The sequence below is a fragment of the Theobroma cacao genome, chromosome 1 (genome assembly GCF_053813885.1).
Source record: "Theobroma cacao isolate CCN51 chromosome 1, ASM5381388v1, whole genome shotgun sequence".
NCBI classification, from domain to species: Eukaryota; Viridiplantae; Streptophyta; class Magnoliopsida; order Malvales; family Malvaceae; genus Theobroma; species Theobroma cacao.
Genome location: NC_142639.1, coordinates 14,792,476 through 14,864,564, shown reverse-complemented (window position 1 = coordinate 14,864,564; position 72,089 = coordinate 14,792,476). Strand labels below are relative to the sequence as shown.

Here is a 72,089-nt window from a genome sequence, read left to right as displayed (position 1 = left end):
CTAAGCGCCCCGATCACTACTCGTCGGGTACGACTTCTTTGCTTTTTCCGGAAGGCTCTCCTCCTCGACACATTACAAAAATTTACACAATTCATCACATTGATGCTAAATCACTATATAATTAACTTAAATCCTATACTAATGCATGGTATGAAATGCAATAGCCTAAAACGATTTAAACGCGGTATTAACCTATTTTTGGCACTCTGCCCGATAAATTGCTAACGCGCTCCATTTTAGCTCTAAATCATCCCATTCTCTCTCCAACATTTCTAACCATTAAATATCAGCCAATAACCTTCTAAAAACAACAAAATCAGCTCACTCCCTTCCTTGGAAAATTCGGCCAAAAATCGGACATTAACTCGGTAAATTTTCTATTTTGTTTTTCTATCACGTTTAATCATTTTTCATCATTTTCTCTTCATTTTCCTTAGAATAAAATCAATTCATCATCATTGTACAGCATTGAGCATCCAGCCAAGAGTGGGTATTGTGAAAATTTAATGATTTCTTGCCCAATTTAATTTTTAAACACATTTAACTAACTAAAACTATCAATTTAACTAAAAATCAAAACCTAAAAATTTCAATTTCTCTCCCCTAGAATTTCGTCCAGGCCTTGATATCACTTTTTGATATCTCTCCTCAAGCATGCTAAATGGAAATAAAGGCATAGGAAAGGTAGAAATCAAGCTAAAGTCGAAAAATCTTACCGTTAGACACGTAAACGGGCGAAAAACGCGAATTTCCCTTTGAATTTTCTTGTTTCTCTTTGGTTTTTCTTTTTTTCTTCCTTTCCTCTCTATTTCCTCTCTTGTTCTTCCTTATGGCCGGCCAGCACTTAAAATTTGGGTTTAAATGGGCTGACTTTTCATTAAAATAATATTATTTCATTAAAAAAAATGCCACGTGTCACTTTCCCATTGGCCCATTTTTAAAATTTCATCCATTTGTTTCCAAATTTTCACCATACACTTGTCTCATATATTCATAGCTTAGATAAAATTCTCAGACTCATCCAAAGTCTCGGTGGAGTAATTTTTGAAATTTACACTTTTACCCCCGTAAAAGTCAAAAATTACATTTTTGCCCCAAAAATTGAAAAATTGCCCATAGACATATTTTTCATCCCTTATACTCATACCATTCTCCAATTTGCCAAATTTGATCTAAATTCTCTCAAAATCTCAAATTTTGTCTGTGGGTGGCAAAATTACGATTTTGCCCCTACACTCCAAAAATCACCAGAATTAAAATTTTTCACTTCCTATCATTAAATTATACTCCAAATAGTTAATCTTGATAAAAAATTTCACTCCATGATCAAATTATTATCTTAGGTGGCAAAATGACGATTTTACCCTTGAATATCAAAATTTCTAATTTTACCCCAAATGAACCCTCAAACTCTGAACAATAATTTTTAGTCATTCCTAGACTATAAAATATTAAATTTTATCCTACAATTCCTATTTGAACTAGTTCGAGGTTAAATCAACTCAAGTGTACCGTTAGGTACGATATCGGGTTTCGTCTTTTCTTAGATGCTTTCCTAGCATAATAACATGCTACTCAGTGCATGTATGTCATGACATGTATTTATAGGGTCGGGTTTTACAATCACAATCCTTGATAACCCCCCACATTTCATCTTCAGAAAAAGGAGACTTCGACTCTAATGTAGTGCCTTCAGATAAGGCATGGACCCCATAATTTAGGTATTCCAATTTCAATGTTTTGCTCTAACTATCAAGCTTCTGAAAGTGTTTGAATTCCTCCATTTTAATGAGAACTAGGTCATTAGTTTGCTAATTATTCTTATGTATACTGGCCACTTTATTCATTCTTCTTTTCTCCGTAGCTAATGCATGGAAATACTCAGTATTTCTGTCTCCTTCACATACCTATTTGCTCATTAACTTCTATCTCCATTTTTGTTCTTCAATTCAGTATTGATTCCCCTTAATTTGAGTGTAACCTTTAGCAACAAGTCGCGCCTTATAGCGGTCAATACTTCCATTTGGTTGATATTTGACTTTGTAAACCCATTTTGAATCAATAGCCTATTTACCATGGGGTAAGTGTTGCCAAGTCCAAGTATGATTTGCTTCCAAAGTGAAAATTTCCTTCACCATGGCTTCCCTCTAATGCGCATGTTTGACTACTTGAAAAATGATTTTAGCTCATCAGTGGATGAGATGGCTACTAAAAAGGCAATGTGATTGGGAGAAAATTTAGAGTAAGAAATAAATTATGAAAAAAGATGTATCGTTGAGTTGGCCAAATGAGGAGATGGGAGTGGTGTGATGCTTGGAGGAGTGAGAGAAGAGAGTAAAATATAATCATAACTAGATAAGGAGCGTGAAACTTGCCATTGTCGTTTGCTTGAAATAAGAGGAGTTTCTAAAATAATATTTTTAGACTCATTAACAAAGTTAGAACCGATTGAGTTATATGAGGAGGTTGTTGTGGTGACAAATTGGATCTAATTGACTCTAACCCAACATTGGCAAGTGAAAAGGAATCATGCAGATTGGTGAATAAGGTGGACCTAGTTGGAATAGGCGCATGTGCAATAGCTTGCAACGTAGGTTCGTCAATTGCAAGCCTATGGTTATGAGACGTAGGTTTAATTGTGCTTGTAGTTTGGTTGTCGCCTGTAGATGACTTGTTACGCCCAAGTTCAGTGACATTGGGCACTACATGGTTGAATGGACTATCCAATTTAGTAGTTCAACCCAAATTAATTAACTGTATAGATTTTGCTGCTGAGGAATCTGAAAATGGAAAAATGTCTTCCAAAAAATGAACATCTTGCAAAACATAAATCTTCTTATTTTCAAGATCCTAAATTCTGTATCCCTTTAGCCCATTAGGATACCCAACAAAAACACTTGGTTTAGCATGTGGAGCACACTTGTCACATTGCTTGCTATTTGTATGCCCATAATAAAGACATCCAAAGTTTCTCAAATGATCATATGTGGGACCTTTTCCAAGTAAAAGCTCATATGGAGTTTTATTTTGTAAAACAGTGAGTGGCATGTGGTTGATCAAGTATGCAGCAGTAAGAATACATTCACCCCAAAACGAAATAAGAAGATGAACTTAAAATCTTAATGCTCATGTAACTTCTAAAAGATGCTTATGTTTTCGCTCAACAACTCCATTTTGGTGCAGTGTGTTCGTACAACTAGATTGACATTCCATTCCATGATCAAAATAATGAGTCATTAAATCATCATGAGTAAATTCTAAGTCATTATCTATCTGTAGAGTTTTAATTGCAAGTTAAACTATGTGTAAACCCAATTAAAAATTACAGTAGATACGTTTTTGGTTTCTGACTTGTATTTCATGAGGAAGACCCATGTTTATCGACAGAAATCATCCACTATCGTTAGAAAATAGTGAGATCTAGAAAATGATTTTGTTTTGTATAGGCCTCAAATATCACAGTGTACTAAGTCAAAGGCATGCATAGTCTTATTTGTATTGATAGGAAAAGATAATTGTGTTTGTTTTGCTTTACAATAAGCATCACAAAATAAAGTTTTCTTGCAATCGAAAGAAATAGATAAATTAGAAACCAAAGGAATGCGATTTACTTGTAGATGCCCTAAGCGTCGATGCCTTAAACTTGCATTAACGGAATCACTGGTTATCAACACCCTATCCCTTCTCATTGGCTCCAAGTAATAAAGACCATTTCGTTCTCTACCCACTCCAATCGACTTCCTCAAAGGTAAGTCCATAATCACAAAAAATCTGACCAAAAGGTTATTATAGAGTGTAAATCATGTGTCAATTTACTAAAAAACAATAAATTGAAACAAGAATCAAGGACCTTAAAGACTCGCTCAAAGATTAATCTTTTTCCAAAAGCAACTTGGCCCAAAACATGACCTTTATTATTTCATCATTGGGAATTTGTACTAATGGTATATTAGGTTGAGATACCCCATTTGATAAAGTCGACTTCTTTGGTTATTCGTCGGGGATTACCGATGAAATTCCCTCTATTATTGACAAAAAATTGGTCGATGGATTTGAGCCTTTGCCGACAAAAATCCCAATGAAAATTTTCATCAGTATTTCTATCAGTAATGATATATATTGACGAATTTCGAACTATTACTGACGAAAATTTTCATCAGTAGTGCCCTGTTTTTTTGTAGTGGCTATTGAGACGCATTCCATTATCCAGCGACGTCATTTCTCTCCAAAACCCATTTTTTCCATTGTGAATGCTTGGAAAGTCTAACTAACACTGTCATATGCCTTTTCAAAGTCTACCTTAAAAATCAATCCATCTTCTTTACATTTTTTCAATAAGTCCACCATCTCATTAGCAATAAAGGCACAATCTAAAATATTCCTTCCTTTGACAAACGCGAATTGCTAGTTGCCAATAATCTCTCCAACAACTCGCTTTAGATGATTTGCAAGTTCCTTAGCTTTTATTTTATAGAGGCTTCCCATCGACCTAATTGACCTATATTCGCCCACCCTACTTGGGTTTTTCGCATTAGGAATTAATGTAATAAAGCTTTCATTAATCCCATGACTTGATTTTCCCATATGAAAAAAATTATTCACAAAGCACATCACTCCCCTTTTCATAATTTTCCACTGTGATTTGAAAAACGTGAAATTAAACCCATTAGGACGAAGTGCTTTATCTCCATCACACACCTTGATAACCCTTCACACCTTATCTTCTAGAAAATGAGACTCTAACTCCAACACAGTCTCTTCAGATGGAAAACGGATTCTACAATTAATGTCTTCCAATTTCAACGTTTTTCTCTAACTATAGAGCTTTTGAAAATGTTTAAAAACTTCCTTTTTAATGAGAATTGGATCATCAATTTACTGGTTATTCACATTAATAGAGGCCACTCTATTCATTCTCCTTCGCTTGGAAGCTATTGCTTGGCAATACTTAGTATTTTATTTTGTGTATTGAATTATTAAGTTTGCAACCATTTTGGGCGTTGTTTTGAAAACAGAAACTAAAGTGTTGTTTGATAAATTGAAAATTTTGAATACTAAAAATTAAGTATTGAATTTTTAATACTAAAAGAATTAGATACTGATTTATAATGTAAAATTATTTGATATTCTAATGAAAATTTTATTCGAGTAGATTTTTTATTGAATCTTTTATAAAAGAGAAAATATATATATATATATATATATATATATATATATATATATATGATTGTATAAGTATTTTGCATTGATATTAGTTAAATGGAAGAGAATAAAGCAAGGTTGTGGCTCTTGCAACATGTTTTGTATTTTACATCCACATTTTTGCCTTTGTGCTCTTCACAACTTCCTCTTCGTTTTTGTTGATTTTCCATTTAAGATGCAAATTGAATTTTTTCCTATACGTTTACCACAAAAGCAAAACTAATTGATTCTATTCAGATATTTAGCATATTTATTCAAAATGCATGAAGTACAACGTCTACTGGATCTGTTTCTAGAAAATCAAATAATCCCGTATTAGTTCATGTCTTGCAAAAGGAAGCATATAGTATGTTCATATTGTCATAAATATATACAAAGTAAAACAAACATTTAGATGGAGTTTTGGGATAAGTCGTACTTTCTAATATCCAAATAGGTAGTTTCAAGTAAAAATAAGAACATTTGATTTTTATCCAAAAATTTCATAACTAATCTCTTTTTCAAAACCTTAGATTTCATATGGTAAATTTATTATTGTTTATTTTTTAAGGAATTTCTAAACCTTTTTAATTCCTTTTGAGCAGCTTCGATATAAGTATCATTACATTGATTTTTAACTCACTCAGTTCGTCTTTCATAAGGATTTCTTGCCTAAAGGATTTTTGCCTAAGCTTTTCTATCTTATCCGCCATTTCTCTTACCTTGAAAGCTACTTTCCTCATTTGCCTTATTATCCACTCCATTCAGCTTCTTTTTTTTAAAAAAAATTTGTTCACACAAGTCATTTCTTTCCCTTATCTAAAAATATTCTTGCTTAACAGCTTTATATTATCCCTTATAACCTTCCATGGTGATCTCTATTTTTATATTGTCTCTTATAACCTTTCATTACGGTCTCCATTAAGTTGCAGTCATTCCTCAGCCCCTGTATGGTTTGCTCTTGCCTTTGTAGTTTGTTTTGTAGAGTACCATTAATGTTTTGTATCTCTTGAATTCTGGCCATCAAGAAAGAATTTGTTACATTTAACCTCTCGAACTCGTTAATATATTTTCAATTAATTAAATAAATATATTAATGTTATATTGATTATTGATTTTTGTATCAAGCATCATTCTTAAATTAAGATAGGTATCGTATTTTTTATTATCGAGTATTATATTGTATATAACAAAAAATTTTAAAATTAATTATAAACAACATGTACACATGTAAAATAAAAAAAGAATTAAAAAATATTTTTATTAATAAAATTAAAGATTATATGACATAAATTGAAAAGATTATTATTTTTTTAATTTAAACTCTCAATTTATTCCTTTATAATATATATTTTTAAATAAGATATATATTTTTCATATTAATTTATTAATTAAAAATTAAAAAATCTAACAAATTCAAAAAATAAATTTTTTTGGTATCATTTTGTATAAAATGTAAATCTTGAAGATTAATACTCATAAAAAATAATTTATCATGTTTCAAACAAAAAAAATAAAAAAAGAATTTTTAATAATTGAAGAAGATATAATTTCAAATTTACATATGTATCGTGCGATACAAGTTCGATATTTGATCAATGATCTAATATATCGATTCATATCATTTGTTATTATATCGTAATGTATTATATGATGCGTATTGCATATTATATAATATTAATAACTATAACATCATGAAAATTGAGAAGTTTATAAAAAAGAGGTATATTAACATTATATGTAAACCCTTATAATGTTGTTCAACTTTTTGTTATGTTAATATTTACTCCATTTAAGTTTTATTACTTTATCACAATTAAATAATATTTTATAAAATTAAACATAAAAAATAGTATAATATAAATCATTGTCTGTTAATAATTAATAGATAAATTAAATACGTAAACATGAGTATCTAAATTAAGATTTAAAATATGTAACTAAATAATTATTACTACTATACTTACAATTGTAAGTACTAATAAATTGTCATATAAATAGAGCATATGAGTAACCATATTTGGATATAAACTTAGTACTCATTATTTATTTTTTGTTTTTTTTTTTAGTTTGGAAACCACATTTGCAGATATTACATTTATATTTAGTTAGTGTAACATGCTTTAAATTTTTGCCTTCAAAATTGCTAACATTTTCATTAGTATTGAAAGCCATTTTGGAAAGATATGAGTTAGTGGATGAATGAAAGATTTCCAATAAGCTACTATCAAATTATGATAAAAAAATAATTATATAGTAAAAATAAATGTTGTTTGTATAAAGTAAGAGTTTATTCACATAAAATGAATGGGTTTCATTTGAATTAGTAAGAAGGAAATGAGTTGGCTATTATGACAAATTTTTTAACAGTTTTGATAAAAATCATGTAAGTTTTGTGCTTTCTTATTTCTTTTATAAATTTTGATGATTGATAATTAATATGATAATTTTGAGTACACTAAATGAAATTTTATATTATAATTAATATGATACTAAACATGTAATTAATTTGTAATAATATTAAGAAATTGTTACCAAAATGTTTCTTAAGTCAAAGCTTTTAAAATTCAAATTTTTTTTTCAAATCTTAATTGTCAATAATGTTAAAGGTTGAAGCATCCTTAAATAATAATAATTCGACTTGCCAAAAAGATTAATTGCTCATATATAGTTGAAGTTTTGGATAGAAAAAGATATGAATTAATTGAATGAATGAAATAACTCCAAGTAGCTACAATCAAATTAACATAAAAAATAATGATTATATAGTAAAAATAAATATTTGTTTGCATGGAGGGAGAGTTGATTCATATAAAATGAATGAGTTTCATTTGAATTAGTAGAAAGAAAGAAATTAGTTAGTTTGTGACAAATAACTACTATTTAAAAAGTTAAAAGAATTATGTAAATTTTGTGATATTATTTTTTAGTAGTTTTTATAAGAATCATATAAGTTATGTGTGATTTTTATTTCTTTTATAAATTTTGATGATTGACAATTAATATGATGATTTTAAATATACTGAATGAAAATAATTATTATAAATAATATGACATTAAATATGTAATTAACTAAAAATTTCACTGATAAGATAAAGAATACTTTTCTCTTCTTGTACGGACGGCGACTGAAAATAGGGGAGGGAAAAACATAAAACCCAGTACCGCCTGTATGGAGGCGGACTCATCTGGAGCCCCACCAGTGGATGCTGACGGGAACCAAGGGAGAGAAGCTGTTAGAGTGGGATCGAAACGAGGAAGATTAAGGCTGGAAAGCAATGAAGAGGGCGCAGATTCAATGGTCTTGATCGATCAACAGGCATCGTTGCAGGATAGTAAACCAAGATCATCGTACAGGAATGTCTTATTGCAGGATGATATAGAGGCTATGCTAGATTCAGAAGATTCAGAGGACGAGGATCGTCTTTTGGAAGATTTTGAGTCTGATGAAGATGAGTTTAGATCTGACATAGAAGGTCCATATACTAGTCTGACTAGAGCAGATAAAGAAAGGATCAGGAAACCATGGAGGAAAACCCTAACTATAAAATTGTTGGGGAGAGGTATAAGCTATACTTACCTGTGCAACCGAGTGAAACAGTTATGGTCCTTAAAAGAAGAGTTCCAGGCAGTGGATCTAGACAATGGTTATTACTGTTTCAAATTCTCTAATAAATCTGACCATGGCATGTTCTATCAAAAGGCCCTTGGATTATTGCGGATCATTATCTTACCATTCGAAGATGGTCTCCAGGATTTCGGTCGGATGAAGCTTCCATTGATTCTGTAGCAGCATGGATCAGATTACCAGGCATGCCATTAGAATTTTATGATAAAGAAATGATGTCCAAAATTGGGAATCTACTTGGGAAAACATTGAAGATAGATCGAACCACTTCCTATGCAATAAGCGGAAAGTTTGTGAGGATGTGTGTTGAACTAGATCTAACCAAACCATTAGTTCCCAAAATCTATATAGGAGGACGATGGCAAAGGGTAGAGTATGAAGGATTACACATGCTATGCTTCCATTGTGGGAAATTTGGGCATGGTTCAGATCTTTGTCCAGTCCGTCAAAAGGAAACAGAGGGCTTTTCGGAGGAACAAGTAACCAAATTAGCTTCAGAAAAGAAAAATCCTACAAGGGAACATGAATCTACACCCTATGGGCTGTGGATGGTGGCTAAGAAAACCTATAGACGGAACAGTGAAAATAAGACTGAGGGAGGGACCAAATCTAAACTAAGGATGTCGTCACAGATAGGGACGTCCCAAGAAGTGGCTAAACTGGGCTCAAGATTCTACATATTAGCAGAGGAGGGAAATACTCTAGATAATGAGGAATTTGTTATTGAGACCGTGCTAAGGGGGGACACGAAAAAAGTACGTAATAAGCCTAAAAAAATTGTTGCAGTTGTGCAGAAGAAGCAGAATTTGAAGGAATCTCTACAAGAAGCAGCGAATGTATCTAACAGGAATCCTACTCCTTCAGCATCAAAGGGTACACTTGTGACATCACTGGTTCCTAAGACTGTTTCATCAGAGATAGATATTAAGAGCAATGAGAGGATACAAACAAGGGAGAATAATGTTGCATTGATGGGGTCAAGTGGAATGGCTATACAGAGAAACTCTCAAGCACCAGTGGAGATAGCATTAGCTAGTCAGACTCGGATGGAAACCATTCCAATTACTGCATCTTTCCTAGTACCACAATAGAGAACTAATGTTGGAAAAATTGGAGTTGGTATAAATGGTGTTGCCAGGGAACGAGAATGCCTAAAGAAGGATGAAGGTAGTCATATCAGAACAGAGGATCTCTCCTCGTCGGTGGATATGGACTTGGAGATAGGAGAAGAGGACATTGTGCAAGTTTAATCTTGCTAATGTTACAAGCTTTCTTTTTTGCTTTGTATGTTAGGTTGGTTTGAAAGTAGATAATTTTATTTTATAAGTCAGAACATAGCGAGTTGGAATGTGAGGGGAGCTGCCTCTCGGAGATGTATTCGGAATGTCAAGAATCTAGTTAAGTTGCACAAGCTTCATGTTCTCATTATATTGGAGCCAAAGATTTCAAGTGGCAAGGCTGATAGAATTTGTCGTAGAATCGGAATGAAAAAATTTTTCAGGGTTGAAGATAATGGCTTTTCAGGGGGCATTTGGATCCTATGGGATGATAGTAGAATTGATCTTGAAATATTGGCTTTCTCATCGTAATTAATACATGCTCTAGTAAAATCACAAGAAGCTACATGGTTGTTGACAACAGTATATGGTAGTCCTATTGTGGAGGAAAGAAAACGACTATGGAGATCACTATGTATGGCAAGTGAAGCACATGGTTTACTGTGGATGATTTTGGGAGATTTCAATAAGGTTTTATCACCATATGAGAAACGAGGGAGACACAGTGTGAACTTTAGCCTTTGTAATCAAATGAGTGACTGCATGCCTTATTGCAAATTAAGAGACTTGGGAGCTTCAAGACCGAAATTTACTTAATGCAACAAAAGGGATGGGATCAATTATACTAGAGTTCGATTGGATAGAGCAATAGCAAATGAGGATTGGTGTGATTTATTTCCTTGTGCTCAAGTATTGTCTCGACCAAGAACCCATTCGGATCATCACCCTATTATGGTACAGTGTAATAACAGCTTGCAAGAGAATAAGCCAAATAAAAGATTTCATTTTGAACAATCATGGATGACTCACCCGGGGTTTAAGGATTTTATTAGAGAAAACTGGAAATCAGAAGGGACAAACATTTATGTAGCTCTTAAAGACTTGTCAGTTTCTCTAGAGAAGTGGAAATATGAAGAATTTGGAAACATCCTTAAAAGAAAAAGATGGGTGCTTGCAAGACTTAAGGGAATTCAGTCTCGACTAGATAATGAGTTAAATGATTTTCTTCAGAATTTAGAAGTTTCATTAGTGGAGGAGTACAATTTAATCTTAGATCAAGAAGAAGCTATGTGGAAGCAAAAGGCTAGACTAGATTGGGTGAAACATGGGATGCAAATACTAAATTTTATCATGCCATGGTAAAAAGTAGACATAGAAGGAATAAAATTTCGACATTAAGAAAGGATGATGATACATGGTGTTATGATCCAGCTGAAATGGAAGAATTGGCTATGGAGTTCTATCGTGATCTGTACAAGGATGACGGTGAGCATTTTTCTCTCCCCAGAAATACGCAATGGAAGTTAAAAGAAGAAGAAATAATAGCTATTTCTAAACCCATCTCCTATGAAGAAGTGCAGAGAGCTGTGTTTAAAATGAATCCAAACAAGAGTCCAGGATTTGACGGCTACCCACCAGCTTTCTTTCAAAAGAATTGGACTACCTTGGGGTCAGATATTTATAAGATGGTTCAGTCTGCATATAATTCTGGTTGTTTCCCAACTGAACTGAACTACACGTTGATAACCCTCATTCCTAAGGTGAAGAGCCTAGAAAAAATAACGCAGCTCCGTCCAATAAGCCTATGCACAGTCATGATGAAAGCTATTAGTAAGGTGCTAGCTGAACGCTTAAGACCGTTACTAAGTGATATCATAAGTAAGACTCAAAGCAGCTTTATCTCGGGGAAACAAGCCACTGATAATATCATAATTGCTCAAGAAGCAATACATACAATGTGATCGATGAAAAGAAAAGAGGGAGCAATTGCACTAAAAATAGATCTTGAGAAAGCCTATGACAGACTAAAATGGGACTACTTACAAGAAATTCTAGAAGAGATTGGTCTACCATCTTCATGGGTAAATCTTATAATGTTCATTGTGAGAACGCCTACTTTTTCCATTATTTGGAATGGAAGAATCTCTGATATCTTCTCACCTACTAGAAGAATTCGACAAGGAGACCCTCTCTCACCTTATCTTTTTGTACTATGCTTGGAGAAATTATCACAACTAATCGACAACGCTGTGAACATAGGAGACTGGAAACCACTATGATTGACAAGAGGAGGTTCTGCTATTTCACATATTTGCTTTGCGGATGACTTGATGCTGTTTGGGGTTGCCTCAATCAAGCAAGTGCGAGTAATGAAAAAGACTCTTGACCATTTTTTAAGGCATCAGCACAAAAAGTTAGTCTCTCAAAATCACGAATGCTGGTCTCTGCTAACATTAGCAGCACAAAAGCTACTTTACTGAGTAATGTGGCTGGGATGTCTTTGACTAAGGATTTTGGAAAATACCTTGGGACGCCAATATTGCATGGAAGGATCTCGAGGGATACATATTCAGAATTGGTATCTAAGATCAAGGCTCGGCTAGAGAGCTGGAATAATAAAAATCTTTCAATGGCAGGAAGAATTTCACTAATGCAAGCAGTAACTTGTACGATGGCTTCGTATTTAATGCAAACATCTTTTCTCCCTGAGTCTACTATTAAGGAAATAGATAAGTTAAATAGAAATTTCATCTGGGGACATGAAAGCAGCTCCAGGAAAATCCATGCTTTGAGCTGGGAAAAGCTCTGTGCAAGAAAAGAAGAAGGTGGATTACAGATCCGTGAGTCCAAAAAATTTAACTTGGCATTATTGGCTAAATTGTGATGGTGTATATGGCAGCAGCAAGAAAGTTTTTGGGTGCAGCTCTTGAAAGAGAAATATCTGAGGACTAAAGATTTCATGTCAGTAACAGCCAAATCAACTGACTCGCATGTGTGGAAAAGTATGCTAAAAAGCAGAGTAGTTCTTGAGAAAGGATTAAGAATGAATATTACTAATGGACAAAAAGCAAAGTTCTGGACAGATAACTAGCTAAGGTGTGGACCTCTTTGAAGTTATGCTATTAATTCACTATTGGAGATGGATCTCAAATTACCTGTAGCTAGCTTTTGTGATGAAGTAGGAAACTGGGATATGCAAATATTAGAGCAAGAACTTCCCCGTAATATTATACTGATGATTTTAGCAGTAAAGTTAGATCCTACTAATGAAGAGGGAGATACTAGTTGTTAGATTCTGTCCAATGATGGAAGGTTTTCAGTTAAATCAGCTTATGATCTGCAAAGGGTTGATTCTTTCGATGCAGAAACTCACTGCAGCTACATATGGAAAGCTGTCTGCACCAGGAAGGTTAAAGTCTTTATATGGAGAATCCTCCATGAATCACTACCTACTTTGGTGTGGCTATCGCATAGAAATGTGAGTGTTTCCCTCTTTTGTTTTCGGTGTTGCAGTCAAATGGAGACCCTGCTTCATGCTTTGAGGAATTGTGGCCCTTGTAGGAATCTTTGGCTACAGATTGACCCCACATTAATAAATGGAAGTTTTTTTTCCCTTGACTTAAAAAGTTGGATAATGGACAATGTGAGAAATGTAGATATCCTTGCTGGAATACCGTGGAGCATTATTTTTATGTATTCTTTATGGTTAATCTGGTATTGGATGAACATTTTTGTTTTTGATGACTCTTTTAACTGGCCACGTGATGCTAGGCAGCAAATATGAACCAAATCTAAAGAAGCTTGGGATTTTTTAAGGAGAGAGCATGACGCAGTGAAGAAGGAAATATTAATATCTTGGGAACTTCCTAAACATTTGTATGTTAAGCTTAATGTTGATGGAAATGCTAGTGGTCAACCTGGAATGGCGGCAGCAGGGGGAGTTATCAGAGATGAAGTTGGCAATTGGCTCTTGGGGTTCAACTATAAAATTGGTATTTCTTGTTCCTAGCAGGCAAAATTATGGGCTTTATATTGGGGATTAACTTTATGGTGGGACAGAGGATTTAGAAAGGTTCAAGTGGAGTCAGATTCTCTGCTTGCTGTCTAGAAAATTTCTAACCAAAGTTTGCAACCGGAGTAGAATGCAGGTCTACTCAAGTGTATCAGGAAGCTATTTCAACGGTCTTGGGACTGTACCTTAACTCACATCCATCGTGAAGCAAATCAATATGCGGATTAGATGGCCACTCACCATGAGAATCTTCTCTTGAGATTACATATTATGGATTCTCCACCATCTAGTATTAGTGCAATTATACTTGCAGATAGTATGAGTATCTCTTGATCTAGAATGATGTAGTGAGTTTTATTTTTTTCACTATAAAAAAAAAAAGAATATATTAAATAGCTTTTAGATATTTAAGATTTTCAACATTTTTTATTTAAAATATTTAATTAAATGGTTTCTAAATTCAATTATCAAATTCCTTTGAAATAAACAAATCATTAAAAATTTTAATTTTCAATGATTTAATGGCTCCATTGGTCCCCGGGCTTCATCCTTGGCTGACTCTTAAATGGTTTAGAAGGAGGACACCTTTTGATCACTTAGGCAAAAAGCAATATCTTTCTTTAATTAGGTTCTAATTGATTAGTAATACTTCTATTTAATTTTTATTTTTGAAAGAAAAAAAAGTAAAACAAAACTTTTGAAGGATATACACAAAGTTTGTAATTTTTTTAATTGACAAAATGTATTAAGTGGTGTGTCACGTTTTAATCCTTTGTTAATTTTATATCACTTATGATATTGTTTCTTTATCATTTTTTTTATTTTACAATAATTTTTTTTAAAATTAAATAATAAATAATAAAAGTATGACCCAAAAAATAAGATATCATATGCAAAAGAATATCGTTAAAATGGAAATCTTTGTACTCATGTCCTCATCCCAATAGTGTATTCCTCTCTCTCTCTCTCTCTTTTGCAAAACATATTAATAACGAATTAAAAATTGATTTATACAATTGCTATGCCAAAAATAAATGATTAAAAAATTTGAATTCACAAAACAAGAGAGAATCATTCTTTGTCATTGTCATATAACTTGAAATACCAAAAAAAAAAAAGGGCAAAGAACGTCTTAACTAGAACAATTATCAGTTTTTCGTCTTGCTGTGGTTCACAACTTCTCTGCCATTCTATTTTCAACAACGCTTATTCGTACAAATTCGTTCTAGTTGAGGATGATTATACATGCAGCTAATGCTCTTATTAAATCCAAACTTATTTATTCTTTTTTTTTTTAAATTGAGAGAAGAGATATTCAAATTTTGCTTTTTAAATGAAAAAATTATACACTAATCAATGAATTAAATACTCGAATACTTTATTTATTCATTTTAATTGAAATAAAGTTAAAGGAATAAAATTCGAAAGACATCACACTAGTCACCGAGTAGTTTGGTCACAAATTCATCGATATTTTTATCTGATCTTCCACCTTCATCAACTGCCTTTCTAGCCAAATTTTTCCACTTGCTTGCATTCTTCCTAGCCTCTTTGCCCTTTTCTCCTTCAGTTAACTCCTTTATGCAATGCTCCACAATCTCTCTCGTCACAAAACCATTCTCTTCATCAGGGCGAGCTCTCATTCCGATTTCCCACACATCCTCTACGTACTTGGCATTAGTGCCTTGGTCCGTCCATTGAGGCATTGCCAGCAGTGGAACTCCAAGACTCAATGCTTCAAGAACCGAATTAAAGCCGCAATGGGTAAGAAAGCAACCTATCGACTCATGAGACAGCACCTCCAACTGAGGGCACCAGCTCACCACCAAACCCTTCTCCGCCGTCTCCTCTATGAAATTTTTTGGCAGTTTGGCCTCCTCCGACTCCCTCACAACCCACATGAAGTAGCAATTGCTCCCTTTCAATCCCCAAGCTATCTCTGCCATTTGCTCAACATCTAGTTCTGCCATGCTTCCAAATGACACGTAAACAACTGAACTTTTTGGCTTCCCGCTTAACCAACTCATACAAGTGCTGGTCTTTGGCTTGAAGAGATGCATGCCATAGTGTTTGTCATTTTCGAGTCTTTTGTCCAAGTACATAGATGGAATAGTTGGTCCTATGGTCATCACATTCCAGAATTGTGACATCCAATCCACCGCCTAATAAAAATCCACAAGGACAAAACCAGCTTTTAGGATCGATCTAGTTATTACAATTAATCTATAAGTCCGTGTCTACAAAAATAAAAAACAAAGAAATACGAACTATACCTCTTTCTCCAAGTCGTAGAAAATGTTAAGAAACACCCAATCAGCTTCGTTAATGTTGGAAAACTGATGATTCACAACCACATCAAACCAAGCCGGATACGATCCATGATGGCAAACAAAAGATGGTAACTCGGAAACTTCAAGTGGAGGCAATCCAGGAAGAGAAACTTTATGCTCCGGTAGTGGCAGCTGAAGAAGTCCCCTGCTAACATGGTAATACACGCTGTTGACAGCACAAGCTTGAGTAAAAAACGCAGCCGTCCTTATCCCAAACTGCTTTGCAACATCAAGTGCAAAATCCAAAAACGCATCATAGACAATGGCATCAATAGGATGGCCAGCATCAACTAGTTTCTTGATTAAACTTGCTAAACTCTTGGAGCCTACGGACCAGAAAGTTGGCAAGTAGACATCAGGGCTCCCAGCCTGATTATACCCGCCTTCATCAAAGCCATCGGATATGGTCTGCATATCAATAGAGCTGGTTGGGTCGGAAAACGTGGTCTTGGAGAGGAAGACGGTGGAGACTAGAGTGGCTTTGACGCCTTTGGAGATTAAGCGTTTAGCGAATTGGAGCATAGGGTTTATGTGACCTTGGGCAGGGTAAGGAAAGATTAGAACATGAGCATTTTTGGCTTTGTTTTCGTGCCCCATTTTTCTCTCTATTCAGGATCAGTTTGCTGAGGCTCAATTTCACCACTCTTGGCTGCCCCTGCTATGCAATTCTCTCCCTCAGAGATGACAATTTATAGCGAGTGCTCCTAATGCCATGTGCATGCACGTGGGAATGACGATCAAAACTAGGAATTAACAAGCAACCATTTCATAACTTTTTTTAATCGGAAAAAGAGATTTCGAATCTGGTTTTTTTAACAAGAAAAACGTAAATTTTTTAACTAGATGTACTTCTACCATTATAGTTGTAGTGTATTTATTTTGATTACAGCTACAATGACAGACGGTGGTGCTGTCTTAGCCATAATTAAGTTTATTTTGTGCTGTATAAGCCTGTTGGACTTTTTTTTTAATAAGCCTGTAGAACTTCATTAGCAGTTTTTTCTTTTTAAGCATAATAAGTTCAAAGCGTAAGTTTTCACTATTAACTAATGCAGAAGCTATGTTTCATTAGGAGAAATTAACCCGTTAATGAGTGAACTTTGTGACCTGGTTTTGCCCCATGTGTTTCTCTTCTCTCCTCCTTTTGATTTGGGCATTGACTTCTGAGTGCGTCTTTCTTTTCTTTTTTTGGCATGTGTTTCTTCCTTCTTTATCCCGCACTTCTCCCATGTGAGTGCTGCTTCAATCAAGGGCTAGAGTCGTCTTTTCCTCTATGGGCGTTCTGTTTTTGACATCGTGTATTCTTGTTTTCGGGGTGCTCCGCATGATCTCAAGAAGAAATCATGGAGATATGTAAATCTCTTAAAATCCAAGAATTAAATACTCTGAATCTTTCAAAGATGTTATGGAGATACCATCCGAAACACACTCAACACACAATAACCAATCCCATCAACAAAACTCAAACACATCAAAACGACGTCTACCACTTCAAATACCCAAAAGAGGATTTCAAAGCTCAGCCAAAGTGACCACAAAAGCTACACTTGCACCCCACAATGAATACTCCCAAAAATTGTAATAATCCAAACATGGCATAGGAGCAGCACTCGAATGACAACAAAGGAAGAAACAAAAAGGGATAAATATGAAATTTATCACTACATTATGCTTGAATGTGAATTTTAGAATTGCACTTTAATTTCATATACTTTTATTTTTGTTAAGTTTTAAACAAAAATTAATGAAAAGATGCATCTAAGGTCACGTAACCATAACCAGGGGTAGAGCCAAAGCGATAAGGGATGGTGGTGGCTGTTACCTTTCAATTTGTAATTTTTTTATTATTATATGTATAAAACTTTATATATATATATATATATATATAGTATGATTACTCTTATATTTACCTTTTAACCATTACTCATGTAAAATCCTAATTCGTCATTGACCATAGCTATTTTTATGAGTTGTTATAATAAAAATTGAAAATAAAAAGTAACTTTGAAAATAAAAAATAAAAAAGAGATTTATGTTATGAATATATGTGCGAGTATCCATTATGTTATGATCCAAGAAGTTCAGACCAAGTTAAATAGCGTAACGGGACAAACACAAGGAGTGTAATCTGATATTTGATTATGTATATTTAGATTTTGATGTAGATTAGATTGGGTAAAGAGTAGGACTTAATCCATCCAAATAAAATCCTTTAACCATTATCTTTATTTTGTAAATTCTATCTAGATAAGGGGTTATTAGCCTATAAATAGGCCCCTCATTTCATTTGTAAATACATATTTGAATAAGATCTTCTTATTCCTTCTGAATACTTTCTTTTGTAGTTGTTCTTTCAATTGATATTTCATAATACGTTATTAGCATGATCCTCTCATTTAGTTTTCATCATCATCTCAAAATTGAAGTTCTGTTTTCTTTAATGAATCAATATTCATCTCAAAGTCAGAGTTCCATTCATTCAGGCTTAAAGAGGGTTACGATTCTTTGACCTTTGGCTTTTGGTTTTTGTGAATTAGGTTGGTGACTTGATATACCTTCGGTGTTTACACACCTTAAAAAAAGTATAAATCTGAATTTGAATTTCAAATATTATATATTATATTTTCTCTCTTAAATTCTGAAAATATGTTTTGTTTTACATTTCATATTTTTTACGGTTGAGCAAAATAACGAACTACTAATGAAAAATCATAAATCTCGTCCATTCTTTGAAGTGAATACGACATCATTTAATAATTACGGTCAAGGATGTGGAAGAGTACACCATAATAATGGCAATCAAACTGATTACACTAATCACTATTCTAATAATAAAGATACATTTACCCACCATAAGTGAATGGATACATTTCATAAACCTCGTTTATTCCTTGAAGTGAATGCGACATCAGTTAATAATTATGGTCATGGACGTGAAAGAAGTTGCCATAATAATTACATCGTGGTGGTTACATTACTCACTATTCTAATAATAAAGATACATTTACACACAAGAAGTGTCACGACCCGGAACTCTCATCGAGCCAGTGACAATCGCCGCGACGTCCCGATAAGCACTCATTACCCCGAATGCCGATCGAAACCCCGCAAGGCTTAGCATCAACTTTCGCATCTCCCCGGTGAGCGACAGTTATTAAATCTCGCATTTCAAGAAAACATAAGTTGGTTCCAACTCAAAACAATAAAATAATATTTTCTAGCTCACAGGGGCATTTTCATCAATTTTTTTTTAAAAAATTTCGAAATCCGAAAAATGTAATATGTAAGTGGAAACACATATTTCATGATTTAAATTAAATTTTGAAGTCTACAACATTCGTTTAAAGTAAAATTATAGCTATTTGAATATAATATAAACATTAAATAAAATATTCTATTTTCCTAAAACACAATATTTTCAAAGTCTTCCTAAAATAACTTTTGTAGCGTAAGAGTAAAATAAATTTATTCATATAGTAATAAAGATAATTAAAGTATGAAATTTTGTTTACAGTGACACGTGGGCCCCTAACTAACCAAGAAAGTGTAGAGCTACGAACCCTTACTTCCTATGATGCAACTTCGAGATTAATTCTCGTCTTAATCAACTATCAACAAACTGTCCTGAGCCTGAAAAATGGATAGGAAGAGGGGTGAGATTAAATAATCCCAGTGAGTAAACAATTACCATCAAAAGCATCTAAAGCCGAGTAGATGGAGATAATATAAAAACGTTATATCTCAATAATGTTCATAACACAAATTTCGTTTCAATCTATACCAAACAATTTATTTTCATCAAAAATTTTCGGCTTATGAATTTCTTAAACTTGGCCCCTGCCATAATCATTCTCGCGGGTACCTTCGTCAAGGTATCCCACTGAGACCGCCAAGGCTGTTCAATGACCCATACCCATAAACATGTTTCCACATTTGACACACAGCCGTTCCTTGGCGTTGGCTGAGTCTCACTCTCACGTGGTGGCCCGAACGTGAGGTGCACTCAAATCATACCTCAGGAGATACTTCACCCAACATCTCCCCCCGGAGGTAAGTATATAATTGAGTTACCATGCCCCTCTCATAGGCAGTCCACGGAAACCCCCACCACTGCAGTGACCGTTTAATATACCACCAGACCCATAAAATTTCCAGTAGCTTAATATGGCGAATAAAATTTAATCCAGTCTACCGAGACCAATCCAAAATTGTTCATATATTTCATGTCAACCCCAAAAATTTAGCCATCATGCTACCATAGTGTCATAAGCCACAATTTCAATAACATATAAGATCATAAATTTTAACACAGTCTCCATATACTCAATTTTCCCAAAACAATATTTGATTTCAAAACCAGTATAAATCTCATTTTTATTAAAAAAAACATTTGAATTGGAAAATATAATATTTTATAATTTAAACTCACCATTCAATAAAAGCATCAAACAAGTATAATTACTCTAGATATTTAAGACGATAAATTATCCACTCACAGTTTTAGGAGTTGATGTACTCCTAATCCCAGTCTTCAAGCACAATTTCTGTACTTTTACCAGTGTAATTTGCTCACCACCTATTCACAATGTACAATACATAATTCGCCACATCAATGCTTGACCATTATAAAATCAATTCAGGCTCGGTATATATGCATGATATGACATGCAACTTATCCGACTACCGCTTAAATGCAGTGCTAACCTAATTCGGCCTATTACCCGATTAAATTACTAACGCGTCCAATTTAATCTCAAATTAATTTTTTTCAGTTTCTACACCTCAATTGCACCCAAATTGACTTAATGTCCCTCAGTGTGGTGCAAATTATCAGTCCTGATAGCAAATTACGAAAATACCCCTAATGGGTAAAAATTCGTATTTTTGCTCCGAAAATTCTCATTATTTTTCTAGACTCATAATTCATCATTATTCATCATAATTCCTCAAATATACATCAAGATCATCAGCCAATATTCCCCTAGAAAATTCGGCCAATAATGGTAATGGAGGAAAATAAATTCTTTTCTTGTTGTTTTGTTCCTAAATATGCTAAACTAACTTAAAACACTAACATAACTTAAAATCAAATTAATCTAACAAGTTTCTCTCTCCTAACCCATTTTTTCAGAATTGAATTCATCCTCAAATCACATGATTCAACCATGGAAAATGATGGGAAATGCATGGGAAAGGTAAAGCACAAGTCAAAACCAAGAAATTTTACCTTTTGTCACTTGTTTCCTTGAATTTTCATCAAATTTTCCTTGAATTTCTCCCCCTAGGTTTTTGTTTTTCTTTTCCCCTTTGTTTTCTTGCTATGGCCGGCCATAATGAAGAGAAAATGGTGGTGTGGGCTGATTTTTATAGTTAAATAATATAATAATCTAAACTTGTCACATGTCACTACATTATTGGTCCATTTTTTTAAATTCTTATCTTTTAAGCTTTAAATCTCCACCACACATTATTCCTTAAAATATCCATAACTTAGATAAAATTCTCAAACTTATCCAAAGTCTTGGTGAAGTAATTTTTGAAATTTACACTTTTGCCCCCGTAAAAATCAAAAATTACATTTTTGCCCCAAAAACTGAAAAATTGCCCATAGACATATTTTTTATCCCTTATACTCATATCATTCTCCAATTTGTCAAATGTGATCTAAATTCTCTCAAAATCTCAAATTTTGTCCGCAAGTGGAAAAATTACAATTTTACCCCTAGATAGTGAAAATTCCGGTTTGACTCCGAATTGATTCTCGAACTCCTAATTACCATTTTGAGTCATCCCTGAACTGTGAAACTCTTAATTTCACCTTAAAATTCCTATTTGAACTAGTTCGAGGCTTAATCGACTTAATGATACCATTAGGGGCAATATCGTCTTTTAACGATTTTTTGAACTTCCTAAATATACAAACATTCTATCGAGCATGTGAATGACATTATAATTATTTTACAAAGCAGGGTTTGACAACACTACCCCCTTTAAAATAAAATTTTGTCCTCAAAATTTCACTTATCAACTCAAAAAAAAGGCGGGGTATTATCTTTTATTCGATGCTCAACTTCTCCTGTTATCTCCTTTGTAGGGAATCTTAATTCACTAAAAATCATTCTTTATTTTAGTTAATCATAATATCAACCCCACATATGTGTATATGCTTTATAATCCCATTTATGCATCCAAGATCTATCTTGATTTAATCATCGCATACGATGTAGTATCATAATTCCTCAACGTCATCCCTTTGTCCTTAATCATTATTCGTGCCTCTATATTGCTTTGTATCCTTCTTGTATTTCGACATCAATTTATTGCTTAAGATTTAAGTTCATTTGAACTTTGTATACCTCAAGTATTTTTGAGTCCTAACTAACAAAGAAAGTGTAGAGCTACGAACCCTTGCTTCCTATGATGCAACTTCGAGATTAATTCTCGTCTTAATCAACTATCAACAAACTGTCCTGAGCCTGAAAAATGGATAGGAAGAGGGGTGAGATTAAATAATCCCAGTGAGTAAACAATTACCATCAAAAGCATCTAAAGCCGAGTAGATGGAGATAATATAAAAACGTTATATCTCAATAATGTTCATAACACAAATTTCGTTTCAATCTATACCAAACAATTTATTTTCATCAAAATTTCCCGGCTTATGAATTTCTTAAACTTGGCCCCTGCCATAATCATTCTCGCGGGTACCTTCGTCAAGGTATTCCACTGAGACCGCCAAGGCTGTTCAATGACCCATACCCATAAACATGTTTCCACATTTGACACACAGCCGTTCCTTGGCGTTGGCTGAGTCTCACTCTCACGTGGTGGCCCGAACGTGAGGTGCACTCAAATCATACCTCAGGAGATACTTCACCCAACATCTCCCCTCGGAGGTAAGTATATAATTGAGTTACCGTGCCCCTCTCATAGGCAGTCCACGGAAATCCCCACCACTGCAGTGACCGTTTAATATACCATCAGACCCATAAAATTTCCAGTAGCTTAATATGGCGAATAAAATTTAATCCAGTCTACCGAGACCAATCCAAAATTGTTCATATATTTCATGCCAACCCCAAAAATTTAGCCATCATGCTACCATAGTGTCATAAGCCACAATTTCAATAACATATAAGATCATAAATTTTAACACAGTCTCCATATACTCAATTTTCCCAAAACAATATTTGATTTCAAAACCAGTATAAATCTCATTTTTATTAAAAAAAAAATTTGAATTGGAAAATATAATATTTTATAATTTAAACTCACCATTCAATAAAAGCATCAAACAAGTATAATTACTCTAGATATTTAAGACGATAAATTATCCACTCACAGTTTTAGGAGTTGATGTACTCCTAATCCCAGTCTTCAAGCACAATTTCTGTACTTTTACCAGTGTAATTTGCTCACCACCTATCCACAATGTACAATACATAATTCGCCACATCAATGCTTGACCATTATAAAATCAATTCAGGCTCGGTATATATGCATGATATGACATGCAACTTATCCGACTACCGCTTAAATGCAGTGCTAACCTAATTCGGCCTATTACCCGATTAAATTACTAACGCGTCCAATTTAATCTCAAATTAATTTTTTTTAGTTTCTATACCTCAATTGCACCCAAATTGACTTAATGTCCCTCAGTGTGGTGCAAATTATCAGTCCCGATAGCAAATTACGAAAATACCCCTAATGGGTAAAAATTCGTATTTTTGCTCCGAAAATTCTCATTATTTTTCTAGACTCATAATTCATCATTATTCATCATAATTCCTCAAATATACATCAAGATCATCAGCCAATATTCCCCTAGAAAATTCGGCCAATAATGGTAATGGAGGAAAATAAATTCTTTTCTTGTTGTTTTGTTCCTAAATATGCTAAACTAACTTAAAACACTAACATAACTTAAAATCAAATTAATCTAACAAGTTTCTCTCTCCTAACCCATTTTTTCAGAATTGAATTCATCCTCAAATCACATGATTCAACCATGAAAAATGATGGGAAATGCATGGGAAAGGTAAAGCACAAGTCAAAACCAAGAAATTTTACCTTTTGTCACTTGTTTCCTTGAATTTTCACCAAATTTTCCTTGAATTTCTCCCCCTAGGTTTTTGTTTTTCTTTTCCCCTTTGTTTTCTTGCTATGGCCGGCCATAATGAAGAGAAAATGGTGGTGTGGGCTGATTTTTATAGTTAAATAATATAATAATCTAAACTTGCCACATGTCACTACATTATTGGTCCATTTTTTTAAATTCTTATCTTTTAAGCTTTAAATCTCCACCACACATTATTCCTTAAAATATCCATAACTTAGATAAAATTCTCAAACTTATCCAAAGTCTTGGTGAAGTAATTTTTGAAATTTACACTTTTGCCCCCGTAAAAATCAAAAATTACATTTTTGCTCCAAAAACTGAAAAATTGCCCATAGACATATTTTTTTATCCCTTATACTCATATCATTCTCCAATTTGTCAAATGTGATCTAAATTCTCTCAAAATCTCAAATTTTGTCTGCAAGTGGAAAAATTACAATTTTACCCCTAGATAGTGAAAATTCCGGTTTGACTCCGAATTGATTCTCGAACTCCTAATTACCATTTTGAGTCATCCTTTAACTGTGAAACTCTTAATTTCACCTTAAAATTCCTATTTGAACTAGTTCGAGGCTTAATCAACTTAATGATACCATTAGGGGCAATATCGTCTTTTAACGATTTTTCGAACTTCCTAAATATACAAACATTCTATCGAGCATGTGAATGACATTATAATTATTTTACAAAGCAGGGTTTGACAAGAAGTGGATGGATACATTTAACCCATAAAGAGTAGATGAACACTTTTAACCCACTAGGAGACAAGAGTTAATGAATTGTAAAAAGATACAATAAAAAGATAAAAGTGGATAGAATAAAAAAATATAAAAAATGTCTTGTCATTGATGTGGCATGAAAGGTCATTGGTCACATACTTGCTGTACGTTGAAATATTTTGTTGAACTTTATCAACCATCACTGAAAGATAAGGAAAAAAATATCGAAACAAATTTTGCTCAAGATGATAGCCATCTTGAAGGACGAATTGATCATCTGATTGGTGATGGAAATCCTAAGAATGAAATTTCTTAAATAATTTGTTTATGTGTTTTGGTATAACTCTATTAGGAAGTTGGTATGTTTTAGTATAACTCTATTAAGAAGTTGGTGTGTTTTAGAATAAGTCCATTGGGAAGATTTTTTATTTATTTTAATAATAAATTTTATATTTAATGTTCTCTGATGTTAACTTGTAAGTTTTTTTTATTATGTATCTTATTTTATTGACGAAAAATATAAATATTTATCTAGTTGAATCCAAGATCAATGATGCAAATATATGTATAATAGATAATGCTACAATACACATTATATTTAAAGACAAAAAATATTTTTTTTCACTTAACAATGGAAGAAGCCAATGTCAATACAACATTTGGTAGTACAAGATTAATTGTGGGCTTTAGAAGAGCCAATAATTTATTACCCTGAAGAACAAAATTTATAATAGAAGATGTATTATTTTCAACGTCTCAAAAAATTTTATTAATTTTTAAAAATATTCATCTGAATAGATATCATATTGGGACAATGAACGAAATAGCCACTTAATATTTCTATATTACATTTATTATCTCGAGTAAAAAGTGTGTATTGGAAAAACTACCTATTTTGTTCTCTAAATTGTACTACAAAAATATTAGAATGATTGAAACTCATATTATAGTGAACTGAAAGTTTACTAATGATTTTAGTATTTGGCACAACTGGTTGGACCATCTCAGATCAATAATGATGTGAAAAATTAATGAGAATTCATGTGGTCATCCATTGAAAAATCAAAAGATTATCAATCTGATGAATTTTCATGTGTTGCTTGCTCTAAAGGTAAATTAATTATAAGGCCATCACCAATTAAAGTTAGGACTAAATCCTTTATATTTTTTAAATGTATTCAGTGTAATATATATATATATATGGACTCATAAATCCACCATGTGGACCATTTAGATATTTTATGATTTTAATAGATGCATTGACTAGATGGTCACATGTGTACTTATATCAACTTGCAATTTGGCATTTGCAAGATTACTCAGCCAAATCATTCGTTTGTGAGCACAATTTCCTGATTATGCAATCTAGACTATTTGTCTTGACAATATTGGTGAATTTACATTTCAAGTCTTTAATGAATATTGCATATTAGCTGGAATCACTATTGAATAGCTAGTTACTCATGTTCATACATAAAATGATCTAGCAGAATTAAAGCACGGCTTGTTGCATAAGGTTTTACCCAAGAACCTGATATTGATTATGAAGAGATATTCTCTTGTGGTAGATGCAATTATATTTCTATATTTAATTATTCTGGCAATACATAAGGAGATTGAAATGCATCTAATGAATGTAGCTACAGTCTATTTATATGACTAACTTGATATCGATATCTATATGAAAATCCTTAAAGGATTTAAGTTGCTTGAATAACACAATTCTCAAAAAATTTATTCGATCAAATTAAATAAGTATGTACATGGATTAAAGCAATTCAGACGCATGTGGTATAATCGTCTTAGTGAATATTTATTAAAAGAAGGCTATAAAATGATTCTATATGTCCATGTGTTTTATAAAAGATTTGAAGATGAATTTGTCATAATTGTTGTTTATGTTGATTACTTGAATATTATTGGAACTCTTGAAAGGCTATCAAAAGTCGCGGGCTAAAAGAAAGTTAAAAAAAAAAAAAGGAATTTGAGATGAAAGATCTTGAAATTTAGGTTTTCAAATTAAGCACTTGATGAATAAAATTTTTGTCTGTCAATCAAATTATATAGCAAAAGTGCTAAAATGATTTTATATGGATAAAGCAAATCAATTCAGTTCACCAATGGTTGTAAGGTCATTAGATGTGAAAAAAGAGTTTTTCCGATCACATGAGGATGATGAAGAACTTCTTGGTCTTGAAGTACCGTATCTTAGTGAATATTTATTAAAAGAAGGCTATAAAATGATTCTATATGTCCATGTGTTTTATAAAAGATTTGAAGATGAATTTGTCATAATTGTTGTTTATGTTGATTACTTGAATATTATTGGAACTCTTGAAAGGCTATCAAAAGTCGCGGGCTAAAAGAAAGTTAAAAAAAAAAAAAAGGAATTTGAGATGAAAGATCTTGAAATTTTCAAATTAAGCACTTGATGAATAAAATTTTTGTCTGTCAATCAAATTATATAGCAAAAGTGCTAAAATGATTTTATATGGATAAAGCAAATCAATTCAGTTCACCAATGGTTGTAAGGTCATTAGATGTGAAAAAAGAGTTTTTCCGATCACATGAGGATGATGAAGAACTTCTTGGTCTTGAAGTACCGTATCTTAGTGAATATTTATTAAAAGAAAGCTATAAAATGATTCTATATGTCCATGTGTTTTATAAAAGATTTGAAGATGAATTTGTCATAATTGTTGTTTATGTTGATTACTTGAATATTATTGGAACTCTTGAAAGGCTATCAAAAGTCGCGGGCTAAAAGAAAGTTAAAAAAAAAAAAGGAAATTGAGATGAAAGATCTTGAAATTTAGGTTTTCAAATTAAGCACTTGATGAATAAATTTTTTGTCTGTCAATCAAATTATATAGCAAAAGTGCTAAAATGATTTTATATGGATAAAGCAAATCAATTCAGTTCACCAATGGTTGTAAGGTCATTAGATATGAAAAAAGACTTTTTCCGATCACATGAGGATGATGAAGAACTTCTTGGTCTTGAAGTACCGTATCTTAGTCCAATAATAGCACTAATGTATCTTGCTAGCAATATACGACCAGATATATCATTTGTTGTAAATTTATTAGCAAGATATAATTATCCTCCAACTCAAAGACATTCGAATAAATTTAAACATATTTTTTGATATCTCCAAGGAACAATAGACATGGACTTATATTATTCAAATGTATTGGTTATGCAGATGCAGAATATTTATCTGATCCATATAAGGCTCGATCCCAAACAAGTTACTTATTCACATGTAAAGGTACGACTATTTCATAGTGTTCTATAAAATAAATTATATTTGCTACTTCTAACCATGTAGAAATCTTGGCAATTCATGAGGCAAGTTGTCAATGTATGTGGTTAAGATATGTAACTCAACATATTTGAGGAACATGTGACTTGTCAACCAAAAAGAAAATTTCAACAATGTTATATGAGGATAATACCAATTGCATAGCCCAATTAAAGGAAAGATACGTTAAAGGTAATAAAATAAAACGTATTTCACCAATATTTTTCTTTACTCATAATCTCCAAGAAAATGGTGACATTAATGTTCAACAAATTTATTCAAGTGACAATCTAGCAGATTTATTCACCAAAGCCTTTTTTATTATAACATTGAAAAAGTTGACACAAAAGATTAGAATTCACCATTTTAAAGATATTGAATAATGTTGTCATCAAGGGGAGTAAAATACGTACTGAACTATTTTCCTTCATCAAGATTTTTCTTATTGGGTTTTTCTTGATAATGTAACACCCCTAATTTTGATATACCTATATGTGATGTTAGCCAAGTGATTTAATGAATAAATTTGAAGTTTGATTTTAAATTTGGGTGAATCTTAAAGTTTAATGCTTAGATTGGAGATTTGATCCCATAGTTGAGTATATGTTTGAAGGATTTTGATTTGTATGAATGAATTGAGGTGTGTTGATTGATGGAAATCAATTAGGTGCCCAAATAAATGAGATTGAAGGCCTTAGGAATGAGTTTAGGGACTTAACAAAGTGGAAATGCGAAATCTAGGCTTGATCTATTGATAGATGTCTATCGATATATCCTTTTAACTATTGATAAATGACCATCCAAGAGCCCTACAAAGTAAAGAGAGCCAAAAACTATCAATATATCAACAGAATCTATCGATAGATGGTCACACGAAATGAGAAGTAAATAAGCCGAGAAACATTTATTGATAGATCCGCGAAATATATCGATAGATAGCTAAACGGGAAAAATATGAAAAGGGTTAGTGCACCATTCATTGATAAATTCGAGGAATCTATCGATAGATGGAAGGTCAATGCATAAATCAGTTTGGAAATGTAAAAATAAAAAGGGGTTTCAGGCTATTTGGCTCATTCAAAATAAAAGAAAAACACTTTTCTCCTAAACTCTCAGAAACCTTAACTCTCAGGAGGATTTTGGAGCCTATTTGGAGTAGATTGGAGCTTGAGAAATGCCTCTAGAGGTAAGATTAAACATTTTTATTTATTGATTTTCAATTTAATCGGTTAATAAACTAGAAATCTAATTTTTTCAGCTTTGGTGAATCCCCCTCGATTTTTGCTGAAATTTAGACCTTAAATTTGTGCAATCGAACTTCTAAGGTATGGGTTTAGCTCATTGTTAAAGGATTTGAGCTTAAATGTTGGATTGTTAAGAATTTAGTTATTTTAGAAAAGTTAGAGAATTTTCGAAAGCTAGGAAATAAATAATATTTTGATGTGTTGATGTGTTTAAAGGGGAATCAAAGTTAACTAACTAGTTGGTAAGCTAAAGGATGTTTGAAGGCTAAAATTAGAGTTAGGCGGTGGAACATGCCTTCGACTGTCACTGTGAGTGGGCTTGTTTAATATGCATGTAATGAATGATGCACGACAAATACATTGCAATGATACGAGATTTTGTATGTAGGCTTAGATGAACATGCCTAAGCTCGAGAAAAATGCTATATATATAATTGTGAATTGTGTGTGCCTTGAGACGAGCCACTCAGCGGCTTATGTTTAATTGTGCCTACACTAGGAAGTCTATTGAACATTATGTATGTCATAGAGATTGAGGGCATCTAAATGAGATTGAGCCAGGGATGTCTAGAGCTCATAAGACAAATCTTGGATATGAAATGTGGTATTGATGAGACCTAAGGCACGATAGCCTCCTTGTGGAATTTCGTTTTGACTGATGTTGATAATCTTGGATGTGGATTTGATTTAAGGTTGAATGGGTACCTACTCCTATGAATATGTGTGTGCCTATAAGGATGGTGGTAAGCTAGGACAATGGTGTTAGTTCAACCTGTGATTCCCACCTACAGTGTTTTGTTGTCTCCCATTTGAAATTGCTTCATGTGATGCAATTCGTTGAGAGATTACTTCGGACAATGACTCTGATTCTCAACCCATTGCTTCGACACACATGTGATTTGACTCTCAACCAACAGTTTTACCTTGAGCGTGATTTGACTCACCGATTGGCCACTATGCTTGATTTGATGTTGTCTAAGGGAAGACCAATCTATAATCGTGATTTGAACTATGGGTGATGTGATATAGCCTTAAATGGGCTGAGTAAATTGGAGTTAAGTTTGATATAATACTCCGACGAATAAAGTGCGCCTATGGAGAATGATTTGATATGGCTCAAGGTTAAGTCTGCTAATATATTATTTGTGGAGACTAATTAGGGATGATGATATGCCCCTAACTTTAGAAATGTCTGTTGGACTAATTAGTTACACTGATAGTACGATATTAGATGTATGTTTATATATATGTTTTTAATTATTTGCATCCCTCACTAAGTATTAGATGACTCACTCTTTTTTTTACCATATGCAGATAAATAAGCCACTAGACAATGCGTGGCAAGGGTCATTCATAGCTAGACTAGTTTTGGCATTCTATAGGTCTTCACCCCATTTGGTCACTCTGCTAAGTTTGTCATGAGTTTCCGTTTTGTATTTGGTTTAATTTTGTATGTAGGCACGATGTGCCATTTAAATTTGTGTAAGAGTTGTCAAACGAACCCATTTGTTGGCCAATGTGTGGCCTTATGAATATTGTATTAAGCATGGTGTATGAACAATGTACTAGGCATGACTTTATGTATTTAAATTTAAATTATATTATGAAAATATTTTATGTGTGAGTCCCTTAGCTATATGGTATGTGATAGAATTTCTTAGGCTTGCTCGGGTCTCATAGGCCTTGCTCGTTGAACTCATTTTCCAATCACGGACCCTTGAATTTGAGTCATGACAGATAAGGTTTTTAATGAGGCAATATTCCAAAAGCGTATTCTTGAAAAGAATTATGTACTCTTTTTCTTTCATTTGGATTTTTTGTCCATGAGGTTTTTTTTAGTAAGGTTTTAACGAGCCACATTCTTAATACAATGGACATTCAACGGAGAGTGTTATGAATATGTGTGTGAATGTCGATTATGTTATGATACAAGAAGTTTAAACCAAATCAAATAGTGTAACGAGACAGACACAGGTAGTATAATATGATATTTGATTATGTATATCTAGATTTGGATGTAGATTAGATCGGGTAAAGATTAGAATTAAATCCATCCAAATAAAATCTCTTAAGCACTATCTTTATCTTGTAAGTTTTATGTAGATAAGGGATTAGTAGCTTATAAATAAGCCCCTCATTTCATTTGTAAATACACTCTTGAATACGATCTTCTTACTCTATTTAAATACTTTCTTTTATAGTTATTCTTTCAGTTTATATTTAATAACAATTTATGTGTTAATATATGCCACAATAATATTTTGTCCAATATGAAATTCCTCATCATACTTTTTGCTTTCATAAAATTTAAATGGAATACTGTTTCTTAGTTAATTATTGTCCGAATAAATCAATTAAAATAAAAATATAATGATAAAATTCAATATAATAAAATATATTGAACCATTATTTAGTGACAAATTTGATATTTATTCCAAAAAAATTAAGAAAGAATATTAATAAATGTTACCATAATGAAACAAGAAATAGAAAAAAAAAGAAGGTGTCTACCCAATAATTAAAAAAATATAAATAAATATATGTTAATCAATAATAATTTTAAGAATAATTGACATTGTTTTTGATAAATAAAATAATAAAAGTAAGTCCTAGCATGCATATAAAAAATGAGTTAAGCCTTTTGTTTTTTCCCTTTTTTTTTTGCTCAGCCATAAAAAATTGATATTAATATTCCCTAAAAGCTATACAGTGAGTTCAACTTAATAGCTAAGAAAATCAGCTGCAACATCAAAAATACATTGCAACCAGAATGGAACACAAAATGCAGAATAATCAACATATAACGACATGAAGTGAAAGGCAACACATTAAAAACAACCCGAGAGTGAAGCTACGTGGAGCCTGCAGAAGGGCAGTTCATATCCCGCATAAAGTGTTTCCACTAAGCAGAAAAAAAGGTTGATTTGTTGACTCCATGCTTCTGAGAGTGTTGAAAGTGACTATGATGGAAAGCTTTAATGTAGCAATATCATTAAAAATATACCATTTGTTCCATGGTCTTTGTTCAGTTTTCTCAATCCAAGTGAGTGCGATCTTGGAGTTAGATTCACTAATCAAAGGTGTTCTTACAAAGGGTGAAGTCGAGAAAAACGCAAGGCAGAAGAATGGCCATGAGTCCTGAATGATTTGAGTCTTGAATATCAAGAGGACCAAAGAATATTCCCACCACGAAACCTTCCAAGTAACGAAAGACACCAGACCCGGTTTACCCTTTGTTGAGCCATCTACATCAAATTTAAACTCAGCAGCTGGAGGGGGAACCAAAAGACTCCGAGCCTATGATGTACAAGGGTTTGTTTCAATTGAGGGATCCATGGCTTATGCCACCAACAGTAGTCATCAATAGCATAAACCCCTTCACATGCATGAATCCAAAACAAGGAGTGGATTTTGATCAGGAAAAAGATCTCAGTCCACCATTCCACACTATTTTGTTGAATATGGTGTCATTTCGCACCAACCATAAAAACCAAAAAAAAGCTCCATAAACAATCATCCATCGTTTGTGAGTTGTACCAGTAAATGGACAGCCCAACTGTAAAGGGGGTTCTTGTGATAGGGAGAGGAAGTGTTGCAAACAAGTAAAAGGATGTGCCAGAGGAGGCAGAGAGGAAGATTGAAGCAGTTCCTGAAGTACTAAGTGTTGTGACAGGTGGAAGACAATAAGAAAAGAATTAAAGAGACTTAGAGAGTATAAGATAATTAGAGAGAGAATTTAGAGAGAGAAGCTCTCAAGTTGAGAATGTGTTAGCTTGGAGAGGAAAAAAAGTCCTTTCAAATGAATTGTGAGGCTCTATATATAGTGTTAAAAGTGACGGTTACATAAGAATAGGCTTTAATGCGCCTAATGAATGACATTATTATGAAGAATATTAATGTAAGTAACCGTTACTGTAATTGAATGTAGTAAGACTTGTTCTCAAGTAAAGGTAATAGAAAAGAGGTGTACAAGAATAGGTACGATAGAAGAAGCTGTATGAGAATAGGTACAAGAGAATAAGCTGTACATGAATAAGTATACGAGAACAAGATAAGAGGGTGAAACACTTGTACTTCAGGAAAGGGTTAAGAGGAAGACCTCTTAACTACCTCCATATCTCAGCCACCAAGCCAAACTCTCTGAAACATCCCAAGATGAAAGTAACCCCTGAACCCTGTCACTTATTCTGAGTTACTTTCACTGTCGTCCAAGTGAAACAGTTATTCTATTCAAGGTGGTTGTTCTACTTGTATTAGTTATTCTATATGGAGTAATACTTTACTTTTTCTAATTGTTCTGCTTTAAGTAATACTTGAAGTAGCGCTTCACTTGTTCTGCGTGAAGTAGCGCTTCACTTGTTCTCTATATAATATTATGTTGCAACATAATTCTTTAGAGTAACGGTATTAACCAAAATCTAGTATCTACACCAACCATGCTTGAATGAAGGATGCAACAGAGTTGGTAAAACACCACATAAAACCCCACCAATGAAGAACAAGGGACCACACATACCAACTAAAATAACATGTGAGAAGAATATGGGAGCTTATCTCATCAACTAGTTCTCACCAAGGACATCGGATCTGATCGGAGGAGAAATGGACACCTCGTGAGGAAAGAAAGCTTTTAGTGGGAATGGAATCAATGATAGAGAGCCATAGAAAACTTTGAACCTTGGGCAAGATAGAAAAATGCCAAATAGAATGAAACCAGACCTTTTGATTGCTTGAATTAGTGTCAAGCAATGAGCAGACAGTTTTGACAGAGAAAGTACCTCTAGGATCATGCCTACAGATAAGCTTTTCTCCCTTGCCATTGAGGAGAGAGACTGAAGAAAGATTTTGGAGAATCTCGTCATATTTTTCCTTCTCCCAAGAATAAAGGCCTCGTCTAAAATTAATGCATCGAGTACCATTGTTCCAAGCATATGCAACTTTCATTTCTTTTGATGCTACTAAGGAAAAAAGGCATGGAAATTTTGAGCATAAAGGGACATCATCAATCCAACGGTCTAACTAGAAAAAAATAGTGGCACCATCCCCCACAATCCAACTGTCACCTTGATCTCCTACAAGATTTTGAATACCTTCATTCGACGGAAGGGTGACAATAGATCTCCAAACAATCAACATTCTTGAATTGTTTGAAGTGGAAGGAATCCCAAAAGTTTGCCCACCACTATATTTATCAAAAATCAGCCGCCTACCAAAAGCTTTTTCATCATTGCGATATCGCCACCACCACTTCGCAATTAAAGCCAAGTTCTTGTCTTTGAGGCTTGAGATCCCTAACCAACCAAATCTTTTCAATTTGCAAACTGAGCTTCCTTTTTCTCAACTAAGTCGCCCCATAAAAAAAATAATTTAAATCGACAGCAAAAGAAAGAGAGAGAAAACAAAACTAGAGTGAGAAACAATTCTCTATTGATTTTGATCTTTAATCCTCTTGTTTTCTTCTCGTTTTTCTTTTATGCAAAACATTCTCTTTTTCCTCTAAAAAAGGTGCCATTCTCTTCCTCTTTTTCTCTACTGAAAAGTCCTCTTTATTCTCCCTTAAAAGGCCCCAAAAACAAAAATCCCGTCATATGTAGAATTTAAAAAATCCCATGCCGGTGTCATGGTGCCCTCCTATCACAACTCGATATTTTTCTCGAGCCTGTGGCAACCGCCGCGGTGTACTGATCGACACTCATTATCTGGAATGTCAACCGGAACCCCGTAAGGCTTTAATATCAGTTTCTCATTTCCCTTATAAGTAACCGTTGCCAAATATCATGTTCTAAAAGATTTTAAGTTATTTCCAACTTAAATCAATAAAAAAATTATTTCTGTCTCACAGGGACATTTTGGTCATTTGTTCTTGAAAATTTCGAAACCAGCTAAAAATGTAGTATGTAAGTATAAAACACATAATTCATAATCAAAAATAAGTTTAAACGTCTAAAACCTTCATTTAAAATGAAATTATGACTATTTGAATATAATAAAAATATTTAATAAAATATTCTATTTTCTTATAAAACAATATTTATAGAGTTACCGGTAAATAATTTTTGTAGCGTGAAAGCTAAATAAATTCATACATACTATAATACAGATAACCAAAGTATAAAATTTAATTTACAGTGACACGTGGGTCCACGAACGACCAAAAGTATCAAAAGCGGTAAACCTACAGTTTTTTGAGGATGCAAGTCCAACTGTAGCCCTCAACAAAGTGAGCTATCTACCGACTATCCTGAGCCTGAAATGGGTGAAAAGGAGGGTGGTGAGATTATATAATCCCAGTGAGTAAATAAATATCATCTAAAATATCTAAAGTTGAGTAAATAGAGACAGATAAAATAGATTAGCATAAAAATAATTCACAGCATTTCGAACTCATTTTAATAAGATAAAATAGATTCATTTCACCCAAATAAACAATGAGGCTTATGATTTACTGAAAGGTTTGGCTCGTGCCAAAATCATTATTATACTCAGTTATTAGGGATACCTTGACCGAGGGCTATCCCAACCGAGTCCGCCAAGGCTGTTAAAAAGTCATGTACGCATAAATCATGTTTTTATTTTGAAAACATAGTTGTTCTTTGGCGTTGGATGAGTTCACCCTCACGTGGTGGTTTAGCGTGAAGTGAACTCTAAAGTGTTAACCTTATGAGTTATCCATCCGCGCCTCTCATATTGAGGTAAGAATATAATAGGGTTACCGTGCCCCTCTAATAGGCTAGTCCACGAAACCCGTCCATTGCAGCGACTAATTTATAACTCACCAATTCAATAAAATTCAATAGCATGACATGGCAATTATTTTATTTTATAGCCTCTCAAGGTAAATCAACAGTTCATACATTTTCACCACATTTACCAAATCCAGCTACTCATGCCCACATTATCATAAGCCATTCAATTAAAACCATAATTTACAACACAGCAATTAGTCTCTAATTACTCCATTTTCTAAAATCATCATTCAATTTCAGGACAATTTTATAAAATCATTTCATTTAATCACATTTTGCTTTTAAAACATAAAGATTTACCATCTAAACTCATTTTCCATAAAATCACAAAATTGGATGAAAACCACTTTAGATAATTAAGATGATGACAAGGTTACTCACTGTATCAGGAGTTTGAATTTTAGAGTACTCCGACTATTGATCCTCAGGTGCAATTTCTTTGTCCTTTTTCGGAGGATTCACCACCTAGACATAAGGCAAAATCAAGCAATTTACCACATTGGTGCTAAACCGTTATAAAACTAATCTAAACTTTATATGAATGCATGATATGGAACGCGAATTGTTCGGAATATCGTCTACATGCAGTGTTGGCCTAACTCGATCTATCACCCGATTAATTGGCCAATACGTCCAATTCAACTCCAAATAATTTCATTTCTCTCCCAATACTTCAAATCACCAAAAACAAGTCAAATAACATAAAATTTAGGAAAACCATCCTCACATTTCTTCTTGAGAATTTCGGCCATGGTGAGTGCATCAACACTATGATTTTTCCTACTTGATTTTCTCACCATAATTCATCATTTCCTAATCAATTCACTTGAAATAAAAACAAATCCACCATCAACACTCTACAAGGAAGATTCGGCCAATGATGAACTCATGAGGAATATGTGAATTTCAAGCTTAATTCTTACACTTACACCATAAACAACTAAAAACATCCATATATCTTAAAAATCTATCTAAATCATCATCAAATTCTCTCTCCTAGGATTTGATCAGCACACTATCCTTCATGATATCTTGTGATTCAACCATAGAAAATGCAAAATAATGCATAGGAAAGATAGATCACAAGCTAGAGTTAAGAAATTTCACCTTTGATGGCTTGATTACTTGAAATCTATCAATTTTCTTTTGAATTTTCACTCTAGGGTTTTTGTTCTTCTTTTCTTCCTTTGTTCTTCCTATGGCCAGCCATAAGAATGAATGTGGAAGAGTTCAAATTGGCTTTATAAAGGAAAATATTAAATGGACAAAAATTTGCCATATGTCACCATTACATTGGTCTATGTGTCATACTTACCCATTAAGCAATCTCTCTCTACCATATAAATTTTCTCAATTATCCATGATAATATTGGGTAAAATCCATGTGCTGGACAAGTGTTGGATGGTGTAAAATTACAATTTTGCCCCTGGGGTGGCAAAATGACTATTTTACCCTTATGCTCAGAAAAATGCCGAAATTAAAATTTTCACTTCTCAAACTCAAATTATACTCCAAATGATCAATCTTAGTCAAAAATATTATCCAACACTCACATCTTAACCTCGGATAGCAAAATGACCAATTTGCTCTTAGGTCATGAAAATTCCAATTTAACTCCAAATCGGTCCTCTAACTCCGAATCACCATTTTAAGTCATTTTGGGGTTTTAAAATTTTCAATTTCATCTTAAAATCTTTATTTGGACTAGTTCGAGGCTTAATTCAACTTAATTGTACCATTTGGTACAATATCGTCCTTTAACGATTTTTGAGGTACCCAAGTAAGTAAACATGCATTCTTATGTAAGAATGGCATAATAAACATATTGTAGAGCTGAGCTTAACACCTCGTGTTTGGTTTTTGTATAGGAGGTGCAGGCATCCTTGGTGCTGCGGCATTGGAGTCCTTGAGGTCGCGGTGTTGGCCCTTTCAAGTTGCCTTGTGTAGAATAGTAGCTATCTAGCTACTTCTAACATGATGTTTACCATGATCTGATAAGAACTGGGCAAAGTGATAAATATAAAAGTTGTAGCCCTTCCTCTTAGCTTTCCAAAGGTTCAAGAATCACATCGATCAGACTCCTTTACCATGAGTTATGCTTGAGATACCACAAAATGTTCAGTGAAAGTCTACACCTCACCATCCTTGCATGGTTCATCATCCCTTAAGCTTTATACACTTGAGAACCTTCAAAAATAAAGAATTGAATTAGTGATGGAAAATTAGGACTTCTAACATGAAATTGAACTAATTTACTTGAATAAAAATAATTTAACATGTTTTGGACTTATTAACAAAAAAACATAAAAATTATCTAAAACCAACATAATAACACAAGGACTTAGCTAATTTCATGCCCAAAAAATGTGCAAGATAACTCTATATAATAAAGATATCACACCCCTAAACTTAATATTTTGCTAGTCCTCGAGTAAAACTTAAAATAAAAGAAAATATCTTCAACACATAAAGCATCTCACTAGAAGTAGGTTGCACTAAGTCCATGATCACCTTTAAATTCCTCATAAGTTATCTCATTTCCTCAACTGAAAGCAAGACATAAATATTATTCAAGTTCTCATTTCAGCTCAAAATGCAAGCTCATTCATGGATGAATTCCCATGTGTGTGTGAAGTTTCTTGCAATGAACATCATGCCATCTTGATAAATTTATGCTTATGAAAAATTCAAATTTGTTTAGAGTTTCGTATGTTTACTTTTCATCTCTTTCTTCACTAATGTATACTAACACTTAATCAAGGATCCTTAAGACTTTATTCAACTTGTAATGTATAATTAGGGTCAAGGTAGGATATGGGATAATATGTGGCTCAAATCACCCTAAGCACATAGTCATTCTAGGACCTATTTAAAGCTTTATTTTCGTTCACCAATTACACCCTTTTTCATTAAAATTTTCTTTTGTTGAACACTTTACTTTTTTCTATTTTTTTTTTCTTTTTCTCAATATCACACCCCCAAACTTTTTTTTTATTGGGTAGTGAGATGAATACAATCACGCTTTTGAGCTTTGAATCACTTTTCATCTTTACTACCTTTTCACTCTCTAACTTAATACACTTCCTAAATTGACTTATGCATTTAAGAGTAAGTGATGCAAAAAATTAGAATTTTTTATGTAAAGGTCTAGGCTAATAATTAAGTGTTTAAATAAGGAAAAGGTTACATTAGGCTCAATGGGGTATTCTAAGGATAAATATATAGCAAGGTGGCTTGAAAGACTCAATCGATCCAAAGATAGCCTAAATGTACACAATAATTCAAAGCAAGAAATATAGTGCTCAAATTATCGAAAATCTCATCCTACAATGATGCTCAACATAAGAGTTCAACATATACTCCAATAATATTCACATTTACTAAGAGCAAAAAAAATACAACTAACTAATTTTTATCATTGGATAAGTGGATCATAGAAAGTGGGGCAACTAACTATAGTTCACAATTTTAAAATGTGAAAAAAATTAAATGGTGAACAACTTAATTAAACTTAAAGCCTAAAAAGAAGAAAACAAAGCTTAAAAACTAAAAAGTTCCCCCACCCCCAAAACTTAGAATTATCATTGTCCTCAATGTTAAAAAGCAAAGAAGAAAAGTCAAGGATACTCCTTTAAGTAGTGGAGACACTCTAATATTCCTCTTCATCCTCATTATATCCAAATTGTTGAAGGATCCATTAAAGTGACAAAAATCTAAATAAGAAAAAGAACAAAAACAAATTAATGGGAAAATCTGAACAAAACATAACTTTAAGTAAAAAGAGTAAGAGATTCAAATACTTGAGTCGCCTCCAAAGAAATGCTTCTTTATAGTCACTAACTTGACTATGGCACCCTTTTTTACACTTCTTCATCCATAGAATAAGGCTTGAGGCTTAGTCCATTAACCATGAATGCTTTAGTATCCTTACTATCAATCTCTATTATACCACAAGGATAAACCTTTACCACATTGAAAGAACCCAACCATCTTGCCTTGAGATTCCATAGAAAAAGCTTGAAGCGTGAATTAGAGAGTAACACTTACTGTCTAACCTCAAAATCAAGACAACTAAGAGGTGATGGAAGATGTTCCTCATGCGACTGCTTGGTTTTGATATTTGGGGGTGGTGACTTTAACTCAAAGGTTGATGCTTACTTATTAGTAGGTGGAGAAATAAGCTTACCCTTACCCTCATCAATTAAATCCACTCTATAACAACTATTTATAAAGGCAAGATGCTTAATTATATTGAAAATATTAAACTCGACTACATCTTCTCCAACTTTAAAAGTTATCTTGTCATCCTTCACATCAATGATTACGCCACTAATAGCCAAGAATGGTCATTCCAAGATTAGAGGAATTTTCACATCTTCTTTCATCTCAAGCATAATGAAGTCCACCAGAATGTAGAGATACTCAACTTTAACCAACACATCGTTTATAATCCTAAAAGGGTACTTGATTAATCTGTCTACTAACTGCAAGGTAACTATAATAGGCTGAATCTCCTTGAATCCAAGTTTCCTGGTAACAAACATAGGTGTTATTGAAATACTAGCACCCAAATCACACAAAGCTTTAGAACTTATAAAACTACTAATAGTGTAAGGAATAGAAAAACTCTCTGGATCCTTAAGCTTTAGTGGAAGCTTATTTTGGATTGTAACACTGCACTCCTCAATAAGTGAAATTGTTTCAAAGTTTTCTAGTTTCCTTTTCTCTGTCAATATGTCTTTTGGAAACTTCACATAAGAAAGCATTTGCTTTAAAGCTTATGCAAAAGGTATGTTGATGTGAAATTTCTTAAACACCTTTAAAAATTTTTGAAATTGATTGTCCAACATTTGTTTCTAAAAATGCTGAGGAAATGGTGGAGGAGGTGGTGTTGCCTTAGCATTATTCACTTGAACTTGCTTGTTGGAATTGTCAACCACTGTCTCATTTTTCACTAACTTTTCTTGTTGCCCAGCTTGCTTACTACTACTTACCTTTTTTTGGCTCTTAAGGGTGATTGCATTGCAATATTCCTTACCTTCCCTCCTAGAATTAGCTTCCATGTCACTAAGTAAGGTCCCTTGAGGCCTATTGTTGATTGTGCTAGCAAGTTGTCCAACTTAAGTCTCAAGATTTCTAAGTGAAGATGCTTGACTATGAATGAGAGCATCTATCTTAGCCATATATTGCATGAGCAATTCTTCCATAGATGACTTCTTTTCTTACATTGGATGTCTAGCTTGTTATGAAAATTCTAGCGAAAAATTATGTCTCCAAGCTGATGAAGACCTCTTATTGTTGCTTTAAGAGAATTTTAGGTGATTCCTCCACCCTAGATTGTATATGTTGGAGTATGGATTATTGTGTTGCATGTTGCCCACAAATTGAACTGATTCTGTACTACTTGGACGCTGATCACTCACATGCCCATTTCCACAATAATCCTAAGAAATAAATAGACTATGAACTGAATGAACACCAAAAGAATCAAATTTCTTAGTAAAGGCAGCTACCTGTGCTGTTAATGCAGTGATAGCATCTACCTCGTGAACTCTAACTACCCTTTTATGTATTAATCTCTCATATGACCACTAATAGTAGTTCAGTATCATTTCCTCCAATAGGTCATACGCTTCATCAATGGATTTGCCATAAGAGCTCTGCCAACAATGGCATCAATAGTAGTCTGAACTTGACCACTCAGCCCATTATAGAATGTCTGAACTTTGAGCCACTTTGGAATACCATGATAAGGGCAACACCTAAGTAAGTCCTTGTATCTTTCCCAGGCCTCGTACAGCGACTCCGAATCAAGCTATGTGAATGATGTAATATCATTTCTCATTTTCGTTATCTTGGCTGAAGAGAAGAACTTGGCTAAAAACTTCTAAGCAAGGTCATCCCAAGTCGTAGTGGAGCACATAGGAAGTGAATTTAACCATATCTTCACTTTGTCTCACAATGAGAAAAGGAAAAGTTTTAGTATGATGAAATCATCGGTCACTCTATTATGCTTAAAAGTATCGCAGATCTCTAGAATATTAAAAATAGGCATTTGGATTGTCATTTGATAAACCCCTAAATAAGACTGAAGTATGGATCATTTGGATGATGGCCGACTTGATTTCAAAATTGTTTGCTTGAATAATCAGCCTTCTGATGCTTGAATGAAGCCCTTGTACTGATAGAACAACATAATCTTTTAACAACCAATTTTCTTCCATTACTCACTCTTAAACATGATGTCTTCTTTGTTGTTCGGCCATTGTATCAATATGAGTAAAATTTTGTAGATTTTCCTTGCGACATCTTCTAAATGTCCTCTCAATCTTTGGATCACAAGAAATAATCTCTAAGCTTTTTCTCATACATTTACCAAAAACACTTGAAAAATAATAAAAGAAAAACTTGAATTAAGACTAATTTGTTCGATATTAACATTAGCAAAAATAAAGAATGCAATTCACCAGCAACAACGCCAAAAACTTGTTGCCTATTTAGTACACGTAAGTATACGTGTAAAACCTGACCCTATAAACACATGTCATGACATACATGCACTGAGTAGCATGTTATTTGCTAGGAAAGCACCTAAGAATAGACGAAACCCGGTATCGTACCTAATGGTACATTTGAGTTGATTTAACCTTGAACTAGTTCAAATAGGAATCGTATGATGAAATTTAATATTTTATAATCAAGGAATGACTAAAAATGATTGTTCGGAGTTCAAGGGTTCATTAGGGGTAAAATTGAAAATTTTGATGTTCAGGGGTAAAAATCGTCATTTGCCACCTAAGATAATAATTTGATCGTGGAGTGAAATTTTTTACCAAGATTAACTATTTGGAGTATAATTTAATGATAAGAAGTGAAAAAGTTTAATTTTGGTGATTTTTAGAGTGTAGGGGTAAAATCGTAATTTTGTCACTCGCGAACAAAATTTGAGATTTTGAGAGAATTTATATTAAATTTGACAAATTGGAGAATGGTATAAGTATAAGGGATGAAAATTTTTCTATGGGCAATTTTTCAATTTTTTGGGTAAAAATGTAATTTTTCACTTTTACGGGGTAAAAGTGTAAATTTCAAAAATTACTCCACCGAGACTTTTGATAAGTCTGAGAATTTTATCTAAGCTATGGATATGTGGAACAAGTGTATGGTGAAAGTTTGGAAACAAATGGATGAAATTTTAAAAATGGGTCAATGGAAAAGTGACATGTGGCATTGTTTTAATGATATAATATTATTTTAATGAAAAATCAGCCCATTTAAACCCCATTTTAAGTGCTGGCCGGCCATAAGGGAGAACAAGAGAGAAACTAGAGAGGAAATGAAGAAAAAAAGAAAAACCAAAGAGAAACAAGAAAATTCAAAGGGGAATTCACGTTGTTCGCCCGTTTACACGTCTAACGGTAAGATTTTTCGCCTTTAGCTTGATTTCTACCTTTCTTATGCCTTTATTTCCATTTAGCATGCTTGAGGAGAGGGATCAAAAAGTGATATCAAGGGCTGGATGAAATTCTAGGGGAGAGAAATTAAAATTTTTAGGTTTTGATTTTTAGTTAAATTGATAGTTTTAGTTAGTTATATGTGTTTAGAAATTAAATTGGGCAAGAAAACATTAAATTTTTACAATACCCACCCTTGGTTGAATATGCATTGATGTACAATGATGATGATCTGATTTTTATTCTAAGAGAAATGAAGAGAAAATGATGAAAAATGGTTAAATGTGATAAAAAAACAAAGTAGAAAATTTACCGAGTTAATGTCCCATTTTTGGCCGAATTTTCCAAGGAAGAGAGTGAGCTGATTTTGGTGATTTTAGAGAAATATTGGCTGATAATTAATGGTTAGAAATTTTGGAGAGAGAATGGGACAATTTAAAGCTAAAATGAAGCGCGTTACTAATTTATCGGGTAAAGTGTCAAAAATCGGTTAATACCGCGTTTAAGCCATTTTTGGCTATTGCATTTCACACCATGCATTAGTTTAGGATTTAACTCAAATATATAGTGATTTAGCATTAATGTGATGAATTGAGTAAATTTTTGCAATGTGTCTAGGAGGAGAGCCTTCCGATAAAGGCAAGGAAATCGTACCCGACGAGTAGTTATCGAGGTACCTAGAAAGCTTTTAGTTTGTACAAACGGTGAGTAAACTTATTATTATTGTAAATTATCTAGAGTTTATTTTAAATGCTCTTTATGTATTTTATGAAACGAAAATGAGATTAAAACGAGATTTTTTATGTTTTAGAAATAAATGTGACAAATAAAAATATATTGTGTTGATTATGAAATTGAGTAATTGGAGGCTACCAATGGTCTTGAAAAATATATTTTCTTTTGAATGGCTTATGATAAATGAGTATATGTGGCTATAGTTTATAATTGCATTGGGAATAGAATGTAAGATGTCTTTTACTATGCAAGCTGGATAAATAAATAAAAGTCACATTATACTGTTAAAATTTTATTAAAATTGGTGGGTTTAGTCACTGTAGTGACAGATTTTTGTGGACTGCCTATTAGAGGGGCACGGTAAACCCGGTTATATAGTTACTCCGGTTGTAGAGACAAGGAGGGTAACTCTTGGAATAGTGTTAGAGTTCACTTCACGTCGAACCCCCACGTGAATGTGTAACTCGGCCAACGCCAAGGAACGGCTTGTTTTCAAAACTAGAATGTGTTTAACATATAAATATCTTAACAACCTTGGCGGACTCGGTTAGATGCCTCGGCCAAGGTATCCCCGAGGACTAGATTTTGGCTTGAGCCATGTTTTTAATAAAGGTTATAAGCCTTGACAACTGTTTTGGTAAATTACAAATGTTTTATGGTTTAAGAAAGAAATTGAAAACCTTATGAAATGGTTTGTGATTTGTTGTTTAAACTTGCCTCCATTTTACTCGCCTTTAGATATTTATGATAATGTCTATTTACTCATTGGGATTGCAAAATTTCACCCACCTCCTTTTCAAACATTTCAGGTTTGTGGTAGCTTGTAGATATCCTATTTTGTCGAAGATTCCAGTTGACATCTCTACCACACAGACAGTAGGTTTCTAGCACCAACACTGGGTGTATTTTGGGCCACTTGTCATTGTAACCATTATTGTACATTATAACTTTGTAAATTTTTGTATGTGTGAATTTATTTTACTTACACGTTACAAAAGATTTCTTACACGTGTTTCTATAAATATTGTTTTATATAAAAAATACTATATTTTAATCAATATTTTGAATAGTGATATTTATCTATAAATCCTTTTAAAATATTTTTGTCTTTTGATTTACTTGAGCAGAAAACTACTGAAAATTGTTTAAAATGGAATGTTTAACAACAATTGCTCACAGGAAAGGAAAAAAACTGATATGTAAGCCTTGCGGTGTTCCAATTGGCATTTCGGGTAATGAGTGTCAATCGGGATGTCGCGGCGGTTGTCATGGGCCCGAAAGAGGTTTCGGGTCGTGACAATACGTATCGAACAAGTAATATAGAAGTAAGTTGAGTACCATATCCCATAGGGATTGCTCCTAAATTCTAGCCAAATCCTAAAATTATTCCAAATTAATCTTATCGAAGTGAACAAAATTTTTAGAAATTAATTAATAACAAAGTTAAATTAAATATACTAAGCTAAGGAGCGGATGACAAAATTTGATAAAAAAATATTTGATTAAATGCCTAGGACTGTGGAATCCCTTAACATTTTAGTTAAAACTAATCTCTCTCATTTTATTTAAATCATTGGGTTGAATTGTTAGCCTAGAAACCACAAATAACTACAAGTCATTGTCGAAGTGCTTATAGAAATACCTACTCTAATTAATCACAATATGTCTATGTGAATTAATTAAAGGAAGGTTCATAACATTTATGTTCTATTTTTTACTACACATGGAACTTAGGTATATTTCTATACTTAATGCTAATCAATTAACCTAATGTCTAGGCTATATGAACACAAGTTATTCAAACCCTTAGTCTATTCTAAATTCCCTTTGTCAAGTTGCATTTAGAAATCCATATCAATCCATCATGTTGATTAAGCAAATGGAAGCAATAATCATTGATTTGAAATAAGCAATTTCATGCCCAATAATATTAAGCAAATGAAAGATAAGATCCAAGTTACATGCTAAGATCAACCATAATCCCAGAAAAAACTATTTAGCTCATAATTTCTATAGCAAACAACATATTTTTAAGAAAATAATTCATATCTATAGCAAAAGAAAGAGAGAGAAAACAAAACTAAAGTGACAAACAATTCTCTATCAATTTTGATCTTTAACCTTCTTGTTTTCTTCTCGTTTTTCCCTATGTAGAGTGTTCTCTTTTTTCTCTGAAAAAAGTGTCACTCTCCTCCTCTTTTTCTCTATTGAAAAGTCCTATTTATACTCCTTTCAAAAGCCCTAAAAACAAAAGTTCAATCATATGTAGAATCCAAAAAATCTCGTGCCCGTGTAAGCTCCGCTTGTGGCCATGAAGCAGAGATGTGATGCCCTCCTATTTGGTTTTTATATGGGAGGTGCAAGCATCCTTGAAGTCCTTAAGGCCATGGCATTAGCCCCTTCAAGCTGCCTTATGCAGAACAACAGTCGTCCAACTATTTTCAATATGATTTTTACCATGATCTGACTAGAATTGGGCAAAATGATAACTATAAAAGTTATAGCCCTTTTCACTTAGCTTTCCAGTAGTTTAAGAATTATATCAATTGGATTTCTATAGCACAAGCTATGCTTGAGATACCACAATATATTTAGTGAAAATCTGCACCTAGCAATCCTTGCATGGTTCATCATCCATTAAACTTTATACACTTAAGAACCTTCAAAAATAAAGAACTGAATCAATGATGGCAAACTAGGACTTTTAACATGAAATTGAACTAATTTACTTAAATTAAAAGAATTCAACATGCTATGGATTTATTAAAGAAAAACATCAAAACTACCTAAAACCAACTTAATAACACAATGACTCTATATAATAAAGTTATATATAATAGAGTTACCAAGTTCCATCCACCTTTATTTTCTTTTTGAAAATCCATTTACAACCTATTGGTTTGGAATTTAGTAGAAGATCAACCAAAATCCAAATGTTAGTTCTCATTGTTGACTCCATCTCATCATTGATTACTTCTTTCCGAAATGCAAAATCTTGAGACTTCATTGCCTTGTCATATGTAATAGCATCCAATTCTCAAAAACAATAAGGAATTTTATAGTTTGGATTTTCACTTGACCTTTCCACAAGGAGCATATAGAAATTTGGACAAAGTCATTGGCCTTTCTAACCTTTTTACTTTTCCTTACTTTTGGACAAGATTCATCATTATTTTCATTTTTTTTTCGAATGGAATACCATTTGATTGAATTGGTTGTAATGACTGTAGTTCTCTTGAAATATATTTGAATTTATTTTAATCAAAAATTGCATCTCTTGATTCAAAAACACTGTTGATCAAATTTGAATCATTTGGTTCAATTACCATGAACCTATATACTTTACTATATTGCACAATATCCTATGAATATGCATTCTATTTCTCTTTCCTTTTGGCTCCAGAACTTTAACTACTACTCTACATCTCTAAACTTTCAAATAACTAAGGTTTGGTTTTATTTTTGTCCACTGCTTCTCTTAGTTTCAATTTTAGGAACTTTATTTAATATGTAATAAGCTATTAATAAAAGCTTTAACCAAAAAACATTGTCCAAGACCTAAATATGATAACATTGCATTTATCATTTTAGTCAAGACCCTATTTTTCTTTTCTAACACACCATTATGTTATGGTGTGTAAGCTATTGAAATTTCATGGACTATCTTAATGGAGGTAAAATAGCTTGGATTATAATATTCTCTACCTCTATATGATCTTTAAACACTTGATAAAAGATTCACAATGTAATTCAACTTTTGATTTGTAAATCTTAAATTTATCAAGCACTTCATCTTTAAATGCAATAAATATACATAATAATATCTAGAGAAATCATCAATGAATGTGACAAAATATTTCTTTCTGGCCAATATTAGATTACTATACATATCACAAACATCACTATGTATTAGTTCAAGTAATTTTGTATTTCTTTTAACCTCAGCGAAAGGATTTATTGTTATTTTTGTTAGCATGCATGTATTGCATTTATCAATCTTTTGATTAAATTTTGAAATTAAGTTTAACTTATACATATCAATCAATCTTCTATAATTTAAATGGCTTAATCTATAATGCAATAAATAAGAAGATTCAACCATATAAACAAAAACAATAGTCTTATTACTACACTTGATCTTAGCCAAAAGGCCGAGAAAGGTATTAAAAAAAACAATAGTCTTATTATTATTAATTATTTCCCTCACACATGTAGCATTTTCCAACAAATATTGCTCCCTCGGATAAAATAAATTTGTCTACCTCAAATACAAGCTTGAAACCAAACTTATTCAATAAACTTTCAGAAACTAAATTTTTCCTAACTTTTGGAATATAATATACATCTTTCAAAGTTAAAGTTTTTCAAAAATGAACTCAAGTTCAATATTATGACTTACAAATCATATTCAAAAGTTAAAGGTTTTGGCCTGTTCTATAGTTGCCGCAACATTTGTATTTCAGAAAAAAAAAAAAAACTAACAATGTGTTACACGTATGGTCCAATATTAATGGTCATGAATGTCAAACGCCCTATTGAAGTTGAAGTTTCGTAGAATCTAACTCCAAAATTATAATCAATGATTTATTAACACCTACTATGGACGTCCCTTTTGTTTTATTCGTTTTTTATAGATATTCAAAATTATATTTTTTATGAACATTTAATACTCTATTTTTTTGTATTCTAAATTTATTTTTTCATATATTTTTAAATTTTTGGTATTAAAAAGCATAAATATCATTTCCATATTAAAAATTTTAATATGAAATACATTAAAATCAATGTTGCATCCGAACATTTGGCTCATTGGTTAGTATATGATCTTCAGCTTAAAGAGTAAGATTCGAATCCCCTTTACTCAATTAAATTTAAAATGATTATAAAATCAGAAAATAAACTTGTTTTTCTCTGTACTTGCCCTCATTTTTGGTGACTTAGATGTGTTTTATATTTTGTTTAAATATATATATATATATATATATAACTGAAAATAAAAAAAAGAATAATATTGGTTACTATAAAGCAAGTTTAGATATTTATCATAATCCAACGACCGGGGTCACAATTGAGCATTCATGGCTAAAATGAAAGCAGCTTGAAAGTAATTGACATGACACAATATTTTTTTAGATGTGTTTTATATCTTGTTTATATATATATATAAACAAAAAATAAAAGAAGAATAACATTGATTACTAAAGAGCAAGTTTAAATAATTATCATAATCCAACGATCGGGTCACAATTGAACATTTACGGCTGAAATGAAAGTAGCTTGAAAGCAATTGAAATGAAACAAATATTTTTTAAAAGAAAATAAAAACAATATATTTAGGTGAAAATAATACATGGGAATAAAATTCTCATAATCAAGGACAGAGGGAGAGGGGTGGCGATTGTCACCTCTAATTTTTAATTAATTTTTATATTACATATAGAAAATTAGATAGATATAGTTTTACTATCCATAATCAAATTAAATAAATTGTTTTAAAGTAATGGTAAGTCATTTAATTTATTGTTTAAAAGCTTGGTTCGACCTTTCTTAAATTCATTTTTTTTTTGTGAATTAATCAAATAAATTTTGTTTTTTCAAATAAATAACTATACTAAACCCTTTACGTTGCATAAATAATCTAAATAACTATACTAAACATTTAAACTCTCCAAACTAAATAATTATACTAAACCCTTAAACTCGCATAAATTTGAAATCCTTGACATTTAGTCTAAATCTTTTAACTTATTAAAATTCTTAACATCTAGTACAAATTGAAATCCCTAACATTTAACCTTTTGAACTCTATTTTTTTTTATAGCAACTACATAGTATGCATTTTCAATCATGAAAATATTGAAATCCCTAACATTTAGGAAAAGTTTGAAATCCCTTACATTTAGCCTAAATAGCTATACTAAACCCTTTAATTTATTGAAATCCTTAACATTTAGCACAAATTTGAATTCCCTAACATTTAGCATTTTAAACTCTCTCTTTTTGATGGAAACTATATAACAGGCATTTTCAATTTTGAAGATAATGAAATCCTTAACATTTAGCCTAAATAACTATTCTAAACTTTTTGACTCAAACAAATTTGAAATCCCTAACATTTAGCACAAATTTGAAATCCCTAACATTTTACATTTTGAAATCTCTTTTTAATCTAAATAGCTATACTAAACCATTTCATCTGTCCAAACTAAACAACTATACTAAACCTTTTAACTCGCATAAATTTGAAATCCATAACATTTAATCTAAATAGCTATACTAAATCCTTAAACTTATTGAAATCCCTAACATTTTGCACAAATTTAAAATTCTTAACATTTATGTAACACCCTTGATTTTTGGTACGAACTATGTAAGGTAAACCAAGCCAATTGATGAACTAAATTGAACCTTTGGCGTATATATTTATGAATTCAATAAATGCTTATGTCCATAGAGAGATGGTCAAGGAATATATGAGTATGTAAAAGCTAAAATAATGTTGTGCATATGCTTGGCACATGAATGATATAGTGCATATGTTCAGCACTAAATTGAATATGATATGTATGTAAATTATGTCATGATAATTGATATACTATGCAATATAAGGCACGAATGAGAAATTGGTGTATATGATGAACTTATGTGTTAATCCAAGTGAAATATGAATGATTGGAGATTGTAGGGAAGATTTGCAATGAGTTTAGGCCTCAAAAAAACCAATTTTTATGAATTTGAACCTCAAGAGTCAATCTTAGTGCTTAAAGGATTGATCTTGTGAAGCAGAAATTTAAAGGTAAATAATCTATGAAGAAAAATTTAGGGGTAAATAATAACACTAGCTTAGGATCAAGTACAAAACCCTTGTAGTCGATCTTAGGGCAGGAAATAGGATTTAGAGTAAACAATCTGGTCCAGGATCAAGTACCAAGCTCCCATAGTTGATCTTGAGGTGCCAGCTCAACAAGAATCGGGCTTAAAAGCCCTAAAACCGAATCTTTTTCATTTTCTTTCATTTTTCTTCATTCCTCCACCATTTTCTCTCAAATTTTACACCCTTCAAACCCATTCAAATCCAATAATCAATCTTGGGTACTAAGTGATAGAGATAAGTGATTTAATCTCCAAAAGTTAGTTATGTGATTTTTATTTTTTCTCTTTAAAGCTCAAAACCCTAACTTCTAAATTGATTTTTGAAGCACTTGGAGTTAATGGGAGTAAATGTGAAGCTTGGAAAACATCTCTAAAGATGAGAGTAAGCATTATTGTTGATTGATTCTCAGTTTAAATAGGTACTAACTCAAATTCAATCTTGGTCCAGCTTTAAAGAGAAATTGACCCCCTTAAGTTAACTAGATATTTAGGGTGAACAATAACATAATCCAACTCTTAAGGTATGGGTTTATCTCATTGTTAAAGGATTTGAGCTTATGTGTTGGATTATTAAATATTTGATTATTTTTAGAAAAGCTGGCATTTTTCGAAATTTGAGATTTAATGGGTTTGTAATGTTTTGATATGCTTAAAAGACAATTGGAGGTTAAGGATTTAAGCTTGACTAAGGAGCACCTCTAGAGTGTTGAGGTGAGTGGGAAACTTTTATGCATAGGAGCATAATGATTATGATGCATATATGTTTCAATGATGATAATTCATAATGTATGCTATGTATGAGTTATAAGCATATCTAGATGTAGAATTCCTAAACTAGAAAATATGTGAGAATGATGTGATATGCCTAGAAAGATTATGCCTAGGCTAATGATGTTGAAGTAAATATGAGTTAATGTAATGGAAACAATGACACTATGTTGAGTGTCTCTATGGTCGATACGTCTAGAAACGTTATGTCTAGACTAGTGAACGTTCTGAGAATTATGTGAATTGCCTAAAAGGATTGTCTTAGGCTAAATAATTAACATGCCCAATGATTATGTTCTTGAGATGAGAAATAAGGCATGATTATGAATGATTGAATATGTCATGATGACTAATATGATGAACTATAATTGTGTTGAGGAATATGTTCTGTTTGTAGATGATTCCAGATGATGATATGATGTGAGGTATGTATGTTCCATCCGTAGATGATTCCAGACAATGATATGATGTGGATTATGCATGTTCCATCTGTAGATGATTCCAGACGATGATCTGATGTGGATTATATATGTCCTGTCCGAAGATGATTTCGGACGATGATATGATGTGAGGTATGTATGTTCCATCCATGGATGATTCAAGATGATGATATGATGTGAGGTATGTATGTTCCGTTCGTGGAAGAATTTTGGGCAATGGATATTATGAGGTTGAGTGTGTCCATGTCCCTATGACTATGCATGTTCTATAGGCAGGGATGGTGGTTTTGTCCCACCTATGATTCCCGCCTATCGTGCGATAATGATTATGTTTGTGCCTCAGGGATAGTAGTAAATAAGGGCAATGGTTGAAAATTCCGCTTTTGATTCTCGCCTGTTGTGTACGATGCCATCCATGGAAAGATTACTCCAAATGATGATTGTGATGCCACCTATGGAGAATACATCGAGTGATACCGTCCATTGGGATTTTGCCTCAGACGAGGACTGTGATGCCATTCGTGGAGAGATTGCTCCGAACAATGATTATGATATTTCACTAGTTGCTTTGGCACTAGGCGTGATTTGTTTTTTCGCCAGTTAGCCATTGTGCGTGATTTGCTGGTGTCCAAGGAAGGATCACTCTATAATATGATATGATGACTACGTAGTGGCATGCCTTAGGTTTTGAAATGTGAAATATGTTATATGGTGTCATGATATGATGATTAATGCAAAGGCTTGATGTAAGAGCCATATGTAATTGATTTATGATTATGATATATACTGCATGTTTGAGGAGCTATGATTTAGCGTTGAGGTGATCGCTTTAAGGTATGTATGCAAAGCCATATATGTAGACGGTGATATGGTAGGTCGATTCATACGATAGATTAAACTGATAAGAGGCTGTGTTGATAATGATATTGATCGAGTAAGGTGACGATGATTATACCACCTTAGTACGTTAATAGGTGTATGCAAGCAGCGTAGTATGGCTATCATGATTATGACTAACCATGATTGACAGGTGATGTCTACCTTGCCCCCATTATATATTTGCATGAGATATATGATATGCATGCATTATTAGAGGATATGTGTAGCAACTATCCCTACACATTTACAACTATCTTATGCTTCCACTCACTAAGTACTAGTGTGACTCACCCATTTCAATTGTATTGTGCAGATAAATAGACAGGAAGGTTTGGTGGCTAGCGTTGTTTTTTATACAGTCACATGATTTTGACAACTAGTAGTTTTCCCATTAATGAACACTTCGCTGCATCACAGTCTGAGTCATGGTTTATGTACGTTTCCGCAATGTCAAATAAAGTATGTCAAAAAGGAAATATGACGACACAAAATTGCCTTATGTTATGTAATGGATGTTTAATGACTTAGTGAATTAACCAATGTATGGCTATGTATATGTTAGGGATGTGCAAACGGTTAGTTCGATTAGTTCGGTTTTGGATATCCAATAACCAAACTAACCGAACTCCTTTTTAAAATTAACCAAAACCAAACCGAACTATATAACTAACCGAATTAACCGAAATCGAACTAATTCAGTTAGTTCAGTTTGGTTTCCAAAAATCGAACTTAACAAATTTTTTATTTTTTTGTTTGTATATATTTATTTATGCTATATTTTTTAAAATAAATTAATATTAAAAAATATTAAAAATGACCCTAAAAAATCAAATTAAAAAAAATGAATACTCTTATAATTTATATGATATAAACAACAATAAATATTTTAGGTTTAGGATTTTTTTTCATGTAAAATCTCCATAATACCCTTATTTAAGTTCTATTAGTTTGGTTAGTTCGGTTAAAAAATTTTCTAGCCGAAACCGAATCAAAATAATTTACTAACCAAACTATCCTAACCGAACTAATCGAATCGAAAAAATCAAACTCATTTTTATTCGGTTCGATTGTTCGATTCGGTTTATATTTACTCGCCCCTAGTATATGTTATGTTTAAGTCTTGAACGTTATTACAAGCTGAAGGGCTAATGCTGGATACTAAAGGATTTAAGTTTAATGAAATAATGTTGGCTACGATGCCTTATATTACATGTGTTTATCAGGACTTAACTATGAAGGGTTCCTCGAGTCTCACGGGCTTGCCTGCCAAGCTTGTGCGTGCCTGTCACGGAGCATTGAATTTGGGTCATGACAATTTAGCATTTTGAACTCTCTTTTCTCGATAGCAACTACATAATGTGCATTTTCAGTCATGAAAATATTGAAATCCCTAACATTTGAACTAAATAAATGTAGCAACCCTTTAACTTATTGTTAACATTTAGCATAAATTTGAAATCCCTAACATTTAGCCTAATAACTATACTATACCTTTTAACTTGCACAAATTTGAAATCTCTAACATTTAGCACAAATTTGAAATCCCTAACATTTAGCATTTTGAACTCTCTTTTTTCGATGGCAACTACATAGCATGCACTTTCAGTCATGAAAATATTGAAATCCCTAACATTTAGTCTAAATAACTATACTAAATTTTTTAATTCATACAGATTTGAAATCCCTAACATTTAGTATTTTGAATTTTTTTTTTCGATAGCAACTACATGCATTTTCAACCATGAAAATTGTAAAGACGAGGTTGGATAATAAGATAGAGGATGATTTTCTTGGTAGTACACTTACACTTTACATTGAGAAAAAGATTACCAAAATCATTGGCACGAATTTAGTCATTCATGAATTTGAAAGCATAAAATCATGTCGAGCATCACCTAATGTGAAAACTAATGTTAATTTTTTTTCTACTTTATGTCTATTTATATTGGTGAATTTAAAAACTTATTTTTAAATTGTTAATAAATTTTTATATTATAATTTTATTTTATTTCAAAAATGATTAATATTTTATTTCGAATCGAATGATTCATGAATTGCCATTTAACCATCTTTCATACAATGTCACGACCCGATACTCCCTTCGAGCCCATGACAACCGTCGCGATGTCTCGATAGACATTCATTACTTGGAATGTCAACTGAAACCTCGCAAGGCTCTTGCATCAATTTTACGTCTCCCCTATGAGCAACAGTTACTAAATATCATGTTTTAAGGGAATATAAACTATTTTTAAATAAAAAACAAACAAAAATAATTTCTACCACGCAAGGGTATTTTGGTCATTTTACCCAAAATTTTCGAACCCTGGTAAAAATATGATATACGAGTAATAAACATCCATTTCATGTCTAAAAATAAGTTTCGTTGTCTAATTCATCAATTTAAAGTGAAATTATAGCTATTCAAATTAAATAAAAATATTAAATAAAATATTCCATTTTCTTATAAAACAATATTTATAAAACTCTACGTAAATAATTTTTGTAGCATAAAAGCAAAATAAAATCATACATACAGTGGCACAGATAACCAAAGTATGTAATTTAATTTACAATGACATGTGGGCCCCCGAATGACCAAAGGTAACAAAGGCTGTGGACCTTTAATTTCTAAGGAGTGGAGTCCAATAATAACCCTCGACGTAATCAGCTATTTACGGACTGTCTTGATCCTAGAATAAATGGAAAGGAGGGTGGTGAGTTTATATAAACTCAGTGAGTAAACAAACATCATCTAAAATATCTAAAATCGAGTAAATGGAGACAACTTAAAATAGTTCATCGTACTATGATTCATAACGTTTCAAACTCATTTCAACTAAATAAAACAATTTTATTTCACTCAAATAATCAACATGGCTTATGAATTTCTTAAAAATTTGGCTCATGCCAAAACTCATTCTCGGGGATACCTTGGTCGGGGCATCCAACCGAGTCCGCCAAGGCTATTAAAGAAAAATTTGTATACGCATAAAACACATTTTTACGTTTAAAAGCATAGTTGTTCCTTGGCGTTGGCTGAGTTCACCCTCACGTGGTGGTTTAGCGTGTAGTGAACTCTAAAGCTTTTCCTCATGAGATACCCTCTGCGCCTCTCGTACCGAGGTAAAATATAATCGGGTTTACAGTGCCTCTTTCTAATAAGCTGGTCCACGGAAACCCGCCACTACAGTAACTAATCAATATCCCACCAAATCAATAAAAGTTTGAACAGCATGACATGGCAATTATATTACTACCCAGTCTGTTAAGGCAAAACAAACAGTTCATACAATTTCCACACAATTTTCAATTCAACCATTCATGCCAATATCACCATAAGCCATTCAATTCAAACCATAAATTTACAACACAATCAAATAGTCTCCAATTACTCAATTTCTAAAATCATCATTCAATTTCAAAATGATTTATAAAACTCATTTCATTTAATCACATTTTACTTATAAAACATAAGGATTTACCATTTAAACTTATTTTTCTATAAAATCACAAAAACGAACAAAAACGAATAAAAACTACTTTAGATAATTAAGACAATAATAAGGTTACTCACAATATCGGGAGTCGAAGTACTCCTAGTCCGGGTCTTCGGGTATAATCTCCTTACCCTTATCGAAAGTTTCACCACCTAAACATAATGCACAACAAGCAATTTACTATATTTGCACTAAACCGTTATAAAACTAATTTAGGCTCTATATGAATGTATGAAATGGGATGCGAATTGTTCGGATTATTATCTAAATATAGTGTTCTACGTAGCTTCAATTATGTATCGAAATAAAATGGTATTGGCCTAATTCGATCTATACACCGGTTAATTGGCCAATACATCCAATTCAACTCCAATTAACTTGATTTCACTTCCAACACTCCAAGTCATCAATTACAAGTTAAATAATATGTAATATCACAAAAATCTATCATCAATATCTTCCTTGTAAAATTCGGCCATTGAAGGTTTAGTGTAGAACATGTAATTTTCATACTTAATTTTTACACTTTACATCATAAAACAACTAAAAACACCTAAATAGCATGAAATTCATCAAAGTCCATTATCCAATTTCTCTCTTAAAAATTTCAGCCAAGGAGTGTGGGTGAAGGGCATGAAATTTCTTGCTTGATTTTCATGCTAACATCACCAAACAACTAAAAACATTAAGATACATTGAAATCTAACCAAATAAATCATCAAATCTTCTCTCCCTAAAATCGGTCAGTCATGAATCTTTCATGAGATCTTGAATTTTAACCATGGTAATTGAAAAATAATGCATAGGAAAGGTAGATCACAATCTAGAATTAAGAAATTTTACCTTTACTTGCTTAATTCCTTGAAATCCAATGAATTTTCTCTTGATTTTCTTCTCTATGGTTTGTTCTATGCTTTTTCCCTTTTGTTCTTGCCTTGGCCGGCCAAGAGAAATGAGATGGGAGAGTTTTAGTTGTGTTTATAAAGGAAAATATAATAGTATTAAAGCTTGACACTTGTCACCATGTGATTGGTCCATACATAAAACTTAATAATTAAGCATTTCTTCTCCACCACATAAAATCCCTCAATTATCCAAAGTATAAAATGAATTTCATGGGTTTGACAAGTGTCAAGGTAGTGTAAAATTTCAAAAATTCTAATCACGTCCTTGCAGACAAGTAAAATGACCTTTTTGCCCTTATGTTCGAAAAATTGTCGAAATTAAAATTTTTCACTTCTCAAGCTCAAATTATGTTCCAAATAGTCAAACTTGATCAAAATTTCATCCACCATCCCAAATTTACCCTCGAGTGAAAAAATGACCATTTTACCCCTACGTTATGAAAATTCCAATTTAACTCCAAATCAATCCCTGAACTCCGAATCACCATATTAAGTCATTCTAAGATTCAATAACTCTCAATTGCATCTTAAAATTTTTATTTGAACTAATTCGAAGCTTAAATCAACTTAGTTGTACTATTAGGTATACTATCGACTTTTGATAATTTTTTCGAGGTATTCAAATATGCAAGCATGTTGTCAAATACATGAATGACATGGTAAGTATATTATAGAGTAGGGCTTGACATACAAAATCTTAAATGCACCACTACTCATAACATTACTTAATAAAACTTTTAAGAAGATTTTTGAGAAATGACAGAGCAACAAGATATTGAAAAGCCATAATCCATCAAACAATTAAATTAGCGATACAGTATAATGACGTAGAGATGGAACTAAATTGTAGTATAAGCTTTAGGAGTGGAACTTATGACCTTGGCAATGAAGTCATCGATGCTTTTGTCAGAACTTCCGCCTTCATCCACTGCTTGTGTAGCCAGTTTCTTCCATTTATCAGAGTTTCTTCTCGCATCTTTACCCCTTTCTCCCTGCATTATCTCCCTTATGCAATGTTGTATCGCTTCCCTTCCTAACAATCCCTTTCTCATCAGCTGGAGCTTTAAGCCCCATTTCCCAAACGTCCATGATGTACTTAGCATTGGTGCTTTGATCAGTCCATTGGGGCACTCCTACCATTGCAACACCCAAACTCAGAGCCTCCAATGTCGAATTCCACCCACAATGTGTAACGAAACACCCTGTCGCCTCGTGTTGCAAAACCTCTAGTTGTGGACACCACGTCACCACCGAGCCTTTCTCTGATGTCTCCTGATCCATGAAATCTTTCGGCAGTTTTGCTTCTTCGGATGCCCTTACCACCCACAAGAAATAACTTTCGCTCCCTTTTAAACCCCATGCTATTTCTTCCATTTGCTAAGCTTCCAGAGATGCCAAGCTCCCAAACGAGACATAAACCACAGAATGTTTTGGCTTGTCATTTAGCCATTTCATGCAAGCGTCAATGTTTGGCCTGAAGATGCTAAAACCATAGACTTCGTCGTCCTGGAGTCGCTTATCTAAGAACATAGTTGGCCCAATTCTCTTTAATGGCCAGAGCTTTGCCAAGCAATCCGTCTCCCGCAAGAAAATTCATGACAGCGAATAAGTTTTTGAAACTAAAGACCTTATGGATACGCCAAATTAAGTTGTGACTACCAGACAAAGACACAGTTGACTCAACTGCCTCTTTCTCCAACTCATAGAATGTATTAAAAAGTACCAAATCTGCTTTGTCAACATTGGCAAACTGATTCAGAACCATTTCAAAGAAAGCAGGGTATGACCCCAAATCAGAAATGAAAGAAGGCATGTCCTGGTGTTTTGAGTGGAGGCAATCCAGGCACCAGAACTTCAGGCTCTGTGAAAGGAAGCTTGACCAAACCCTTATATATATGGTAGTATATGCTGCCAACAGCACTAGATTGAGTGAAAAACACAGCACCAACCAAGCCAAACTTGTTGGCAACATTTAGAGCCCAAGCCAAGAAAGAATCGTAGACTATGCAATTTAAGGGGCAGCCTGATGCATTCAATTTCTCAACAAGCTTAGTAAGAGTTTGAGGGCCAACCTTCCAGAAGCGCTCAAGGTAGGCCTCAACACTTTCTGCATGGCTGATGCCGCCTTCATCATAGCCATCGGATATGGGCTCAAGCGCAATGGAAATGGACGTTGCTCCGTGCATGGTCTTGTACATGGACTGAGGAGTGGCTAATGTGACTTTGAGCCCTTTGTGTTGTAAGCGCTCAGAGAATTGGAGCATAGGATTTTAAGTGGCCTTGGGTTGGGTAGGATAAAACCAAACAGTGAGCTTTGTGGGAGGCTTCTTGTGCATTCTCCATTCTTGTTCTTTGCACAATCTTGAGCTCTCTCTCTCCTGCTCCTTCCCAGCTGCCTCCACGATGATCTATAGGAACTGCACTACTCGCAGCCGAGGGAGTTGTGTGGTTGTGGTCCATCTTGATGGATGCGTGTGCTTAATAACTGCGAGGCCTACCTCGAACACGGAAAAGACTCTCTCCTAGCAATGGCATAATAGTCATGACCCCACTCAATAAAAACTGGCATCAATGGATCCTACTCAATTATTTATAGAAGAGCTAGGTTTATATTAATTTACATGAAGGAGTACAAATTTTGTAGTCACTCCATTAAAATTAATTAAAAACATAAAAAAGAGAGGGTTAAACAAATTTATTTTTCATTTATTCTTATACTGAATGTATGCAGCTTTCAAAAGGGATGTTCAAAAGGTTTTATATTTGTATACTACAAAATTGCTTAAAGCCCACAAATTTACGAGACATTTCTCAACCTCAAATGATAAATCATTATCAAAAAGCGATTAGATAGAGAGTTGGCAGATGCCATTTTTTATTTTTTGCTCTAATGGGCTGTTTTACTCATTTATACAATTGTAAGAGTCCTTCACCTATAAATGCCAGCTGCTGCATTATTAGATCAAACTACCCTAATTAGTATAGTTATCATTATCGCACATACGCAATATATATCATATGATAAATATGATATTAGTAGAAAATAATATGTATGTATAGTTATATCGTATTTGATTAAGTATTAAAAATATATCGTATAATATGTAATACATATTTTATGATATATGACGTATCATACGATACGTGATGTATTATACGATACAGTCGATATGTTTTTTATAAACTTAATTCTAATTAATTATTAAAATTTTTATTTTTTTATTTTTTTTAAGTTGAAATATGAGAAATTATATTTTATGTGCTTTAATCTTTAAATTTTAAACAACAAAAACTAAAAAATAGAATTCGTTTTTAATTTTAACATGATAAATGTTTTTGGTTAATCAATAAATTAATATAAAAATAATATAGTTTATTTAAAAATGTATATTATTACGGAATATATTGAAAATTTAAATTAAAAAATAATCATCTTTTCAATTTATGTTTTATAATTTTCAATTTTATAAAAAATATAATATTTTTTTAACTTTTTATTTTATATATATATATTATTATTTATAATGAATTTTAAATTTTTTTATCATATCTTATCATATGATACGACAGTAAACTAAAAAACAAAATTTGTGTGGATTTAACAACCATGCTAACTAGGCTATGGTGAGCTCCAAAACAGTAGGAATAGAGGAGCACACATCAGGCGCGGGAGTGGGGAAAATTCCAATTTCAACAAAAGAAAATTACAATTTTGATGACAAGTGGCAATTGACAAGGGAAGCCCTCTTTAGTCTTCACAACTGTCCGCGAAAGCGAAACAAGCAACGCCAGGCCTGTGTAGACTCCAGCATCAACGGAAAGGACCCAAGTCTTTCTTCTCTCTACAGACTACAGCAATTGTTTAAGAGCAGTAAATAACCCCAGACTCAACAACAAAACCTTTGTCCCACTTGTATAATTTCTTGCAGGATATCAAAAATCAAAAGTTTAACTGCTTCGGTTAAGCTGAAAGAAAATCTTCCTCACATCTACGACGACTAACCCAATTTTGAAACCTCTTCAAACCATCAAAATTCTCACCAACCCATTTCCAGGAATCACCTGAAATTCCTGTTCCATGGAGTTTAATTGCTCATCTCCTAACACCATCCCTGTAGTTTCGACTTTTGCCTCTCCCTTTGACAATTCTCCTCCGGCCAACGACTCAAAGTCCTCCTCGACCAGGAAGCCCATAAGCCTATGGCCTGGAATGTACCATTCACCAGTAACCAATGCTCTATGGGAAGCAAGGTCCCAAATATTTGAGAGACTCCGTGACCCACCAAAAGATGCGCCCCCTCAGAGTGAGTTGCTCACCAAAACTCCTTCTCAAAGCAGGACCAGCATCCGTTATAACTTGTCATCAGATTATATTTTGCGAGAACAATATAGGGATCCCTGGAATGAGGTTAGAATTGGGAAGTTGCTTGAAGACCTTGACGCTTTAGCTGGGACTATCTCTGTCAAGGTACTCTTTTTACAAAGCTCGTTCTTTATATTTTGGAGACTACAAATGTGCAACCTTTTTGAATGGCTAAAGTTGTGTTGTGTTGTTCGTTCGTTTGTAAATTAGCATTGTTCAGATGATGATAGCACAACCAGGCCTCTCATGCTGGTCACAGCTTCTGTTGACAAGATTGTTTTGAAGAAGCCTATTAGTGTTGACATTGATCTGAAAATAGTTGGTTCTGTCATATGGGTCGGGAGGTCATCGATTGAGATTCAACTCGAAGTTATTCAGTCCACAAAAGGTGCTTGTATCTTAAGTGTATGATTAGCTTTCAAATTGAAAACTTTCATTCTGGTACCAGAAAAATGAAAAAGATAGTTGGAAACATTTATATTGTAGCATCTACTTTAAGGAAGGGAGAAAATCATGACTTTGCATTTCCATCAAGCAATTTGAAGATTAGCTGATTGGAATTCCATATAAATGATATATGCATTCAATATTCGCAGAGATATATTCTGGTACAAATCATTAACACATTATAAACTTTTCCATATGGTATCCATAATTCCTTTTAACTTTTTCATTTGCATTTGCTGATGTTTCAGATATAAATCATTGTAGCAAGTTAGTTGTAGATTTTCCTAAAATTTTGAGCTTTGCCCAGACTGTGGAACATAATGGTGTGACTTAGAATACAGTATTAACGTTTAGATCCATCTAAACTCTCAATGCTTAGTAGTTAAACTCAGTTCTAGTGAAAATTCAAGTCAAAGCATGGCATGGAACTATCCTAGTTTCGGTTCTGTCATTTACTTTTATCGATAATACTAAATTCCTTACAGACTTCATTTTATAACTTGTACTTTAGTTGACAATAATTGACAAGCTTCCTTCAAATTTTTGAGAGCCTTATTTGCTTTCATCCTCAGATCATCTACATATTAGCTCTATATTTCCTCCTTGAGGGCTTCCTGCTAGATCTACGTAGTCATTTTCTGTTATTCATTCCATATCTAGAAAAGCTGTACCTGTGTCTTACCAGAAAACTTCTGTTCTATCTGATATAGACATTTACTCCCCCCCGCCCCCCCTCCCACCCCCCTCTGTTTTTTGTCATGCTGAAAGGAAAAAAATTAAAAGATTTTATCATTTAAAACCTAGTTAATATGCATATATATAAACATTGTCCGCACAATTCACATGTTGTCCTTTAAGTAGAAGCACATTTTCCGCTGACATTTATGCAACTTTTACTCTTTGAGTGCTGAAGTATCATTTATCTTCTGTTGTGAGCTGTGACAGTGACAATTTCTACTTAAATGATATTTTTTCCACACGCAAAGATAGCATATGGAACTGACATAAAATTTAGGTTATTCCTTCTCACACTAAAGTTCTCCCTGTCCGCTGACATGTTTTGATAGTCTTGTTAATGGCACTGAAATTCCATAACATACGTACAGGTTACTTTTCTTTGAGTTATGAGAAATAATAGGTAGTTTATGAGACTGCACAGCTGCTAGCAGTGTAATTCTTCAGAAAAGTCTTCCCTTTATAGACATATTAGCTTTAAGTTTAGCTGTGATAAGTTACACTTTAATTAGATAATGTTATTTCATGCAGAAGACTCAGATGTTTCAGATTCAGTAGCTCTAACAGCCAACTTCATCTTTGTGGCCCGTGACTCTAAGACTGGGAAAGCTGCTCCTGTTAACCGGCTTTCACCAGAAACTGAGCATGAGAAGTTTCTCTTTGAAGAAGCTGAAGCCAGAAGCAAATTGAGAAAACGGAAAAGAATAGATAGAAGAGAGTTTGAAAATGGGGAGGTAAATAGACTAGAATCACTCTTGGCCGAGGGCCGAATCTTCTGTGATATGCCAGCCTTAGCAGATCGAGACAGCATTCTTCTAAGGGATACCCACCTTGAAAACGCTATGATTTGCCAACCACAGCAAAGGAACATCCATGGTCGAATTTTTGGAGGTTTTTTAATGCACCGAGCATTTGAGTTAGCTTTCTCAACAGCTTATGCCTTTGCTGGACTGGTGCCTTGCTTTCTAGAAGTTGATCATGTTGATTTCTTAAGACCTGTAAGTTCCTTTCTGGTTTTTATGGAGCTTTTAGCATTAACTTAATCGTGACTCAGAGAGAGAGAGGGGGGGGAGAGAGATCCTTATATATGAAATGCAAGGGCCACACAGTTAGTCACTCTATGCAATTTAACATTTGGGACTTGTTTCTTCTTCTTACATTTCATGCTTGGTGTTGTTTGAAGATCATTGGAGTGTGCTCCAATCTTTTCAACACCCCCAACCCTCCCCACTCCCTTCCCTTTTTCTTTCTTCCTCGGCCTTCAATCATTATTTTAAGCATATCCTTGTGAAACGGAAAACGAAGAAATTTTCAGATGCAATATTAAGTGTCCTTGAATATATAGCGCAACATGTTTCAACTTCTTTTATTTGCATTCCCACTCTGTTTAGGGAACTAAAACTAACTTGCCTTTACCCATGACGTACTTTAGCTAATTATTGATGTGTTTGGATGGATGTTAGCTTTATATAGAAGACATCGAGTTATCCATTAATCTTTTGGGGAAATTTTATTGCTTAAGTGAAGAATACATGTTTTTGAGCAGGTTGATGTAGGGGATTTCCTACGTTTGAAGTCATGTGTTCTGTATACAGAACTTGAGAATCCAGATCAACCGCTAATTAATGTTGAAGTTGTTGCTCATGTTACAAGGCCTGAGATCAGATCTAGCGAGGTAAACCACTGCAGACAGACTGCACTGTTACAGAACACAAGGCAACTGTCTTACTAATTCCATATTCCCAAAATTCTTAGTTACATAGTAACATATTATATCTTTGTCTATATGAATCCACTAAGCAGGTATCGAATACATTTTATTTCACTTTCACTTTACGGCCTGAGGCGAAGGCCACAAAGAATGGATTTAAGATTCGAAACGTAGTTCCTGCAACAGAGGAAGAGGCACGTCGTATTATAGAGCGTATGGATGCTGAGCTGCTGACACGTCAAAATCAGTGATGCAGGAGCAAATGGTGTTTTCTAATATAAGCTGCAGATGTTATTACTTAAATTTGAGATAGTTTGAACTATCTAAGACATAAATAAACGTGGCTGGTTATATTGTGGGGGCATGAGCCTGATGGGTGTCTGATTTAGTCATATTTCCCTTTAAGCATCACAAGTATTATGTGATGAAGCATTCTAAACATTTTTCAGATATGATGTCTGTTTAGATGAACTTCAGTTTAGCCTTTAACCCTTGTTGTCGTTCCATTCTTTTCTGATTTATTGCGCATTGACAAGCTGTTTGGATCATGATATTACACATTTTTACAAAGCCACTGTTCAGTTCAATCCCAAATTCAGGCAACTCTAAAATAAAGTCTTTGTTCAAATGTACAGTTCTTCACAAACATACCCGGAAAGATGGATAAAAGACTTATTGTATATAACAGAAAATTTGCTCTAGTATTCTCTCCTATGTTTAAAAGGCCTCTGCATAAACCAAGTTTCTGATAGGCTTACAACACATCCAACTAATCCAGCAGACTGCCTCGCTTCTTGCCCAAGAAAATCTCCTCTCGTATATTTATCTAATAACAAAACCGTTCCCAAAATATTGTACATGGATTTATACAGATACAAAAATAAGAAAAAATAAATAAATAAATTAAAAAAGGCCTTGCAGGCCAGGCCATACAAGCTCCAAACCCAGACCACCCAATGTTGGCAGGCAGCTTCTACCTATAAGTTTCAACCTGTTTACAAGCTGCAAACACTATGGTGATGCAGTCCCATCATCAGAACCATAGTGCGGCCTGCCCTGTAATCCGGGAAATGCTTGTTGCAGCATCGGATTCACGGGAACTGGAAAAACTTGTGGCATCATTGGATTCACTGGAACTGGGAATTTATGAGCAGAACTAATAATAGTTCGTTCATTTATCATGCCAACTTCCTTGCATACCCGATCAAGAACTGCAAGGAAATCTCTCACCACCAAAAATATTCTAAATGGGTGGGCTTCTTCCTTTGCTGAGTTCCCATGGAAGTATTCTGTAATCTCCTTCACTAGAGATAGAGCCACACTTTCATGGGCTTGAATCCTTATAATCTCCTCCTCGGCCATTTCCATAAACCTGTTCATTGATTCTGAAAGTTTCTTGCTGCTCTCATCTGACCCCATCGTTTCATTTAATTTTAGAACCTCGCTGATGTTTCCAAGGCCCCTAGAAAGCTTAGAGACATCACCACTAAGTACCTCAGAATCCATTGCAGCAGCTTTCTTCACATTGGTGAGCTCTGAACTGAGACCAGAAACAACTTGTAAACCAAGCTTCCTACACCGAGCATCTTCATTTAAAGTGGAGTTTGGTGTTTGGTTTTGGTTGGCATTTGAAAGCCGAGCACCCTCAGTTCTTATGATTTCTTGTACAACAAAATGCAAAAGTGTGGTCTTCCCATCCGCACCCTTGACATCAACAAGCTTAAGGAGCGTATCAAGTTTAAAGGCATGGGCATCACCACGGTTTGTCCCAACATTCATGCGGTTCCCAGTCTTGAGCACAGCCTCTAGAAGCTTCAAAAACATCCTACTGTTTCTCAATTCCTCACAAGCAGCCTGTGAAAAGGAAAATGAAATGAGATACAGCTGAAGATAATTCATGATCAAGCAATACTCGCTTCATTAATCCATCATTAAATAACAGGATTTAGCATTGACAGTATTCTGTGGAAAGATGCATTGCTAGTATGCTCAGGTAAGTGAACACACATACACACAATATCTTTTAGACTATTGCAATGATTACAACAGCCAAATTATAAAGAGAAAAAAAAGTACATATTGGATCTTAATATTTTTCCTGTTAAAATGTCTATACAAGTTTATGGATTGATCAGGCAGTCAGGCAAGAAATAACCTAAAGTCAAGGCACAATCAATTAGTCATTCATATTTTACTTCGGAGACAAACTTTAACAAAGTTTTTCAATAGTCATTGATATCTGTAGTCTTAGGAGTTGAAAATTTCTAAATGACAATGAAGGATATGGTAGTTGGATAATATCCACCTTTTAACACAAGCGGGAATAAGCAACCAACAAAAGCAGAAAATTGGAGGAAGACGGCAAGAAAATGTGCAAAACAGACAGTGTATTGAATTGAGTTGAATTACCTCTAGAGTTTCAAAAGACTTTTTGAGGTATTCAACTTCAGAGTCAAAGTTGGCTATGTACAGCATTGCATCCACCCTTTTAAATGCAAACGGTATATCAAGAACAGTTTTCAAAAATTTCTCAGCGGGACAGAGCTTGACTGGCGAGTCATCTTTGTACTCCTTCAACTTACGTTCTTCTTCCTTTGTTGGAGCCATTTTCAATAAACTTTCAAGAAGTTCCGTGCCAAGTGTATCTGCATTACCTGAATCATCATAGATGTGATTTTTAGTCCCATACAGAACAATTCAAGAGATAGGAAACCATGTGGTTGATCATGGGCAAGGATATTAAAGCTGTCAATGCAAGCTCAAAAGAGCAAGGGTTGCCAAAAATATAAAGTTGTCTGCTTATTGTCTTGCACAATATAAAGTTACAAATAAGCATTCAGTGAGAATATCTTTCTTAGTATATACTGAAAGCCAACTATTTCACAAGAGTTGGCTTCATTCAAAAACTAGTGAACCATTTAATTCAGGATCCTCAGTTAAACAAAACAATGCAAATTACTGAAAACCATTTGGAAATTAAAGCAATCAATCATATTAAGATAAACAATTCAATCCTCAGTAGTTTGCACCACAGCAATGCTAGAAATGCAAATTATATGTTTTAAATGGGAAAAAGTTTCTGAAGTAATCCAAACTTAAACTATACTAATAACTTTCATTCAAAACCTTGCACCATGAACTGTTACGCATTGATCCAAAGCTGTAACAAAACCAGTAAATTCAGCGACAACTTCAGCTGAAAAAATTCTTTAAGTAAAGCTAGAGGAGCAGAAGACAAAATACCATAACAACAGGCCAGCTTAATGACCTACGTGTAAGTTATGGACCTTTATGTCTTAAAATCTACAATATTTGAACAATAATTGCAACCAATGAACCAAAATGTCATATTTGATATTTTTAAATAACAATTTTACCTTCTAGAAGGGCTTCACAAACTTCCTCCACAGTCACATTGAGTGCCCGCAACAAAATTGCAATGTTCTGTGCCTTTTTGGGATCCAGCACTCTATTCTCTTGATTTGGTGATGGAAGAACAGAGCGTGGAGTTGTTTGCTTTGGTTTAGAATTCGGTGTGTTTACAACAAATAGTGTTTCAATCATCTCCTCATTCAACCTGCAAAAACCAAACTCTTATCAAATTATTCAAGAATGAAGTAGAACCGCATGAAAAAGCTTAATTCAACTAAAATAAAACCACTAAAGCAAGAACTCCGCAGTTAATGAGAGGTTGCAATCGTACTTAAATGAGCTTGATCTGAGGTGATCCCACACCATTTCACGATCAGAGCTGGCTCGTACTTTATCCCAATGTAACGGCTTTAACTTGGGTTTCGAAGCCTCGTCTACCTCCTCCACTGCCTCCGGCTCAGAACTCGTTGGCAACTCGACAGGAGAAATCTTAATTGAGTTTTGTGTCATAAACGGCATGGAAGGGGGCATTAGAGTAGGCGGCTTCGATATCTGTTGTGCAAAAGATACTGAGGAAACTGGCTTTTCCCAGAGCCGTCGTTGCTTTGGAGGTGGCGGAGGTGGTGGCGGCGGCGGTGGAGTCAAGATAGGCTTCTCTAAAGCCCTGCTAATTCTAACCGGACATGCATCAGGACTTTTCTCCAAATCTCTTCCTGGTGATGAAGTAGCCGAAGATGACAAAGAACCCTTATTGCAATTCGAAACGCCAACCATCAAGGGAGACATCTCTGGGCTTTTCTCGAAAGCTCTGTCTGGTGATGACGAAGCCGATGATAGCAAAGGAGACCGCTCATTCTCGTTCAAAGCTCTGCCTGGGGATGTAGAAGCTGACGACAGTAAAGGAGACCGTACAACATTTCGACCCATATCATTAACCATTCCCGGGAATTCACTCAGATTGTTTACCACGTTTCTAGCAGGTGAAGAAGACATCTCTGGGCTTTTCTCGAAAGCTCTGTCTGGTGATGACGAAGCCGATGATAGTAAAGGAGACTGTTCACTCTCGTTCAAAGCTCTGTCTGGGGATGTAGAGGCTGACGTCAGTAAAGGAGACCGTACTACATTTCGACCCATATCATTCACCATTCTCGGGAATTCACTTAGATTGTTTGCCACGTTTCTATCAGGTGAAGTAGAAGTTGAACAAGCTGACGGAGACCTTGTCTCGTATCGAGCCAGATCATTTATTGGAGGTTCTTTAGCCGGTGAACTAGTAGCGGCTGAAGATATAATCAACGGAGTCCTCATATTCTGAACCAAATCATTAAAATTCCTAATAGATGCATCTAGCTTCTCTATCAACACTCTGTTTGGTGAAGTTGTAGCCGAAGACAGCGAAGGTGACCCCATATTACGATCCGGGACAACAGATGAATTTGGGTTCTCGACCAATATCGGAGACAAGGAAGGAGAATGCACCCTCTGATCATCTGATTCTTTTACAAACACCCTATCCGGTGATGTAGAAGTTAAAGTCAGCGAGGGAGATTGTGCATTTCCATTGGACGCATTCGAAACTCTTGGTGAGTCAGCTAAAATCCTCTCCGGAGACAAAGAAGGTTGAACTTGCAGGAGTTCTGGAGATTTCGGGTCGGATCTTCCCGGACTCAAACTAACCGGCGGAGAAATACTAAGAGACCGAGACCTGGCGGGTGAACCCGAACTCGAAGATGAACACGAACAAGTACTACTAGACTGTATGCTTTTTGCAGCAATCGCCGAAAACACTCTTCTTGACCCGGATCCCGTTCCACTAGAACTCTCCCGACCGCCCAACGACCCTCTCGGCGAATAAAACTCTTCTTCTTCTTCTTCTGTAAGCGACTGCACTTCACCGTCTCGAAAGTTCCGACCCGTGTTCTGTCGAGACAAAGGCGGTAACGGCTGGAGCTCCGGCGAGTCCATTTTCCTCGGATCCAACCGGGCGTCGCCTCGCGAATTATTGGAGCCATCGTCGATTCCACCTCTTGAATTTACCAAAGTGCCCAAATAAAGGAATTCGGAACTGGTTGTGGAAGTTGTTCTCAGCTTACGAGCATCAACATTGCTGTTGGGGTTGTTATTGCTATTGGGGTATAATCTGCTGCTGTTGTCTGATGTTAAGGTCTTGTTATCGTCAAAGAAATTACGTTTTTGCCTACGGCGTCGGCAGTAGAAAAACACGATAAGGGCGGCAACAGTGGTGGCGGAAATGACGGCGGCGATTGCGAGGATGAGGAGTTTTTGGGAATTGCGTTTGGGAGTGGGAGTGTGGGGGAGGATGAGGGAGGAGATGTTGGCAGGGAAGGATGCGAAAGAGGACGGAGATGGAGGAGGGGGAGCGGAAGGGAATGCAGGGAAAAAGGGGGAATCGGGAGGGGTGGAAGTAGAAGAAGAGAAAGGATACTTGAGAGTGGGAGGGGAAGGAGGAGAAGGAGAAGGAGGCTCCGATGGAGGGATAGAATCTAAGGGAAAGAAAGGTTGATGGAGGATCCTACGGGTAGGAATGTGAAGTGAGGCACATGATAAAAACAAGGACAAGAAGAAGAAGAAGAAGAAGAAGAAGCAGGAGGAGGAGAGCATTGTGCTTTTGCAGGTCTGGGGAGGGGGGAGAGAGAAGGAATGGAAGAAATGGAGTTAATGGTGTGAGATATGTGGGGACTATTTGTTTCTTTTCTTTTCTGTTCTCTTGTGAGACGGGGGGGAAAGGGAAAGGTTGGTGAAAGAGAGCAGTAGTAGTAGTAGCAGTAGCAGAAAGATGAAAGACGAGGGAGGTGCATCCAGCTAAGATTCTGCTGGTGCAGTTGGGGAGGGCGATTTTCTTTATTTCCTTTCTTTTCTTTGTGTTTGTATTAGAGTCGCTTAGACTGAGCGTGATGCTTTGATGCGATGAGATTAGTTCTATTCACAACCAACAAAACAAGGGCACATCTGAACAGAAACTATCCTATGTGGTCTCATGTGCCCCTCTTCACCTCACCACCATATCACGGCCTTCGATTCCCAATTTACTCTTGAGAATCCTCTAGTGTTTTTTGCTTGCTGTCACCGTTATTGTTATCATTATTTATCAACATTGAAAGCTAAATCCAAGGAGATGGTTTCCTCAGCTGCTAATAATAGAATCCTGGGTCACTAAAGGTGTCCAAGTTTCTTCTTCCTTGATTAGAGTTAATATGTGTTACGAATATAAAGTTAAAGAAGAACACTTGTGAGTAATCAACTTTTATCAATTAGAGAAATGTTGAAGGGAGATAACCTTTTACGTGATCAACTAAAGCAGATGCATATTCCCCCCCAAATCCACACTTGAAACTTTCTTTCGAAATACTTACTTGTGTTCAAAGTGATACTGAATGCGTGAGTGCGACTTAAGCTTTTATCCAAAAAGTCTCTTTCCTGGCAATCCTATGAAAAACAATCCCTCTCTCTCTCTCTCACCCCCTTGTTCCTTTCCTCTCCTACACTAGATTTTTCCCTTGCATAATTAAAGATTTTTCCTACGCAAACAACAAAATCCGAA

At 33.9% G+C, this 72,089-nt stretch overlaps 4 protein-coding genes, 1 non-coding gene and 2 pseudogenes across 5 annotated transcripts; 2 read left to right on the top strand and 5 right to left on the bottom strand.

Moving 5' to 3' along the window:
* Positions 1–15,219: 15,219 nt before the first annotated feature.
* On the bottom strand, positions 15,220–16,853 carry LOC18612587 (UDP-glycosyltransferase 74G1-like). Its single transcript, XM_007049464.3, has 2 exons — positions 16,153–16,853; positions 15,220–16,041 (listed from the first exon to the last, which is right to left on the bottom strand). Exons 1-2 carry the CDS (start codon positions 16,804–16,806, stop codon positions 15,316–15,318), a joined length of 1,380 nt encoding a protein of 459 aa, XP_007049526.2. The 5' UTR covers positions 16,807–16,853; the 3' UTR covers positions 15,220–15,315.
* Positions 16,854–40,691: 23,838 nt separating this feature from the next.
* On the bottom strand, positions 40,692–41,408 carry LOC148764567 (uncharacterized). Its single transcript, XM_088806483.1, has 2 exons — positions 41,340–41,408; positions 40,692–41,093 (listed from the first exon to the last, which is right to left on the bottom strand). Exons 1-2 carry the CDS (start codon positions 41,406–41,408, stop codon positions 40,692–40,694), a joined length of 471 nt encoding a protein of 156 aa, XP_088662609.1.
* A 678-nt stretch (positions 41,409–42,086) lies between these two features.
* LOC148764566 (small nucleolar RNA R71) lies at positions 42,087–42,193 on the top strand. The gene has a single exon (XR_016024315.1). It is a non-coding gene; the product is annotated as a small nucleolar RNA R71 (small nucleolar RNA).
* A 6,429-nt stretch (positions 42,194–48,622) lies between these two features.
* Positions 48,623–48,698, bottom strand: LOC148764565 (U2 spliceosomal RNA; annotated as a pseudogene).
* A 10,001-nt stretch (positions 48,699–58,699) lies between these two features.
* LOC18612584 (UDP-glycosyltransferase 74E2-like) lies at positions 58,700–60,242 on the bottom strand (annotated as a pseudogene).
* A 1,417-nt stretch (positions 60,243–61,659) lies between these two features.
* LOC18612583 (Thioesterase/thiol ester dehydrase-isomerase superfamily protein) lies at positions 61,660–65,644 on the top strand. Its single transcript, XM_018126081.2, has 5 exons — positions 61,660–62,367; positions 62,473–62,650; positions 63,976–64,442; positions 64,991–65,119; positions 65,248–65,644. The coding sequence occupies exons 1-5, from the start codon at positions 61,978–61,980 to the stop codon at positions 65,404–65,406; spliced, it is 1,323 nt and encodes a 440-aa protein (XP_017981570.1). The 5' UTR covers positions 61,660–61,977; the 3' UTR covers positions 65,407–65,644.
* Positions 65,645–65,827: 183 nt separating this feature from the next.
* Positions 65,828–71,604, bottom strand: LOC18612582 (formin-like protein 1). The gene is made up of 4 exons (XM_007049458.3): positions 68,859–71,604; positions 68,533–68,732; positions 67,565–67,809; positions 65,828–67,009 (listed from the first exon to the last, which is right to left on the bottom strand). The coding sequence occupies exons 1-4, from the start codon at positions 71,147–71,149 to the stop codon at positions 66,167–66,169; spliced, it is 3,579 nt and encodes a 1,192-aa protein (XP_007049520.3). The 5' UTR covers positions 71,150–71,604; the 3' UTR covers positions 65,828–66,166.
* Between the last annotated feature and the right edge of the window lie 485 nt (positions 71,605–72,089).

What these genes read in the sequence shown, in the direction of transcription:
- LOC18612582 (XM_007049458.3), bottom strand. Translation starts at nt 71,149, where the DNA reads ATGCTCTCCTCCTCCTGCTTCTTCTTCTTCTTCTTCTTCTTCTTGTCC. An exon ending in CTCAGATCAAGCTCATTTAA is followed by an intron (nt 68,733 to 68,858) that starts GTACGATTGCAA and finishes TGGTTTTTGCAG; the next exon opens with GTTGAATGAGGAGATGATTG. An exon ending in AGTCTTTTGAAACTCTAGAG is followed by an intron (nt 67,010 to 67,564) that starts GTAATTCAACTC and finishes TCCTTTTCACAG; the next exon opens with GCTGCTTGTGAGGAATTGAG.
- LOC18612583 (XM_018126081.2), top strand. Translation starts at nt 61,978, where the DNA reads ATGGAGTTTAATTGCTCATCTCCTAACACCATCCCTGTAGTTTCGACT. An exon ending in AGTTATTCAGTCCACAAAAG is followed by an intron (nt 62,651 to 63,975) that starts GTGCTTGTATCT and finishes TATTTCATGCAG; the next exon opens with AAGACTCAGATGTTTCAGAT. An exon ending in CTGAGATCAGATCTAGCGAG is followed by an intron (nt 65,120 to 65,247) that starts GTAAACCACTGC and finishes TCCACTAAGCAG; the next exon opens with GTATCGAATACATTTTATTT.
- LOC18612587 (XM_007049464.3), bottom strand. Translation starts at nt 16,806, where the DNA reads ATGGGGCACGAAAACAAAGCCAAAAATGCTCATGTTCTAATCTTTCCT. An exon ending in TCTACGACTTGGAGAAAGAG is followed by an intron (nt 16,042 to 16,152) that starts GTATAGTTCGTA and finishes GATTTTTATTAG; the next exon opens with GCGGTGGATTGGATGTCACA.
- LOC148764567 (XM_088806483.1), bottom strand. Translation starts at nt 41,408, where the DNA reads ATGGAAGCTAATTCTAGGAGGGAAGGTAAGGAATATTGCAATGCAATC. An exon ending in CCCTTAAGAGCCAAAAAAAG is followed by an intron (nt 41,094 to 41,339) that starts GTAAGTAGTAGT and finishes TCTTATGTGAAG; the next exon opens with TTTCCAAAAGACATATTGAC.